Source organism: Saccostrea cucullata, unplaced genomic scaffold (genome assembly GCF_032062105.1).
Source record: "Saccostrea cucullata isolate Sc308-1 unplaced genomic scaffold, CSIRO_AGI_Scuc_v1 ctg1841, whole genome shotgun sequence".
NCBI lineage: Eukaryota > Metazoa > Mollusca > Bivalvia > Ostreida > Ostreidae > Saccostrea > Saccostrea cuccullata.
Genome location: NW_026923358.1, coordinates 42398 through 114486, shown reverse-complemented (window position 1 = coordinate 114486; position 72089 = coordinate 42398). Strand labels below are relative to the sequence as shown.

General features: G+C 31.8%; 3 pseudogenes; 2 read left to right on the top strand and 1 right to left on the bottom strand.

Annotated features, from left to right (window-relative positions):
- Positions 1-36896: 36896 nt before the first annotated feature.
- On the top strand, positions 36897-38562 carry LOC134263856 (uncharacterized; annotated as a pseudogene).
- An 89-nt stretch (positions 38563-38651) lies between these two features.
- On the top strand, positions 38652-40276 carry LOC134263855 (uncharacterized; annotated as a pseudogene).
- A 259-nt stretch (positions 40277-40535) lies between these two features.
- On the bottom strand, positions 40536-44634 carry LOC134263854 (uncharacterized; annotated as a pseudogene).
- Positions 44635-72089: the final 27455 nt, after the last annotated feature.

Genomic DNA, 72089 nt, shown 5'->3' with positions numbered 1-72089 from the left:
CGATAAAAATAGTTTCTTTTTTCTGTAATTCGCCTATTTGTTTTCTAATTTGCATTCATCCAGCACGAGTCTTGATTACAATTTATTGCATTTCACTTTACAAATATAAGATGCGCAGACGTCTCCTGCAATTATATATTATGTCTGTTTTTGTCACGTAAGGAACAAAGATGTACGATAAAATTTACACGGGACAATACATTGCAAAGTTAAATAAACACAAAAGATTATTCAATGTAATAATTATAATTGAACAAAACCGAAGGAAAGGTAATATACATAAATATGAATTTAAATAATAATAATCATTTTCTGCTCGCCACAGCGACCAGTTAAAAGCAAGCAAGTGAAACAAATATTACGGGTTTAAAAACTCCAGTGCTGATATTGGAGAAAGGAAATTAGAAAATCCTATTTACGAGCCGTCTTCAGCTTTAACGAAGAGTATATTAATTAGAAGGTAAATTTAATTTGTACACTCTTTAATGTAATGTTCAAATAGAAATACATGTACATGTATCTAATTTGCTGATTAAATGTGAATTTCAGCTGATAAATTACATATTTATCAGATACATTTATTTCAAATAATCGAAATAGATATTATTTCATTTATCATTATTCTAATATGGCTAAAATATAATAAAAAAATAGTTAAAAATATTCGCTATGCGGATTTAATATTGTACAAAAAATGGATGTAGTTGAGTGTACATTGAAAATATTCACCCCAAGAAAACCAGTGTCAAGCGGCGCAGCTGAGGTTGACAATGGTTTTCGAAGGGTGAAAATTCTCAATGTTACTCTCAACAACAAGCAATGATTATTATATTATACTGATGTTTTATACAAATACATATTACAATGAAGCGTACGAGCATAAATCCTGCGCAGTCGCTTTTTCTTGAAATATCACCCGTCGTCAAGCAATGTTAAGTTTTGCTACGCTGGAGGGTGTGTCTTCATTATTCGGCGTATAATAGTGTTTTTAAACAAACGTATCTCAACTAATCATATTCAACTTATTTCCATGAAAGTATAATATAATATATACACTGTATGTAGTTGCGTGTAATATTGAAAATTTTCACATTAAGAAAACAATTGTCAACCGAACAAAGCCGACTAGCCCTTAGAGTATTTTTTTTTTACCTGACTACCAAATTGATCATTGGATTGAATTAATAAATCAAAAAAATCCCTGTAAGTTCAATGATTTTTTTTTCAACAACATGAAGGTTAATAATATTGTGGTAAAAATAAATGAAAATAGAAATGCAGATCTAAAGTCAAAAGAAAGAATGGAGTCTTTTCTGAATTTAATGGCGGGAACCATGTCTCTTTTCTGCGAAATACCAAACATAAATGCCATATACTTACTATTAACATTGCCAAATGATGCATGTTTGGACCTCGACGGAATTTTGAAACCAATAATTTCATAAGACCTAAGCATGTTAAGATTTTATCTTTGACACTGACGACTTAAATTACCAAACCTTGTCATTTAATGATACTGGGGGCCTCGGGATATGCCATTCACAGTATACTTTAATGAGTGTAATAGATCTCTTTTTACTGTCTTTTGGATATGTGTTTTCAAAAGGCATTTTTCAAAAGATTTAAAATCTATTTCTAAATTGGTGAAATGGTCTAATGGACGAGAAAAGAAACAATTTTAAAATAGAGTTGATTTATCAGTTTTGATACGCAATGAAATATAAAATAAAGAAATTCGTCATACACGAAAGAATTTCTAAATTTTAAATTATCGGGTGTAAAACCTGGTAACTTACTCGATCTTTTCTCCCTTTTAAGATTTAAGAATTTAAACTTATAAGAAATAGTATAATTTAAAGAGGCTTTACATTACGTAATCATTAAAGGAGTAAAAAAGGTGTCAATGTATTTATCTTCTAAGTAGCTGTAAATCTTTGTGTGTAAGAGATATCTAAACATGTAAATACACATTAATTTTAGGTTTGAACCGTAGGTTTGTAAGGCTGATTGTATGCAACAAGAGTTAATAATTATATAATTGGTTGATTGGTCAATTAAAAACAAGTCAAAACAGATAGGCGTTACTCAATTATGTGAAAAGTAAATTAAATTTGTCGTTGTTAAAGGTACGTCAAAATTTTCTTTTGAATGTCTAACCTTTATACAATTTTTATGCAACCATTGCAAAACGTTCCACTCTCAATGACTGAAAAGAGAAACGGAGCAATCGTTTGCGCTACGCATGCTTGTTGCACCACATGTTATTTGAACGCATTTATGAAATGAAAACAAAAAAAAAATTATTAAATAATTATTAAAGCTGAAACTTCTTTAATTAAGGTTGTGAATGTAGTAGATTTTCTGTAAAATACGATCACACGGTCAGACTGTAGAATATATCATGACAATGTACATTTAGTATCTACATGAGTCAGTATTAATATATAACTGTCCAATTGATGCAAAATATATAACTCAAAAAAGTATTGGTACAAAGCTACCAAGCTACTAGTATACGATATCGTGCAACCGATAGGTAAGTTTTATTTTTAAATCTCAAACACATAAAGCTTAAAGTGCTAACTAATCAAATATATCTGAAAAGACGACATACATGTATTTACCTAGCAAGTAAGATATTAATACAGAAAAATTGTGTTATTTTTCTAAGGGTATCCGAGGTATGCTACGTCTTTGTAAGGCATTACGAGGTCATGAGATTATATTTCTTACATCAGGTGACAAATGAAAAAGTTTGGAACTAGCTATCGAGGTTTGTATAAGGTTAATTTGAATCAGGTAAAAGTCAAATAATAATATTTTTAAAAAAAAATCTAGCACTCTTACTGTACATCTTCTAGAACCAGTTTGAAGGATTTGTCAGAGTAAGTTTTGCTACTCTAGATTTTCAAAGCTTATAAAATACCAATATCTAACAGAGAATAAAATCAAGTACATGAAAAGATTATAACTATTTCAATTTTTTCTTCATTAAGTTTATCTGCAAAGTATAAATTTCGCTGTTAGTCAAGGAAACTTGATTGCATATTTGAACCTTAAAATCTACATGTATATGCAAAAGTTCTGAAAACGGGCTGTACATGTATATGATAATATCATCGTATCCAACATTAGGATTAAATAGTTGAAGTAAAATAAAATACTAGTTTATTTCTTAGATTTTGATGAAATAGAAAAAAATCATTATGCTGATAGTTTGTAAATTTGTTACGTCATGAACTTGATAAGAAAACATTTATCAAACCCTAGATACAATGTAATAATAAAGTTTAAATGAATCATACAGGTACTGTTACATGTATTAATTACGAGGAATTAAATATGAAATTTGATGGAGATAAGTATATATAAAAACCCTGGTGATTGTAGTAAATTAAGCCCAAAATATTGAAAGTATGAGTATACCTTCATTAAACGGCTGGTTTTGTTAAGTTAATTGATCAACAAACAAAGTTACAGATAAATTGAAGAGGTATGGTGATAAACATTTATGTGTTTGTTATTAATTTCTCATTTCACTCCTTAACCCCAAAGTAACCATATAGCAATTGCAAGAGGTAAGTAGTCTTTGAAAAGAAAAACAGAAAAAAAACCAAAATAAACAAAAGTTTGTATTATAAAATCTTATGATCTCTTAAACTCCTTAATGAGGATAAAAGTAAAAATATCCTATGACCAGTAAGTGATTTCAGATAGACCAAATGGAGACTGAATTGAAATCCTGGGAGTTCAGTGTCTGATTAAGATACCTATTTAGATATCTAATTAGGGAAAAAATCGAATGACATGCAAACTGTGTCGACCACTTGGAAGGTAAATTATTTTACGTGAATTGATCTTGTCTAATTATCGGCATGTTGATGTAAAATACACTTTTACATACACAAACAATCAATCAAAGGTGAACACGATACGATAAAAGTACCTTTTTCATCATCTTTCGCCAATTTTTTTCTTTCTAATTCGCATTTTCCCAGCAAAAGTAAAAAAAAATTGATTGAAATTTATTGTATTTTACTTTATATATACAAGGTATGCTGTCTTCTGCCCTATCATTGTGATATATCTAGGCGCAAATAAGTCCTACGAGGGTTGTCCCAAAAAGTCGTAGACAATGTTAATAACTTTTTAACACGCAACCAATACTAACCAAATTTTGCAAAGACATAATACATTCAATGTTCCTTAAAATTGTGAATTATTTAATATATATCTTTCATATTAATTATATTTTGACAATTATATGAAGGCCGAGATGGGATGTCGGTGCACGACAAAAATTCGGAATAATTAACGCATATAACTTTTACATCTGTTTTTATTTCTTTGGTACTATGTAAAAGACTGAACTAAGATTTAAATCACTGAAACCAGAATCAAAATCTAAATAATATGTCAAATTTTCATATAAATATAGCATTAGAAACAGACGACTGGTGGCATGATTTTTTAAGTGTTGTTCGAATTGAGATTGATGAAAATGACGTCGTCGAACGCGTACCCGGAGTACAGAAATGTAATACACTGTAAATTGTTTTTGGTATGTTTTACAGTGTATATTCATCAGAGACGGGGAAAAGAGTACCGAAAGGACATTACACACTATATTTTAATAGAAAAGTTTTTTTTATAGTATGGGATTCAATGATAGTTTTTCTTTTATATCTAAAGAAAAGGTTCTTGCATGTAAAGTAGAGTACTGATTATTAAATGCAGACATTTTGGAACGTTCTGGGTCATGAACGTCGTCAAACAAGGTGTATTCTCTGCTGCCTAAAATGTAAGGTGATATTTCAACTAATTTAATTTTGTCTTAAACTTGAATCTGCGTAAGAAAACGGACAGTAGTGAAATTAAAATATTCCCTTAGTCAAGAGTGGTTTTTTTGCTATAAAAAATATTCATGTGGATGTTAATAGTCTCATGTACAGTAGAAAAGGGACCATGGCGTTATGAGAGACGTAATTTACGCTTGCTTTCATGCGCCGATGTACACATAAATACTCTCTTTATTTTTTCATAGTTTTCTTATTTAATGTGGTATCGTCATGAAACTTGAAATACATAATCATAAAATGTTACTCTTTGCTATGACAAGAAAAGTAATTTGATTAAGCAAAGAGAAAATAAACTATGTTCCCTGTCTACGACGTTTTGGGACAACTCTCGTATGTCAGCTTCTGTCACATCAGGAACAAAATTATCAAAGATATACCTTACATGTGCAAGGGACGATGCTTTTCAACCTTAAACGATCATAAAATATATTTCAATGTTATATGATTTAAACAGAAAAGGAAACATAATATCTATATGTGTATACATTATAAACATTTTCTGCACGCCACAGCGACCAGGAAAAAGGAAGGAAGTGCATCAATTTTAAATGATATAAAAAAGGTCAAGTACTGCTATCAGAGAAAGGAGATTAGGAAATCCCATTTACGAGCCGAGATCAGATTTAATGAAGGGCTTTTTAAGTTGAGGTAAATTTGATTTGCAAACGCTTTAAAGTAATATGCATGTTGATCGAACATTTTAATATGCCTAAAAGAATTAAATTTAATTTGTTGATTAAAAGTTAATTTCAGTTGATAAATTACGCGGGTTTGTTAAGGCAGCACATGGATCAGAATTCGGCGAAATTACACCTTTTTATAATAATGTAACACTAATAAATCGGAAAAGTCAAGGATAAAACTTTTGCTATAATTATGCATTGTATAGACTTCAATGGGACTTATACCACAGGGAGCACTTCAACACGGCGTCATCACGTGACGTCTATAATTAGAAAATATGCCTTAATGAAAAAGTGAAAAGTTTAACACTACCTCGGGGATAATCAGTTTCAATTTGTAATAATAGTGATGTAAAAACATCTCTGTTTCATGAAAAGTGTTGCTAAAATCCTACTGTCCTATTATAAAAATAATTATTCAACAATTTCGGACGAAACCTTCCCAAAATTTTGACATTTTGTTAATAACATTGAAAAAAATGCATCAATTCCCGTACACCATACGATTCGAGCAGCACTTTCCAGAAACAAAAGAATAAAAACTTTAGATAGAAACAAAAATTAAGTTTCAAGGTATGCGGCGTAGTGTTGAACTTTTGCATCTTTTTTGTTACGAACGACAGAGGAAAGGCTGATCGGCAAGTAAACACCCTCCCTGCTTTAATTTTACGAAGAAATTGGAGAGTTCTATTACCATACCTTATTCATACGCATTATCCCCACAAGAATCACAAATGATATTCATTCTAAATGCTTTTAAACTCCATTTCTTTGTGTTTGTTTACATCAATTCTCGTTACGTTTCACTTTCACTCTGTTACTGCATGATCAACAGTTATCACGTCACGGGTTTGGTATGTAACCCCTGTGTTAACTACAGAGGCCCAGGTACGACAAAATTTCGTTTATATTATGCCTCTGCATATTTTGATTCATTTTTACGACCTCAAATCAATCTTAGATATCGATTTTAAGAAATTGTCATCTCTAAACCTCACATCATATTGCTTACTATGACGTCATATCATATAGGCAAGTAGCATATTTGGTTGTAACCTTAATTTACCTGCGTACCTTTATCAAATACATTTATTGGAAATATTCGAAATAGATAATTATTTAATTTATCATCATTTCAAAATAACTTTAATATTATATATAAAAGTTAAATTTATTCGCTGTGCAAATGATATATCATATAATATTATACTTTCATGTAAATAATATTTGTTAAAAAACACTATTACCCGTTGAATAATGAAGCCACGCCCTCCAATTAAGCAACAGTCAACATTGCTTGACGACGGGTGGTATTCCAAAAAATAGCGACTGCGCAGAATTTATGCGCGCATGGTTCATTGTTATATATATTTGTATAAAACATTCAGTATAATATAACAAATATTGCATGAAGTTGAGTGTAACATTGAAAATTTTCACCCCTCGAAAACCATTGTCAACCTCGGTTGCGCCTCGATTGACAACGGTTTTTTGGGGTGAAAATTTTCAATGTTACACTCAACTAAATGCAATATTAATATAATATACTGTATGTAGTTGAGAGTAACATTGACAATTTTCACCTCAAGAAAACAATTGTCTACCGAATAAATCTGAAAAGCCTTTGATGTACCTGGCTATGAAATTGATTATTGAATTGAATTAATAAATCGAATCCCTGCAAGTTCAATGAATTTTATCAACAACATGAAGGTTTATAAAATTGTGGGACAAAATCAAAGAAAATGCAGATCTAAAGTCAAAAGAAAAAATGAAGTCTATGCTGAATTTCATTGCGGGAATCCTGTCTCTTTTCTGCTACATTCTAGACATAAATGCCTACTATCAAAATTGCCAAATTATGCATTTTTGGACCTTGACAGAAATTTTGAAACTATTAAGCTTATACGACCTAAGCATTTTAAGATAATATCTTAGACACTTACGACCAAAATTACAAAACCTTGTTATTTAATGATACTGGGGGCTTCGGGATGTGTCATTCACAGTTAACTAAAAGAGTGTAATACATATTTCATTACTGTCGTTGGGTTATTTGTTTTCAAGTACCATTTCTCAAAATATTTAAAATCTATATCTAAAAATGGAGTTATAGTCTAATGGACGAGAAAAGAAACAATTTTTATGTAGAGTTGAGTTATCAGTTTTGACATATAAAATATAAAATTTAGAAATTCGTTACACACAAAATAATTTCTTATTTTCATATTATTGCGTGTAAAATCTCGTAACTCGACTCTATTTTTTCTCTATTTAAGATTTTAGAATTTATAATCATGTCAGACATAGCATAATATAACATGGCTTTACATTACATTTGCCGTGATAATTAAAAAGAGTACAAACGTTTCAATGTATTTCTCTTCGAAGCAGCTGTATTTCTTTGTGTGAAAGAGATATCTCAAAAGTATACTAACTTTGTATCCTGATAAATAACGGAATTGACATTGACACGATTAAAACATAAATTTTATCTTTGCAATATGATGCATTTATTACACACTTAGTTATTGAAACAGAGAGCTGTTTTTCTATATTTCTATTATAGCGAAAGTTATTGCCCTTATTATTATTAATTACTAATTATATACATCGAAAAATAAATACTTAATTAGTGTTGAATTTGGATTAAAGTGATCAACTATAATCTTTGTATGTTACCTTAGTTGGATTACTAAAGGTTTGTTAATTGGAAGCTTGATTAGTATTTTAATTGGTTTGTAAATACATAATCACTTAGTATTATATATGGTACTTAGGATATAAGGGTTTTTACTGGCGATGATTACGAGAGGTTCTAGAGGTCAAACTCGATAAACCGGTGATTAGTATATGTGAGTGTGCGGACTTCCCTGCTTATATTGTACTGTGATAAGTGATAAGTGTGAGGTCATCCCTGCTTATTGCTTGACAGAGTGTGTGGTCATCCCTGCTCTGTAATTGGCATCTCTTAGTAGCAAGTGTGCGGACATCCCTGCTTGTTGCTGCGCAAGATCAGGTGTGCAGACATCCCTGCCTGCATCTTGTGGTAGAGCATTGGTATGTGGACATACCTGCCAGTGTGTCTAGTCTAGAACCGTATTAGTGTCAAGTGTGTGGTCATCCCTGCTTTTCACTGCGCAAGGGCAAGTGTGCGGTCATCCCTGCTTGTCTCTTGTGGAAGTGCGCTGGTGTGTGGACTTCCCTGCCAGTGTCACTTGTTCGCCACCAGTAAAGACCTTATGTACGCAGTACCAAGTGATTAAGACTGCGCATTGTATATATTTGCAGCATCTCAAGGCTATCCGTTTTTATCACGGGTACGAGCCTGCGGGGGTTCACAGGCAGTGACCTCCCTTGCACGTTACATTATAAATACAGAATTTTTGCATATGCGATATGCCTGACGTCACTATAGCTGTATAAGCCCTGCAGAGCTGATATAAGCTCTAGTAAATTAGTACTTGTGATCATACACAATTTTTGGATGGATTCATAATCTCTTAATGTTAACTCTTTGAAAATAAGGATAATCTTATTTACAAATGTTAGGCTATTTATAAATTACGGATTGATTGCATCGAAACAGAAGTAGAAACAAACCCAAACCGTATAAGACAATAGACCATGTACATGTATGTAAGAAGTCCATGCATGATTATTTACTTTTTTTTCTAAACTTAATGTGTGCTGTATTTATTACTAAGTATGTAATAAACATATAAATGTATATCCTTTTCCACATCACATCCAGTATCAGTCCGAGACACCAACATGATTATTCTTTATGTATCATCAACGAAACTTTTTATATTGATTTTTTGCAGGTAAATACATCTTAATTTTAGGTTTGAACCGTAGGTTTGTAAGGCCGAATGTATGTACGAAGAATTAATAATTACATAATTGGTTTATTGATCAATTAAAAACAAATCAAGACAGATAGCCGTTACAAAATTATGTAACAACGTAAATTGAATTTGTCTTGGTTAAAGGCATGTTGAAAATTTCTGATGAATTGCTAACTTTTTTTTTATTTCTACTCAACCACAGTATGTCAACCATTGCACAAAATTCCACTCTCATTAACTAAAACCAGAAACTAAGCAATCTTTCACAGCGCCCAATGAACTAAAGAGCATCAGGCGAGCAATTTGCACCACATGCCTTTTAACTGTTTAAAAGGAATGAAAACAAAACAAAAAAATATTGAAATGAAACTAATTTAATAAGGGTTTCAAATGGAATAATTTTGTTTTTGTAACTTACAAATGAGGTTTAAACTTTCAGAAACCATCCAACAGAACCATAAAAATCATACCTGAAAATTATAATACTTTCCTTTACAATCTCACGAACCAATTATCTCTTTTTAGGGGGGGACATATACATAATTTCAGTTAAAATTTAGAGCTCCAAACCTTTGTTATGTAAACAAGGCTCGTGTCATGTTTTTGTTTACACAAATTAAATGCACTAGTAGATGTTCCTTGAAAGCAGATATTTCATTAGAAAAGTTCAATAAATTCTAAATAAAGGATCTTACATGATTTGTATTTGGATATGATTTTTATCCAACGAGTTGTGTTTTATATCCCCGAGCCTTTGCGAGGGGATAAAAACAAACAACGATTAGGAAAAAATGATATCAAACTACATATCATGGGAGATTCTTTTTACCCCATGCTTTACTTTTTGTTTTACACCACAGCCAATGTTTTACGCGGTTTTTATACAAGACTCCGTTTTTTTGTACTTCATTACGCCGATTGTAACGTCACATTTTGGGGATACGAAAACGATATCATATGAGTTATATCCACGGGATAAAGTGGGTTACAGTGAATAAATACCATTAGAGAGTTTCTTGTGATTAACTGAATCCTGTTTTCTTATAAATGTGATATTTTCTATATGTAAACAAAATTACCGAAGGAGCATTGTTTACATTATGAAGAATTCTAAGTTCTGCATCTTCTATGTAAATTAACAAATAGTGTATAATTTTTGCCGAAAATTTTAATTTCCGTAAGGTATCCGATCCATATTATTACATAATTTTCTAACCTTAAATATCAACCATGTACTAAATACTCTGAAATTAATTCAAAGCAATAAAGATTAGAAAGATTTACCAGGAGAACTTTTCCAAAAAAAAAAAAAAACACCTGATCAATAATTAATTACTTAAAAATGCATTGCGGTGTATGGGAACAAGGAAATGAAATACCTAAGACTATAAAAATTTGATATGGTTGAAAGTTGTATATAATTTAGTAAAGAAAAGCAATTAAGAACTTATTTTTCACCATATAGATTTTAAAAAAAAGAAGATTTTTATTGAATAAAAGCAAATGGGGACAGGTAAATATAAAAAATAATTAGTACACATTCCACTCTTACATATTGAGATTAAAACATGAAGATAATATTTGCATATACTGAGCATTCAGCTAATACTCATTTTTTGAGCTTTCAGGACTCATTGAATATTGAGGCTATTATGGATCGGATACTTTGATAAGGAATTATAATCATTAAAATTAGCTTTAAAAAATAGTTGAAACTGTGTCCACATCCCTTTAAGGTCCGAAGAACTTCGTGATATTGAGAGTCACCTTAAATTTATTTTTGATTATTACTTCAGTTGAAAATATATGACATTTCTTTTACTACATGTTAAAGGGACTCATTAACAATTCTTACAAACCATATTTCATCCGAGCAAAACTATTTACTGTAAAAGTTATTATGACAATGTTGAGTCTGTTAACTTAAGGTCAAGATCTAGTAAATGAAAGATGCCTAAAGATTTATCAAATTTGAGTAATAAATACCTTTAATGATGCTTTATAACTTTAGCTTGGCCAAATAAGGTGCTTTTGGTAACAATTTGAAGCTAAACAAGATGAAAAACCCCATTTAAAACAATTAATATCAATGAAAAGTAAGGAAAACCTATCATAAATATGGGAGTTTTTTTTTCATATTCGCATGTTCGACAAATTAAATTTATCCAGATTTCCTTCAGTCTCTCAGAGAAAATGTAAAATTAATAAATAGTCTTGCCGTGTATTAGGAACTTTGGGAGTACAGTTAATTCTCGATAAACCGCCACCTTTTATTTTAGAAATCATGGGGGTATATCGAATTTGGCGATGGATCGAATCCCATCTTTTAGAAAACAAGAAATAGAGTTACCGTTCTTAGAAATACCATTTAGCATTAACTTCCTATTCTTATTATTACATATACATGTATATAAAACAAATTTCTGATTAAAAATACTTCAAGTTTTTTTTTAATGTACAATTTCGCTAAAAAAATATGTGTATGCATGTAAATCTGCACGTCTGGTATTGAAAAAAGAAAACATGCTGGGTCGTCGTCGTGGTATATTGCCGATAGAACGTAAAATTAATTTTTGAATAAATTTATTGTTTATGGCATCATTGTTAATGAAATGTAACTATATTTTCAGCAAACTTTGCATTGTTTAAAACAGAGATCATCAAAATAATATCGTTATCGGCGTACTTTAACAACGACCGCTTTCATGGCAAAGCTGTGATTAAATGATATTTATTAAACAGAAAACAGAATTATAACAGTTCATGTTAAAATTATTGTCTATTTAATTCTTGTTTAATTACTTAATTGCATGTACCTTTTCTGCCTTTGCATGCTTTACAACAGGGATAGCCGTCAACCAATTAGCCGCGCTTCACTGACCATATGCACCTGTGGCGGTAAATAGAGATAATTGACACTTAAAAACGTTTGTTCTGAAAACAGGGTGGCGGATGGCGGTATGCGAATTTGGCGTTATAAAGAGAATTTTATATAGCAGGAAAAACGTTTTTGGGAAATAATGGCGGTATTGCGAAAATGGCGATGAATCGAATGGCGATAATTCGAGAATTGACTGTATCTAAAAAAAAAAAATAATACCCAGGGCTTGTGAATGTAATGGCCTTGACTTAATGTCACTTTTTTCTGTCTTCATCTCCAAATAGATAACTATCAGTTGCTCCAGCAAAGTTCTTAGTTCATCTTGTTGTGCACATTTTTTTTAAAATTATTAATACTTTAAAAACATTTTTGTAGGAGGAATGGCATCAAAGAGTAGCTCGTCGAGAAAGGGTAAGATATATTATTGTTCAATGATCATTTACTAACACATTCATTTAATGGCGTTAATTATAATTTTCCTTAAAACAATCTATTTTCAGATTTAAAAAAATCGATATAGACCCATTTCAGTCGTCATCTATCAGAAGAATTTATGTGTCTCTTGACATATCAGTATGGTTTGGAAATTTTTATGACATACGAAAGTGAAGATACTGTATCAAAATTCAAATAACTTAAAACGTATCATGATATTATGTTTGTGCAAGTGAATAATGTAAATGGCTCCCAATTCATAACAGCTATTTTCAGTGCGAAAGATAGCTAAAGTGACCCTTCACCTTACAATTTAACTGTGCATAATTTTTTTCATAATTATCTCGAGCCGCTTTTAAAAAAGTTAATATACATTTGTACATTCCGGATTATTGAGTAACAAATGTCTGCTTATACTTTACATATAATTTACGTATCTAATGCTATTTTATTTAAAGCTAACAAGAACAGATCAAAAGAAAATCCAAACCCAGAATATGGTAAGATCATTTTTTTGGTAATTGTTTGTAATACAGAAATTCCTAAATGTAAGAAAAATTTAAATTATAAAAGTATTTTAATTATTTTGCACACTTCAGCATGTATCAATCCAGAATCCTTTAAAAAATTGAAAACGTTTAAAAAAAGTTTCATCCAAGGCATTTTTCTTTATTACATAACATTGATTATTTTTTTTCTTTGATTTTTATTGAAGCGGAACATAAAATAAATGTTATGCAATACTCAGGTAGAAGCATTTTAACAGCATCCTTCACTTTTCTTTCTCTATTTTTATGTACACACAGTATGTTTCGATTCATAAAATGCTTTTATCAGTTCAGTTTCTGTTTTTGATTTCACTTCTTTCAATACAATATGACTCAAATTTCCTTTAAAGATAGATATCAGGCTATAATTAGAGATAAAACAAAATATTATACTTACGAGTAAAGCTGAGATTTATGGACCAAATCTCAGCTTTACTCGTTTCTACAATATTTAATTTCCAAATAAAAATGTTTCTAATTTTTTTTCATAATGAATTCACATAATTTCCATATTTAACAAATGCTCTTGATTTAAAGTGAAAACTGAGTAAAAGGAACTTTTATGAAAACTTCAAAGTAGTTTTGATAACCTAAACTAATAATAATAAAAAAACAATAACCAGATAGCATAACAATTAGCGGATAAAAGTATTTTAAAAATTCTAAATTCATCGCAGTAGTGTTGAGGCTGACTATGGAAATCAACGGCATATAGACGTGCAAAATACGGGACCTTTGTAAAGTAAAATTTATTTGATACAGCTTTTTTATTATCACATAAATTAAAAACTTATTGAAATAACACATAGTACAACTGAATTTGTGCTGAATTAAGTTTGGTCCCATTGATGGACAATCACGTGATGAATGTTTAGTATGTGTAATGGAAGGGGGTCATGAACAAATTTCAATATCCCAAGGGCATACCTTAGTTAAAATTAAAAATGTAAGCTATTGAACGTTTCTGCATTCTTTGTACTTTTTGGAAAGTGCTGCTGCTTTAAATAGAATTCGAATTTAAATAGTAAACGTTTCATGTAATTGGTCTTATGTCGAAATATGCTTGACCTTACCAAGTATTTTGTGTCCTCATTAAGTAACCCTTTGGATTTTAAGAAAGCAGGAGCACTTTTCAAGTTAAGAAAAAATGTCCTTTATTTACATTAAAAAATGGTTAAGATATATTAAGTGTATGCTCTTGCGAAAAGAAACTTAATTAGACACCTAGGTGTTAAACCTGTAAAAACCTGTATGCAAATACATGGTAAAATTAATTAAATACATTCCTTCGATAATTAATGAGTAATCGCATTGAACAAAGGTTCCATATTAGTTAATAATCCATCTAAAATCTGTAACAAATATTCGGTTTAATATTGAAATGCATTTTCTGCCTTTCACGCACATGAAAAACGTCATTTCGACAAGTTCCTTACGATCAATGATTTTTTATAACCTGCTATGTGGGATATAACGAGCATATTTTTGTAATGCATTGATAAGTTTTAATGTTTTTTATGCTAATATAGGTTTAAGCTGCATTTTTTTTCATTTTATAGTATTATGACTAATATTCTTTTTGTTTAAAATCCCATAAAATATTTACCGTATAAATTAGACCCCACCCTATTTTTACAGCCTTTACAATGCTGAGATTGATACATTCCATACAAATATAGCTGGATATACCTTACTACATTGGACAACACAATATTTGCTATACACGACTGCATTTAGGAAATATAATTTCTGAACAATGTGTCATCTATTTATCCCTCAATGTAACATTTTACAATATTTATAACATAAAATCATTACAAATTATCTTAACATACAAATGTATGTTCCTCAATCTACTTTAACAAGTTTCAAAGAAAATGTAAATTCAAAACAAACAGGATTAAGTGACTAATAGTTTTTATTTGAAAAAGTATGGCTGCACGAGTTTTTACATTACAATTTAAAAAGCAAGCGATAATCATTTAAAATTCACATTCTTTAATTATGGAAAACACATCTACGTTAGAGATACAAATGTAGCAAAATTGCATTTTTACATATAATTGTGCTCATGTCTACTTATTTCATATCAATTGTGTACGGCTTTTGTTTACTTTGTGTGACATTTAAGAAAGGAGGATGTACTCATAAATTTGTTATTATTTGATACTAAATGATTTATTTTATTTATGTAATTTGTGTTTATTGAAACAGTAAAATGTTTTCCTTCGTTGTTATTACCTGAATTAATGTCGCAGCTATTACAGAAATTTATTTAACCCGCTTATGTGAGTAAAATATATTACTCCCTCTGATTACAAACAAAGACGTTTAATTGTTTTTATTTACTTGACAAAAACGTTAAATGTTTAATTAAAAATGTTAAATAGTGTAATATAGAAGTGCATGTATATGTATCTCTATACATACATGTACCTAATGGAACAACTTTTGTTTTGGAAATCTCTGCAAGTGTCTTGCTTACCCACTGTTCACACATAGACGTCGCTTCTACTACGATCAATGCGTGGCTGAAAACGTGATCGATCGTGACAAATCGCAGAAGAAACGTAATGGAGTCTTCAAAAGCGCAGTATGTTCGTCGAAAAAAGAGGTAGTAGAAGCGCCGTAATCGTACAAGTAGGGCGAAAGCATCGTGAAGAGATCTTCATGATCGTAATAAAAGCGCATTGAAGGCGTAAGAACTTCTCAAATACCTCCAACCACGATCCCACCACGTTCTTACTATTTGACCAGTCATCATCTGTCGACTAGATGTACATGTAAAGGGTGGCACTTTACCTGATTATCATTTGCAGACTACATGCAGAAGGTGACACTATACATGACGATGAATAACAGCTGAAACCCCGAATTTTTCGAATCTTGGTACAGTTTCAATTGTAAATGCCTCATAAACCACGTGATCAAGGCCGTAAGAAATCTGCAGTTGCAAGATATTCATGCATCATTGCCAAAACTGTACCAAAAGCCTAATACAATCATAATATGATCGGCATTACCGTAGCAACATCGTCGTACAGTCATCCAGGTCTGGATAGCGTCGCAGTATGATCTCGAATGTCTTAGCGGCAGCGTAGCGTAAATGCAGCAAAGGTGGAAGCTGGGTGGCAAAAGCCTGCGCGATGCTATGTTCCCACTTTCACGATTGGCGCCATGATTAAAATCGGGGACTAGAACGAGGACAAATCGTTGCAATCGTATCAAACCAAAAGAAATCTTGTAACTAACCTCAGCTGCATCGCAATTAAACGAATCTAATCTGGCTTTTATATTGTAATATCGAGATGTGTCTCGGACAGGACAAACATCCCGCTGAGTTGCGATTTGTTGCGATATCTCACGCTTTGTCACTAGTACTACTGCTTCCGTGCTGATTTGGCAAGAAAAACAGTAGCAAAAAATGCGGGAGATCCTACCTCCTTCTGAACCTACTCGATCAGGGGTTACATCGGAGAAAAAAAAAATAAAAACATAAACAAAAAATCAATAAGAATGGCAGAAGCTGAGGTTGATGACAAAATATTGAACATGGTGTTACATGTACCGTTGTCATATGTCATTGCTGTCAAAAGAAGAGGAAAAGGAACCGTAACTGATTTGTTATCTTTTTATATACACATGTAACTCAGTATACCAACATTATTATACATCTATCGGGTTACAATGGTGGCTCAAGGCGTGTTTCATCTTGATGCTTATCAAACGTGTATCGAAGGTTAATGAACGTGTTGTTCTATCGCACATTAGCGCAAGAGTTAAGGTCACAAAAAGAGGGCGGAACCTTATTTGTACTGGAAATCATAACTATAATTTCATACAAATATACGTCATACAACAATTATTTAAAATACCACAAAATGAGGTGATTTGCTTATTTAACCTATAAGAAATCAACATCAGAACTTACAAAAAAAAGTTGTTTTTTTGGTTAGTTTCAAAAATCCCACATAACAAATTGTAAACAAGTCACTGATCGCAATCCACCTGTCAATGTGACGTCATTTCGTAAAACGCGTCGTAGTTTGTATGGAGTGAGAGGCAGATCAAGTAATATTTTTTCAATGAAAAATGTATTCTGTAATTAAATAAAACATTTTCTATAGATACTCTGCGGGCATGAACTTTGATTCAGTGTCTTCTTCACGATTTAAGTAATATATTTCTGTATATTACGTATCAAACAAAATTAATAAAGAGGGTGTTGCAGTTCTTTTGTTATTTTCCCTAAATGTGTAGCAGATTAAAAGGAGAATTTTCATGTTGCAGAAACTCATATTAATTTTTTTCAAATGCAACAATGTATAAAGCACAACGAGAAACAATATTTGGAAGGTGTGTATTGACTTCCAATTTTCCATTAAATGATGTGATTATTGGTCTTACGGCAAAATATAGCAGAATTTCTGTTTTTTAAATAGGGAATCCCCATTGTTCTGAAAAAGTGCCTCCTTGAAACAAAATAATTTTGATATATACACAAAGAGGCAGGAATTTTCTTCAAAACTGCCATTTCCGATTTTTGTTTCAAAGAGGCACATTTTTGAAAAACGCAAAAATTGAATAAAAATTATTCTCCAAACGAAATGCAAAATGTGTACTTTAAATAACACTGTAAAACTATCGTGTCCAAAATGGTCTAGTGGATATGCTGGTGGGCTTCCATTTAGTACTTTTACCAGAGAATGGGTTCGAATCCTGGTATGGATCATTTTTGCATATTTTGTTTCCATATGTAATGGTAGAACAATGATTTATTTTTTGAAAGAGAGGAGGGTTAGGAATTAAGAAGTTAATTGAGTAATAACTAATCTATATATCAAAAAGGCAGGATTAAAGTGTTTTCCTTGATATGCTATGACTTAAATCTAATGCTTTATTTAGTTTTGTCTTGGAAAATAAAGTTAATGAATTGTTTAAATAATATATTTTTTTAAAATACTGTAGTTATGGCAATTTTGGTCTCTTAGTTAGTAGACAAGATTTGATTCGAAACAAATAAAATGTCTCGGATGTAGCACCAACAGTGTGATTATGGGACGCAGTTTTTTTCATGAAAAATATTTTCGCACGATGTCTTTAGTATATCTTTCAAAATGCTGCTTTAGCTATTGTGCTTTTTGTTGTTTTTCTTGCAAAATGACGAAAGTGTTTTGCTGTATCAAGCAGGAAACACTCGCCGTAAACAAAGTCCTCTACGTAGCTGTATCTATATTTAGACATAACGAGGGTATTTAAATGTCCTTCTCGATATATAGGGAATAATCGCGAGTTTCTGCAACACCCTCTTTAAATTGACACTGACGTATATTTTCATGCAAGCACATCGGAAGGAAACGTCGGGGTCTAAATAAATCAATCTTGGGCATACACTCAATGGATCATAGTTAGCTTTTACAATTCAACTCTATAAGTATTAAGGTATCTGTAAAGTGCTGCGATCCTGATGAAATCTTAAAAATAATTTAATCATATCCATACACCCTGTACTAGCTGAAATCACGTGCACGCGCGGGGAAACTTTTTTTCTGCTAAGAGAACTATTCCAAAAAGTATCTTTCAAATTCTATTGGCAGTTTGTTTATTACACAGGAATATATAGCATGACGGAACACTTCAAAGTCTCACAATTAATTTAAGAACAGAAATAGATGATTATAAGAAATACATTTCCTAATATTTTTGGATTTTTTTTTTTACTTCTACATATATCAATTTCATTAAAGGCCTCTTCTTCTTATATGTTGTAAAGCAATTTTATACTTTTGTACCGTGTTAGACATCATGCACTACATATATACGAGTATTATTGACAAAAGCTTAGTTTTCATCCCAAATGTAAGGCCTAAGAGGTATAAATAATTTTTAAAAATAAAAGACTGTATGTAGAAGATCAAGATATATTCATTATCGAACACATTTTTAAAGTAAAAAAACAAATACAAAAAAAATTAATTAAAAATCAAATTGTACCATTTTACATGTCTAAAAATATAACAATCGACCTTTATTTATAAAACATTAGCACTATTACTAGTACTTAGAATACATTCACAAACTAATTGCGTGTCAATTTCTTTACATTATTTTCTATGTCAATTCATAATAATCGCCTCGATCATTTTTCGACATCGGTTTCGATGTCACCTGACTTTCTAGAACTTTAAACAAATAGCGAGATGGGACAAACGGAAAGGATGCGCATATTTTGTTTTTTTTAATCAATGACAAAGCTTTTCTTTTATAACACTTTAATCAAGTTTTGATTGAAAAATTCATAAATGACGTTTTAAGAAATAAATAAGAGCTTGCTTGTCATAATTTAAAATGCCAGTTTCTTAGATCTGACACCACTTTTCTCTCTTCAGCGCTATTTCGAGGCTGTTATTCGAAAATGAAAGTAGACTTTTGATTAAATTTTCGGTAGTCACTATGCAAGTGACATCTGAATAAATCTTTTTCAGGAATAATTTATAAATTTGAACATAATGTAATCTGAGGGTTCCAATCTGGTCATTTTTTTTACAGATGACATTGAACACTTGAAAATTTACAAATGAAAATAAAATAATTAAAACTGGGTATTCTAGGGCTAGAGAAACAAACGATAATGAAAATAATCATGATGGAAAAATTAACAACTCTTTGGCAAAATTAACAAAGAAATTTTCATATACTTAAAAATGCCTTTTCATGCATGTAGAATATCCTGAGAGAATGAAAATTGACCATGCTCTATAATGATAAGATCTATTGAAAACTAATTCTGGTTGGCAAAAATCAATTAAAGTTTAATTTTCTGTATAAAAAATAAATATGGGAACCAGTATCATAGCAAAAAATAAAGAAATTGAATTATTAATATAACAGATAATTTTGATTATATATTCATGTTCAGTGTAATTCATACATGTAGGTGTGAAAGCCTTCTTCATTCAATAAATATTATTTCGAATTGTTTCTATGCGCCCACTGTTTATAAATAACTTTAGCTAACATGTAAGGATTCCTGGCATAGTATTCAGAATCAATTTCAGAATTATAGGTCTATTGTTTATTGGAAATCTCATTTCTGAGTTTACTCTGCCCATCAGATTAATATACCACGCCTACTGCTGGGATTGTTTTCTGAGACTGCTCTCTGGGACTACTGGGACTACCCAGACTGCTTTGGGACTGCTTGAGGGCTTCTTTGTGTCAGGTTTGGTCTGGTCGGTAAAAATCAAGAAGAGCCTCGTGCATTGATTTTTTTTTCAAATTTCGTTGGAATTTGGCATGTTCCTGTAGTATGTTAAGATGCACAAAAATAGTTTAAATAATTTCAATTCCTAATTTTTAAGACTACGCTCTATATATATACTCGTAATATGGGCCATTTCTCTTTTAATGTAGTAGTTAAGAGGTATGCAATAAATGTTTAAATGAACAAATTAATAAATAAAATCCTGTAAAAAATGTAAAAATCAGCCTAAAAATGTCTGCAAATATTACTGGCTAAACAATGAACATAAATCTAATTAGGAATTCGATCATCCTAACAAGAAACCTTTTTTTTCGATTTGTCAAACCTCTGATTGTTAGACAGTTATGGATACATACCTCAAACACATTTTCGTATCTTTCGCATAAAAGGGTTACACTACATTTTTCTTCAGAATTTGCAGTGTTTGATTCTTTTTTTTTTTTAAATTCGGAAATTGTAGTTGTTGTAAACATGTAGCATGTGCACAGAACGAAGTCCGGGAAATTTACTAGCAAGTCCAAATATTAGCGTTTAAGAAAGGTAAAAAAGGAAGCAGCAAGGTATCAATATTATCAAAGTTGACGAAAATGATAATATTTGTTCGGACAGTGTTCATGCAGACATTGGAGGAGACAACTCTTTCCTGACCTGGTTCTATGAATGTAATTTTTTCTTTGTATATGTTGTTGTTTTTTGTTTTTGTTTTAAAAGTGTCGATAGGGTACTCAATTCCAAATGATGGTTTTTCTTAAGTAATACCACTGTAAAGACTATATCAATAAATGAATATATTAACATAATTTAGGATTGTTTGTAAACTTTTTACAAATTTTTTAAATTATATTTTAGGATACTGATTACATTTGAAGACAAGAAGAAAAAAAATGTTGGTCTTCCATAAAATATTTGACCCAGGATAATGATTTACATACATTTATAAATAGAAATTGTTCATAAAGATGGCAGAAAATAAATTAGAATATTTTTAAGAAAATATTGAACAATAAACATAGATTTTCTAATCCCCCCCCCCCCCATTTTGGTGAAATGTTCAATCATAAAATTATTAGATGGTCGAATATTTCTTCTTTAGTGAGAAAGGCTTCAGAATACATAAGATAATGCAATATTTGGGGACAGAGTTTGTTTGTATCATTTATTCTTAAATTCGCTAATCTCTTTAATCTTTATAGAATTATCAATTCAATTATATTAACATACATATTAACATACATGTATATCTTCCTTTAATATTGATGAAATTTGAAGCACAATTGCATTTAAGACAGATTATTTTATTAACATAATAAATAATCTCATTTAATTGGAGCCCAGTTTGTACGGGAAAACTTGACTATGACATCATACACAATATACTTCATTCAATATTTCTTTAAAATACCACAAAATGAGTTTATCTGCTAATTTAACAAGTAAGAAATCATCAAACTACATAAAAACTTACTACAGCGTGTTGTTTTGTCGTTAATTAAATCCCACATAACAAGTTATGAACAAGTTACTGATCGCAATACATTTGTCAATATGACGTCATTTCTTACAACGTGACGTAGTTTGTATGCAGTGAGAGACAGATCAAGTAATATTTTCTCAACAAAATATGTATTCTCTAATAAAATAAAATATCATTTACAGATATTCTATGGACCAATAACTTGAATTTAATGTTTTCTTCACTATTTTATTAATATATTTTCTGTACATTACGTATTTAATTGACACTGCCGTATATTTGTATGCAAGTACATCGGAGGGTAATGTGTGGGGTCTTAATAAATCGATCTAGTGCAAGGGCTTACACTCTTTGGATCAAAGTAAGCTTTTACATTTCAACTAAAGAACTGTTAAGGTATCTGAAAAGTGCTGTGATCCTGATGAAATCTTAAAAACAATTTAATTATATCAATATTTCATGCAGCTGACCAGCAAAAAAATAGCATTCGGTCATACATGTATAATTTAAACAATTAATACCCATTCTCTGTAACCACTTAAACTTTTGTGGCACGCATAATCACAGATTTTTTTCAAATTTGGCTGGAAAGTACCACCTCATAAACTGCTTCAAAAAATATAGTTAGATCATATGAATGTTGACTAGTTACCAGGGAAACGGTGTCTAAAGTTGATTTTTTGTGAAAAAATGCAATATTTGGGAAAGTTTTTTAAAGAAATGCGGCTACTTCAATTCATGTTACTCACAGAAATAAGAAATATAACATCTAACTTTAAAAGGCATGTTAAAACCTTGTTGGTATTCTCTCTATGAATATGAGAATTCTTTGATTAAAATAGCAGACAATAACTTTGAAATTGAATTATCTCCCTTTGATAATTGTGAGCTCTTCAGTGAGAAAGTTAAAAAAATCATTATACAAAAATGACTGGAAGTTGTTTACATATTGTCAGCGTACAGCTCTGTATATCCAGGAATTCAAGTAAAATCAACTGTTTTTCCTGTTTATTTAATTTGCATACAAATTTAACCTCTGTTTATATCCTACATTCAAAAGAATAATTTTGATATGTGAAAAATGGTGAAATGTACAAGCTAGACTACATATTTCAGGAAATCAGCTCTGTACATAAGCATTTGTCTCAAGGTCTAAGGAGTTTCAAAACTGGATTCAAGATAAACTTGAAATATCAGAATTACTTGTATTATGAATTTGTTTTTTTTTTTAAGAATTACTGTATCTTACGATCAGTCAGAGTGATATACTGGAGGACTGCAATGAATACGGCGTTAGAAAGCAAATGAATTTTTAAACTGAATGTTATTATAGAGACTAATAATTTTAAAAAAACTGAATATGTCCTTGGCTGAAAGGAAAAAAAAATATACTAAATAACAGCTACAATTCCCATCCACAGGTCGTTATTTCAAATTCAGCAATATTTTTTTAAACCCATGGTATAATACATATTATATATGGGTTAGAAAATTGTTACCTATACACGCCCCCCCCCCCCCCCCCCCCCCAATCTAAATGAAAACGAGTTTGGGCATTTTATATATTGTTACTGTTTTTTTTTATTTGCTCTTAAGACTTTTTTCTGTGAAGAAGAAAATTAATAATTTTCCCTAAAAACATCTTGGAAATAAATGATATGTCCTGCCACGAAAATAAACCCAACTTAACCCCCCCCCCCTTCTAGATCAAAGGTCGTCCCCTAACCCGGATTTTATGGTTTAAAAAATGTACATTTAGGAGCAAGGGATTAGTTTACTAAAACAGCAGAAGAGTGTCTTTACATGCTTGTAGCGCAATTCTCTACATACAAGAAGTCTTGCACTCAATATGGAAAGTGTATAGTCGTCCAATATTCTTAAATGCCTACCTTTATATCAATAAAACCTGAAAACTGTATTTATATAAGCATTTTCACATTATGCATCAAGCTAAAGGGAGAATGTAAGACCAGTTTTCAATAAAATACATTCAATATACGGGATCGAGGTCAGGATACAACATTTACAATACCAGTATTCCGAATAACCAAGTATAAATGCATTATTAACAAGCTAATTCAAAGAATGTGTGTCCCTGCGTAAGGAGATAAGAATTTCTGTAGATTAAGAGGGGGGGGGGGGGTGTCGGAGGGTGGTTGGGTAGGGGGTGGGACACATAAAGTGGGGCGGGCGGGACCATAGAGCGTTATGAACAAAAAATAAGCTAACCTAAACGCTTTTTGAGATATCACTCGGAAATGAGAGGTTTACATACAAACAATGTCTTTTTCTACCTTTACCTTTTGACCTAGAAATAAATTTTAAGCCAAAGCAAGTTGTGGTATAAACTCAAATTGAAAAAGATCATAGGCTTCTTAAGATATCCCATGATAATAAAATGTTAAAACAGACAGAAGGGGGGGGGGTATTTTTATAGACAAAAAAAAAAAACGAAAATAAATGCCTATTTTCTCCCAATTTCAAAGTGATTAACAGCTAAAACTGTGTATTTTATTAATATATATACTAGTATGTTTTACTTATTTTTGTAAAACATGAGAAAAAAATATTTTCAAAATATGGTGATGCTTGAAAGTCCGATTTCAATGGAAAATATCATCGCCCCACCCCCTCCCTTATTTCAAGAGTTGGAATAAGGGATAATGTACTATTTAGCACTGGTATTAAAATAATGAATCAAATACCATTTAACTGTTTCTTTATATTTCATAAAGATTTTATGGCTAAATTGCCATTAATATTGAATAAAATGGTAGCAAAATGTAGGCGGGAATTGAGAGTTAGCGTGCATAGTTCTTTATATACCACTGTGACCTTGAACTCTGACCTTCTGTCCATATGGGCACACATTCATAAGATGCTAGTTATTGTTGACCAGAATTGTAACTTTGTTTCTTCATTTGTTGTTTAAATCACAAATATTAGTTATGACACAGAAAAAATGTTGTTTAGTTTTCTTGAATATCTATCAAAATCGGCCATTTTGACCTTGACCTTTGATCCTTAGTCATGAAAATTGATTTTTTCGCTTTGTTTTTGCTATTGTTTACCATATATCTAAATTTGATTTAATCCATTTTAAAATACTCAGGCAATTACATGGATCCTGATTGTATCTACGTATTGTACTTTTCTAGGATTTTACAAAAAAGCATAAGTTTGTAACCATGGTAACAAGAAAACTAAATATGAATACCAAGGAGTTCTTTGTAGTGTATATTAGAACTATATGTAGACTTTCAAACCAATGTATTAATTTTTTCCAAACTATCCGCAAAAATTTATACCAGGCTTTTCAAAAGAGCCTAAAATCTACAATTTTCCACAAGAAAAATCCTACCTATAAATGAGGGATATTTTTTCTATGAGGAAAAAGTTACTGAAAAACTAAAAATTTTCTAAAGCACTGTAAAATGGTGTATTTTGGCAAAAAGGTAAAGTCATGTTGATAGCTTGTTCCATTAAAGACTTTTAATAAGTCAAAAAGGGTCATTTTTCATCAAAATTTAGCGATTTTTAGGCCATGAAAAATTTATGTTGGTTGCCATGGTAACCATGGACCATAGCAACCATTTTATTATGAATTTTAGGTACATACATCAATATAGGAATGTATACCAAGTTTCATAAAAATCCAAGACCATGCGTGCCACACTCCCTATATAAGAGTTTAAATGCTTACAGAGAATGGCTATTAATTTGTAGAATGTAGACAGGATCGCAGCACTTTTTAGAAACAACAATGCATTGTTGCAACCACTATTGAAATAACGACCACTATTGAAATAATTATATCAATAGTGGTTGAGAGTGCATTTCAATAGCAAACATAGTTAGTAACCACTATTGAAATACGTCCACTATTGAAATAATTATATCAATAGTGGTTGAGAGTGCATTTCAATAGCAAACGTAGTTTGTAACCACTATTGAAATATAACCACTATTGAAATAATTATTTCAATAGTGGTTGAGAGTGTATTTCAATAACAAACATAGGTAATAACCACTATTGAAACACGACTACTATTAAAATAATTATTTAAACAGTGGGTGAGATTCATTTCAAAACAAACATAGGTTGCGATCACTATTGAAATAATGTTCACTTTTGAAATAAAGATTTCAATATGGAATAAATTATGGTTTTAGTTTTGAAGTATATTCAGCAACTATCAAAATAATTATTTAAATCACTTTTGAAATTATTATTTCAATAACTATCGAAATCTTCGTTTAAGGACAGATGATACAAACAAAATATGCCTGGATTGGTATGTATATTTTTTGGTCTGATTTCATTGAAAATGATGCAAATTATAAATTTATAAAATATAAAGAAATTTTGCCGCACTAAAACCATCCTTATTAATTTATGCACTTCAATTATTAATCTATATATTTTTCATCCCAAATCCAATTTTTGTGAAATTTTGAATAAAAAATTAAAAATTACGCGGGGAAACGTTTCTTTCTATTCTGGTTGTATTTCAATAGTGGTTGAAACCTATGGTTATCATATTGAAATGCCCACTATTAAATAATTATTTCAATTGTCCTCGAATTTCAATAGTGGTTTAAACCTATGGTCATCATATTGAAATGCAGTCTCACCCACCATTGAAGTAATTATTTCATTAGTGATCGTATTTCAATAGTGGTTAATATCTATGTTTGTTATTGAAATGCATTCTCAACCACTATTGATATAATTATTTCAATAGTGGTCGTATTTCAATAGTGGTTATTACCTATGTTTGTTCTTGGAATGCTCTCTCACCCACTATTGAAATAATTATTTCAATAGTAGTTGTATTTCAATAGTGGTTACTAACCATGTTTGCTATTGAAATGCACTCTCAACCACTATTGATATAATTATTTCAATAGTGGTCGTTATTTCAATAATGGTTGCAACAATGCATGTTGAAAATATTTATACGCTAAACTTGGAAATTTTACTTGGTTATGCCCTTGCACTAGTGATATTTATATGTAACACCAATACTTCAAGTCAATGTGCTTAAATCGCGTGACTGCCACATCACGTGACTAGTCTAAATATAAAATATAATCGTCGTCGATATGTAGTTATTAATCATAATTACAATTATTCGATATAAATAATGTACTAAAAATAATCGCCATCCCGATTACGAATACATTTTCAAATACAAAATTTAATCGATATTTCCATTGCGCACCTTAACTGTACTGCGTTGCAACATTCCTTGGTACGACCTATCTAATATAACACAACTTCCGTTTCCGTTGTTTGGAAAATCACAGTAACCTGCTAAACAAAATTTTCGAAAATTTGAGAAGTATCGGCTGCCATCCGGGGTACAACGGAAAATATGCAACCTGTGCGAACTCGCACGGCTACGAGGGGGAGAAAAGAGTATACACGAAGCTTCATAACGCCTTCCAGGGGCAGGGGAAGGAAACAATGGAGGGAGGGCGAAAGAACAGGACCACATGGTGATGACACGCAACATGCGTCGACCAAATTCCCACACCAGCGGGGGCCATCGTCAATGTGGCCAGTCAAAGCCAGCCTCAGAGAGACGAATTGGTCGGGCTACCTACAAATCAGGAAATCGGTGAGTCTGATATTCTAATGCCACCCACTGAAAATTTTGTTGGATCGAATTTTAGTATCTAAGAATATCAACCAATTTTGAACACTTGCGCCTTTGACTCGATCAATGCACATGTCTCTCTAAAGCTCAAAACAAAAGTTTGGGAGGGACAATTCATAGATTTGTCCCTGCTCTTGAAATCCGCTAGGGAACTGGTCGACCACGAACATACACAAGGTCATATTCAAATATGCAACGGCACTATGTGCCTTGTCAAGCAAAAATCAAACACATTCCTATCTATTGAAAAATGGACATCTGCATTCATTATATTTACAAGTATTATGCTTGAAAAGTATAGAACAAGGTCCCAGGAACTATTAAAATACATGCGGGATGTACGAATTGCAGCATCCCGATCTACAGGCTGGTTCAAATATGATGAACAGTTTCGCCTACTCAAAGTGTCTAACCCCCAGTCTTCCTGGGGGCAAACGAACAGCGAATTGTGGCTATTGTATATCACAAACAACAGTCTAACTCAGGCTCAAGATAGGGTTAACCCTCAAGTCAAAGTTAATCAAACAAATAACCTAATCTCATCCCAACAAAACCGTTTATCATCTAGTGCTAATGCTACTCAATATTGTCATTATTATAATGCTGGCAAATCATGCAGGTTTTACCCAAATTGTAGGTTCAACCATGCATGCAACTTGTGTGATGGAAGACATGCAGCATCCAGTAGCAAGAGCACTAAACAATTTTAGTCTTGTATCATCAACTTGTACACTGGGGAAAACTCCTATTAATGTTAAAATATGGTATGACTACCTACATAATTATAAAGAAAAAACAGTTATTTTCAATGGTTTCAAATGGGGTTTCAAATTGCCGTACCAGGGCCCCAGAGAATATAGGGAGGCAAACAATCTAAAAAGTATTTACCAACATATAAATATTGCACAAGAAAGATAAACAAAGAAGTCTCCTTACAACGGGTGGGAGGTCCCTTTGATCATCCACCATTCTCCTTACAGATTTCACCTTTGGGTCTTGTCCCTAAAAACGATGGAGATTTTCGTCTCATCCATCATTTTTCATACCCAGAATTTAACTCAATAAATCACTTTATCGATCCCACAGCTTGTTCAGTACATTATTCTTCAGTTGACGAAGCAGCAGCTATAGTGGCCACATTGGGACCTGGAACATTGCTAGCCAAATCTGATGTTAAATCTGCCTACCGCCTTCTCCCAGTGGCATGCTCAGACTTCGAATTACTGGGTTTTAAATTTAATGACAAATATTATTTTGACAAAATGATGCCATTCGGCGCATCAATAAGTTGTGCAACATGGGAAAAGTTTGCAACAGCCCTGCATTGGATTATTCAAAATAAGTCTCGTAACCCCTATATTCTACATTACCTTGATGATTTTCTTTTTGCTGGTAAGAACAACTCGGATCAATGCAAATCTACACTAGCTCAGTTTAAGCAAATTTGTCAAGATATTGGGGTACCCCTAGCTCTAGAAAAAAACCACTGAACCCAACACAATCATAACATTTTTGGGCATTGAATTTGATACAATTAAGATGGTCATGCGTCTTCCCCAAGACAAACTTGACAGTCTCAAACAAACTATTGATTTGTTTCTCCAGAAGAAAAAAGTCCCCCTAAAATCGGTGCAGTCTCTTATAGGCTTGCTTAACTTTGCATGCAAAACAGTTGCTCCAGGCCGAGCCTTTTGTAGATGACTGACTGATGCCACAGTGGGCATTAAAAAACAGCATCATAAGGTCAGAGTAACTAAAGACATAAAATCTGATCTCAGTGAGTATGGCAACAGTTCTTAAAAAAATTTAATGGGATTACCCTCATAACGTCTGGCATTTGGACATCAGACACTTCTCTACAATTTTTTACTGACAGTGCGGGGGGACCAAATTGGGAATTTGGGATATATTTTGCAGGTAGATGGGCACATTCAAAATGGCCAGGGGACTCGGCTGAATCTGGGATAGTAAGGGACATGACCTTCCTAGAACTTTTCCCAGTATACGTTTCACTTTTATTATGGCGCGATAGACTCTCTAACAAAAGGATTCTCTTTCATATTGATAAAATGGCAGTGGTACAAATACTCAACACATCAACATCAAAATCACCGAGAGTCATGAATATTGTTAGAAAGCTAGTGCTTGTCACCCTACAGTATAACATCACACTTAAAGCTCAACACATACCCTCAAAACAAAATTCATTTGCTGATAGTATTTCTCGTTCGCAGTGGGGAAGATTCAGGGTTCTGGTGCCGGACGCAGACGCTTGGCCAACTCCAATTCCCAACCAGATTTGGCGGAGCTAATGACAGAATCCAGAAAGTTAATTCACAATGCCCTAGCTCCTAGCACACACAAGACTTACCAAACTGCCCTTGAGAAATTCCAAAATTTTGTCAAAATTCATTATAATCACTTAGTTGTAACTTGGCCCATAACAACACCTGTTTTCCTAAATTTTATAGCTTATTTGTCAATTCATGATCATGCTGCTAGCACTGTGCAATCGTACGTAAGTGCAGTTGCCTTTTTTCACAAACTTCAAGGGCTCCAGGACCCATCAAACAATTTTTTGTCAGGAAAGCATTACAAGGGCTAAAGCGCACTAGGGGTACAATGCAGGACTTGCGTTGTCCTATTACTTTTTTCGATCTTGCTCAAAATCGTATCTTCACTACCAACAATTTGTCCATCATATTAAGTTAAACTGTTAACATGTGCCTATAGTTTGGCATATACTGCATTACTCAGAGTAGGGGAATGCACAGCCACAGGTTACAACACTAACTCGCATTTTATTCAGTTTCAAGGAATCGAAGTTAGGCCTCACACCAATGAAATTCGAATAACAATCCCACACTCAAAATCTCAACAAACAGTTGGACAATCTCTCATTATTCAGGGTCAACAAAATTCTCCGCTATGTCCTGTTAGATGCATAAGGGAATTTTTAAAAGTCAGACCAACCACAACTGCATCTCATATTTTCTTAGTTCATAGTGACACGGCACCTCTCACTTGGTTTCAGTTCAATGCAGTATTACAAAAAGCTCTCAAAATTTCGGGAACACAAGGATACTTTGGCACACACAGTTTCATGATTGGGCGGGCTACCGATATGGCACTACAGGGGGTTTCTTACGATGCCATTCAGAAAGCAGGCAGGTGGAGATCACCTGTTTTTCTAAAGTATATTAGGATTCAAAATCAGTAGATCCATAAATTCATTTTTCAAGAAATATTACATTCAAAATTTCTTTATTACACTAACCCAACCCAAGAATTGTAGGTTCCCCAACACAGATATGGATACTTGGATCCTCGATACCTTATTGGGCTGGACAGTTTGCCAGATCGTCTCACCTTGGAAAAGATCTTAATTTACCGGTCGACATCCTCTGGCGTGCAAAAAGAGGGGTGCAGTGGCACCAATTGGCTCCAGAGATCATGAGACTCCTTAAACATCATGCACCGCCAAATGTCCTGATTATCCATTTAGGGTCAAATGGCCTTGTTACAGAAGGTTTAACCAGTAAAAAATTTATGGAAGAAATAACATGTACCTTGCTTCGATATAATGCACTTTTACCAAAAACAACGTTAGTATGGTCTTCAATACTCCCTCGCTTATATTGGCATGGTGCACCATTAAAAAGTGGCCATAAGATTGATAAAAAAAACGAAGGAAAATAAACAAGCAGGTCAACAAGTTCATTACTGAAATGGAGTTTTATCTTGCATGATAACATATCAGTCAACAACATAGGTCTATTTCGTTATGACGGGACACACCTCGCTGATGAGGGTAATCAGGTGATGTTAAATAACCTTAGGTCGGGTGTGCTTAAAATAATTAATAAATAAAATATGGGCGGTTTTGGTTGCATGGGGTATGGAGGAACATCATATCGATGTCTGTGGCGGGTCTGGGGGGATATAAGTGGGACGTTTTCAAATTATCTGGCCTTAGAGTTTCCCCCATCTGTCATCTAAGACAGAGGGCCGTTTGTAAAAAGCAATTTTTTACATATGTACGTATGTGTTTTGGAAAAGTGTGTCAAAGATTGGGGTCACTCAAGTTAGACAGTCTTGGTGCCCACTCCACCTCTTCACACAGGAGGGGAGGCTTAGTCCTTGAGTACATGGTAAAGTACTAACAACCAGGTGCAATCACTGGGAAACAGGGTAAACGGATATTTTGAAAACTCTTCCAATCCCAAATGGGTTGTATTTTCATAGTTTGGGATTTTTGGTACTGGCGCTCAACGCCAGGCCACCAGTTTGCCCGTTATACTTACTAGTTTGGCATACTGGATATCCCCTCGGACCCTGGGTTAACACGATGTGGCCATTTACTTCCATTGTCCCCTGTTTTCTTGTCAAATTGTAAATTGATGTATTATGATGTTTTGTCTAATTGATTCAATAAATTTGGAAAAAAATCATGTGTTTGTGACTGTGTCATGAAAACAGTTAAGAGAGTAGAGGAAGTGCAAACTTGTATGAAATACAAGATTCTGTGGTGTCAAATGCGTTTATTTTGAATGTTCAATTAAAGGTAAAAGAGAGAATTAACAGTTATGTTATACAAAAAATTAATATTATACAGTTATTAACTGAGTATGAGGGCAACATATTATTTGTTGGACCTGAAGGTGAAAATGTTGCCCGAGGCCGCAGGCCAAGGTCAACAATTTCCAACTTCAGGTCCAACAAATCATATGTTGCCCGAATCCCAGTCTATAACTGTTTTGTTATACCCTTCAGTGCTCACTTAAGATTGATAAATTTAATCAACACACGCCATATTATAAAATTATTTTATATGGAAAATTATGGCTTCAGATTTCTTAATATTTAACATCAAGCTGAGAAAGAACATAATCTATTATATATCTATTGTATCACAAAGATTATTTATCACAAAAAAATACTCTTCCCTTCTTCCTTATCTTGCTGTTAGCAACAACTCTTGTAGCTCTTAACTTCGGCTATTTTCGCGTCGCCGATATTGAACGATGATTTATTACTTGTGACGTAACAGACGAATGACGTTGCGGTCTAACAATTCTTATGTAAGACCGGTCAATAGTGAAATTGTTAGACCGATGTAATAAACAGTTCTTTTGTTGGACTTTTTATAAGTAATAAATGTATAGAATGATATTTATAAGGGTATAACAATATATACTATTGTACCAAGAAAATGGATAGTAATGTTTTAAACTGAAGAAAGTACAATAAAAACAACATCGAGATCGACGACTGCATTCAAAAATGTTGCATATGATTAGATGGAATTTTTTTAGAAAGTTCAAATATAGTCCAATATCATAAATGACTTGTCAACACGAAGCTATCATAATGATTCTTATATTATTTTAGTAACGTCTAATCAATGCGTTAGCAATAAAAGAGATTCACTTATAGCCTTTAAATGAATGATGATACATCCGATCATTGTTAATCTGCATAAAAACAAAACAGATACATATAATTAAGAATTGATGTCTCCTTTCCGGTTTAAAGGTACATGGACACAGTTTCAACTGGACTTTTTTAACCAATTTAAGGACCCTCTCTACATAAGTGCAAAATGTTTTTAGACATTGTGAAATAAATATATTGTATAAAAGAGTTAATATTGAGCTTATTTATTTAATTTTCACTGTATGGTGCGTGGCATTTACACCCGGAAAAAATGTTTAAAGAGAACACAGTATCAAAGAATAGAAATCACTGTTAATTACTTTAATAGAGAAAATACATGTAAATAACACGTTCAGTTAATTTATCTTGGCGTTTTAAAATGTTAAGAATGCTTAAATTTATTACAAAATGAGAATCATATTGTAAGTTTATATTTTTTAGAATTTATATCTAAGGGCAGATCACTCTAACTGCAGTAAAATACCCTAGAATCAGAACTCTTTCGTGTGCAATGTAGAAAGGGTTCTTAAAGGTTTTCATCATCTAATGATCAGCCAAAAATTGAATATCATTTGTTGATTAAAGGTACTTGGACACAGATTTGAAGTTAATTTTTTCTCTATAATATTACGACTTATATATTTTAATAGCAAATAACACAAAAAATTAAATAAAAATTTTATTTCATTTCTAAGTTATTAAAATTTTTATTTTTTGGCGGGTTTGATTGACACGTCCTTGCACTTTCACAAATTTTTACTTTTTTCTTAATCCTTTGGAAAAATGGCAATCTTTTTGTGTATTAATGAAAAATATTAATACTATAATCCAGAAAATTCAGAGTAGACATGTTTGAGAGCAAAACAAACACACGATAAATTGTCAGTCCGTGCTGTTGTGGTGAGCACACTTTGGCGTTTAAACGCACCCGGTGAATTTTAAACATAAACAATAACAGAACTCGTGCCATGTTTACAAAAACTGTGTACATAACACGAGTGTGCTCGATTTGCTAAACTCTGTACACAACGGAATGACAATAATTGTGAAAGAGTTTTTCTTTCTAACATTTCTACTTTGAATAAAATTATTTTTCTGGATTTAATTTTTAATATTTCTCAGTAATAAGATTGCCACTTTTCCTAAAGATTAAGAATTAAGTTAAAATTTGTGAAAGTGCAAGGATGTGTCAATCAAACCCGCCAAAATATTAGAAGTTTAAATATTTTTTTAATGAATTAAGATTTTTAATAACTTTTGTGTGAAATGCTATTAAAATATATCATTCGTGATATTATACAGAAAAAAAAATAACTTCAAATCTGTGTTCAAGTACCTTTAACAAGCGAGATACAAAAGTTTAATCTCTTCATAATGTAAACAAGGATCGTGCTTTGTTTTTGTTTACATATAGAAAATATAAAATTCATAACAAAATGAAATCTAGCAAATCGTTAGAAAATTCGTATTTAGAATAAACTTCTTTATTGAAATCATCTACTTTGAACAGTATAAGTACTGTTATAAAAACCTATGTGAAAACAACACGGACTTTGTTTACATAACAAAGGTTTGTAGCTCTAAATCTCTCCTGTATCTCGACAACTGATGTTCAAAATTATGATGATCTTTTGAAAGACCTGTAATTGATTGAAATTAATTGTAAAATGGAAAAATAAATTTGAATTTTTTTAGCTGAAACTGTGTCCATGTCCATTAAAAAAAATATCTTTAATTCCATTACACATCAAGAAGATTAAGATATAGCATGGATGTGATATATTAAGTTCTTTAAAGAAACTTTTTAGGTTTTTAAACATTAAATTATTGATTTAAACATCCTATTCGAGAAATCTTTACGAAACAAAGACAACGATATCAAAATAATCTGTATCAATATTATTCTTATATAGTTCCACTTAATGTTATTCTTATGTTCTTCAGAGGTGGCCAGTGATGACGACGATGATAAACCAAGGACGTCAGATTCAGAAGGTAGAACGTAATTTACTGCATTATTTTTTTATAGTATGCAGATGTGAAGAAAAATCATAAAATGGAAATAGAAATTGCCCCAATAAAACATAAAAAAAAAATAATTATTCAAATACACAACGGCACTATGTGCCTTGTCAAGCAAAAATCAAACACTTTCCTATATATTGAAAAATGGACATCTGCATTCATTATATACTGAGCAAAATAAGTTTAGCAATTAAAGATATTTACTATATCAAGTAGAAAAAAGTAGACCAATAATTTATAATGCATTTGAAATATTAAATTTTCTTCGTATAACAAAGAAAAGGCAATATTTTTGTTGAATCCAAGACGATTTATGTTTGCCCCTGCGATGCGTGATAGTTGATGACGTTGAGTAAGTGATATTGCTTTGAGAGGTCTTGGAGCTCGAAAAATGGCTGAACGTAGCCTTTTTCCTACAAATTGACCGCATAACCTCACTCCAGTAAAACGATATAACTCTTCTGCAATTAAAGGAGCAGCATAAAACTGTAACGTCTCGACGTTGTAACAGTAAACGATCATTGCTAACCGTCGTTTTTCGTGATCGTTCTAAGCGCAATTGATTACGTGTTCAGTCGTTCGGAATCGGTTCGGAAGTCGACATTTGGTGGACTGATGCAAGCAAAAGTGTTCAGCGACGTCTTTTTGTGAGCAACAAATTGTTAGAATCCCTATAGTCCTTTAACGTTATTTTTTGAAAGTCCTGGTGTTTTTGCCATTAGACGTTTTTGCAGTTTTTCACCGGTTTTCTTTTACAAGCATGTTCAGAATGTTTTTCTAGTAAAAAATTGTTTCCTAACCATGTGCGTTCGAGCGTAACCTTTTGTTTTATTGAATTGTCACAACGTTGGATGAAGCGGTTTCTGTGTGTCAAATTCAAAAAAGAACTCTGTCGTTTGTTTTCTTTATCTCTATTGTTTTTAAGAAGAAGCATAGTAAAAGAATTAAGAAAAATATTTTTAAATCATACATACGGAAAAGCAATTGCTAAACTTATTTTGCTCAGTATATTTACAAGTGTTTTGCTTGAAAAGTATAGAACAAGGCCCCAGGAACTATCAAAATACATGCGGGATGTAAGAATTGCAGCATCCCGATCTACAGGCTGGTTCAAATATGATGAACAGTTTCGCCTACTCAAAGTGTCTAACCCCCAGTCTTCCTGGGGGCAAATAAACAGCAAATTGTGGCTATTGTATATCACAAACAACAATCTAACTCAGGCTCAAGATAGGGTTAACCCTCAAGGCAAAGTCAATCACACAAATAGCATAATTTCAGCCCAACAAAACCGTTTATCATCTAGTGCTAATGCTACTCAATATTGTCATTATTATAATGCTGGCAAATCATGCAGGTTTTACCCAAATTGTAGGTTCAACCATGCATGCAACTTGTGTGATGGAAGACTAAAGAGCACTAAACAATTCTAGCCTTGTATCATCAACTTGTACACTGGGGAAAATTCCTATTAATGTTAAAATATTGTCTGAGTACCTACATAATTATAAAGAAAAAACAGTTATTTGAAATGGTTTCAATTGGGGTTTCGAATTGCAGTACCAGGGCCCCAGAGAATATATATTGTAAATTTCTATTTTTTTTTTAGAATTTATATCTAAGGGCAGATCACTCTAACTGCAGTAAAATACCTTAGAATCAGAACTCTTTCGTGTGCAATGTAGAAAGGGTTCTTAAAGGTCAACTGAAAAGATCCTTCACTTTCAATTGATTTACCCCTTATTATCTTCAAATAAATTATAGAATTCAGACTACTTTACTTATTTGGTTATATCTGAATGTATTTCCGAAATATCTACGGTAAAAGTTGTCACACCTGAAATCTGACCTAAAATTGCATGCGAGTTATGCCCCTTGACACGAACCCGCCATATTGAAACTATCGACGCTGAAACGTCACGATACAGACGATGGGAGATTGAAACATAAAATATGGTGTTGTGTGCTGCGCCAAACTGTGATATCCGATATGGACAGGGTGTATTTATGTTTTCTTTCCCCGATGATCCCAAATTATGCCATATTTGGGTAAGAAAGCTGAAAACTGTTAATTACTGGCCATCCAAACACTCAAAGCTTTGCGAGCGACATTTTGCATGTTTTGCCCCCAACTGTTTTGCTATTGAGCCTTCAAAAGCGTGGGGTACAGTCGACCGCAGTTAAAAAACGATGCCATACCTAGCATCTTCGACTACAGAGCATTAAATTCTAAAGGCCGTAAAAGGAAAACAGCAGACGTAAATGTTTCATATGTACCAAAACAAGGTCGGAAATCGAATGCTCTGGAGAAAAGGCGTGCAATTGCAGTAAGTTTTTTAAAGTTAAAAAATGGATTTACAAACATTTTAATGCGTCCATAATTGTTTACATTAGTTTTAATATAGATTAGGTTTGTCCATCATACATATTGTACTTTAAATTACGAGGTTATCTTATACACAACTCCAGTATGAATTAGGCCTAGCCTATATATATGGGTTATAGTTACATGTACTGAAAAATTAATCACTATGGTAAACTTTTATTATATTTTTAATCTTATACAGACTCAGAACCTTAACGAAGATGCAGAGATTATTCATCCTCCTCCTAGCCAGTTTCAGGACAGTCCAGAAACTCTAAACACAGAAACCAGCTGTCAAAGCGACACAATGACTTTTGAAATGTCTTCACAAACTACTTATGGGTTGGTGGTAAGTTCTGTTACATTTGTATTGATTTGCCACTTGATTGACATAGAACGTTTTGAATTTATCAACTTATTACAATTTTTTTAATTAAATAATTTTTTTTTCACTTGTAAGTGTCTTATTTTTACTTTACTTCATGAATTTTAGAAACGCAGGCATGTCTCTATACAGACAGAGATTCAACCCAGTACAAAATCCTGTGGTACCCAAACTGAAACACTGCTTACATTAGATGCACCTGAGGACCTTGATGAGAGCATTGAGTCACTGGTCAGCACAGATACTGAAGCTTCAGAATGGATTCCACCTGATACTGATGAAAAAAATAACACAGATCATCATGATGTTCCTCCAAGTCACTGTAGCAGAAAATTTATTGTGTTTGAAGAATGTTTAGACCAGCTTCTCCAGATTTGTACGATGTGCAGACAGAAGTGTGACATAAGGAAAACCATAGTTGGAACTCTGTTGTTTGTGTCTAGGGTATGTGCCTGTGGGAAGTCTTTCACATGGGGATCCCAACCCTTGAATGGATCCATTCCTACTGGAAACTTGATTTTGGCAGCAGCAATTTTGATTAGTGGCAGCAGCATAAATCAAAGTTTGACCATGTTTCAACATGCCAATATATCGTGTTTCTCAGAAAGAACCTATCACAACATCCAACAGCATTATCTTGTACCAGCTGTTGAAAGGGTTTGGAGAGCACATCAAAATGCAATATTTGTATAATAAGACAACAGAACGTAGCCGTAGTTGTCGTCGGAGATTCTAGATACTGTTCACCAGGACACACGGCTAAATATGGATGATATAGTTTGATGGACCTGGAGCTGAGGCAGATACTTGATGTTCAACTAGTTCAGGTAAAAAGAATGCAGAACCTCTGTTTGCTATATTTTACTTTACTGCACTTGCATGCATATATTACTTCAACATTCAGCACTGAATATGTTATGTTTAAAATGTGTTAATATGGTTCAAGTTCTCAAAACAATATATGCTTAACTTTTATAGAGCAATGAAGTCAAAAGCTCCTATTGGATGGAAATGGAGGGTTTGACAAGGTGCCTTAAGAGAGTGGAAGAGGAGGGTGTAGTTATTAGTGACCTTGTTACTGACAGACATCCCCAGATTAAAGCTTACATGAAAAAAGAAAGAAGTGATATCAACAATTGGTTTGATGTGTGGCATATGGCCGAAGGTAAACTCAGTTTACATGATACACTTTTGTTTTATACAATCTAAAATGCATTGGGCATTCCTCATTGAAGTTATTAAACTGAAGAACTATATTTAATTATCATTTAATAATTGATTTGTGTTTTTTAGTGGTGTTTAAAAAGTTGGAGGCTATTGGGAAGAAAAAAAAGTACAAGCAAGTGGGTGATTGGTCACGGTCAGTTTCAAACCACCTATACTGCTGTGCGGCATCTAGCGAAGGAGATGGTGACTTGGTTTCTGAGAAATGGCTGTCTATCCTCAACCATATCACTAATGTTCATGAGGGTCATGGAAATCGATTCCCCAAGTGCTTACATGGTGACTTGGAGGACAGAGATTGGATTAAGAAAGGTAACTTTGTAAGCATGGGTTTGAAAAATAACAAAAACATTTCTGAAGCCATAGTTTGCAGATATACATTATAAGTTAGTACATTAGTATGAAGCACTATTGATCTAAACTACTAAAATTGTATCCTTATTTCAGGTAGTCTAGCTTTCCAGGAGATGGAAAAGGTTGTTAATGGCAGACTTTTGGTACAAGACATCAAGAAACTCTACCCTGCAGAGCAAACTTCAGCCCTGGAAGCATACCACAATGTTGTGTGTCACTTTGCACCTAAACTCTGCATTTCTTTTATGGTGCAATGAGGGCCAGGTAAGTATTTTCTCCTTTTATTCAAAACTCAAATGCTAAAAATGTTTTTAAAGATTTTAATCATAAATCATGAATGACACCGTTCTTCTCTTTTTCAGAATATACATTGCAGCCCTTCACTTTAACGAGAACTCCAGCCGGGATCAAGCTGTGAACAAAAATGTACAACTGATTTATTCTGTGTCATATCCTAAAGGCAGAAATGGAGCTGGCCTCCCAAAGGAAGTCAAAGTTAAACATACATACAGTAAGTAAAATTTATAAAAACTGTCATATAACTTAATACATTTAGTATATATTAGTTTGTCTTTTAAGTTAACTTTATTCCTTTTATATCTCTTATAATTTATTTCTCCCTTTTTTTTTTCTTTTTACAGATTATGCAATGGTTTTAATGCAAGAAGTGATCAAAGTGAGGCTAGAATTTGGTTTGTACAGTGAGTCCAGAAAGAGTCGTGAGGCTGCCATGGTGAACTGTCCTGCCCCAATTGCATCCTCGTACCAACATGTCCCAAAGTCAGAACTTGTGGAGCGACATATCCGTCGATTTAATAAAAAATGTTAGTTTACTTACAATGAACTAGTAATCATGAACATACAAACAAATTGAATTGTGCTCCAATGTAAATAATTTTTCAGCTTGTAAACATCATTAATTTCCTAAGCTGTTGAAAATAAAATTGTCTTTGAGTCATTTAAACAGGGATAATGCTTTTGCTTGTTTATACATGTATTACAATCCTTAAAAGATTCCATTGATGCGTACCTAGGAATTTCCAGTTGGATACTTAAATCCACAGTATTGCTGAGATGGGAAAGCAGTTCTAATTTTTGTTACTACTCATGATGGCAATATCTTCCTGTTGTTTTTCCCCAAACGTTGCCATATCCACCTCACAAATCGATATGCAAGATGCCTGTAAACACTAGGAAAAGAAAAACTAATCAGAACTTATGACACATGCACAGTTAAATTCAGCAATTTTTTTTGTGTGGTTCTTGTTTTTTGTTTTATTTGAAAGGTATGCCTTAAGCCCTTTACAATTACAGTACACTCCCTACTCACACAAACATTCAAGGAAAACCAGCTCAATTTTTTTTTTCAAAATTCTTTGACATAAGATTATGATTATTAAGAAACTGGCAATTCAAATAATTTTTAGAATTATAAAGTATACACCTTTTTTAGTGCTGACTATTAGTTTAGACAGTATTTAAATTCTGAATGTTACACGCTTTTTGATTGGCTAGAAAATTACATTGTAGTTCAAACTGTATACCCTGGGTTGCATACGTCACAATGACTTTCATCAAAAACATATCAATTCCCTTGAATTTACACTTAAATTTTGTACAATTTAATGTCATATTTGAGGTGAAATTGTCTATTTTCCTAGTAATTAATTAATTATAAGGAATGAGCTTATAAGCTACTCAAGTTATACTGAATAACCATGGTTGGAACGCTAAACATTTTTACACAAAAATATAGCGTAAACTGTCTCAATCCAGATTATACTGTATAACTTGGGTAAATATTAAACTTGTTACTTAAATTTATACCAGGTATTTCTTTCAATCAGAATCATCTGTATGGATAAATAAAATACTACTTCTTTATTTGTATTGCCAGGATTACCTTAAAATTTTACAAAAAAAAGACCTACTTGTGTACTAATTCATTTTCTTCCAGTTGTCCATTTTCTTCTAGATATTCATAGAAGGATGTCTCTAAAACCCATCTGTTGAGACAATTTGCAGCAATTTGCAGCAAAACCCTCATGTTCGGTGATGCAGGTTCCTCCTCCCTCTTCAATCCTTGACTCAATGTCAGCATAAAAGTGGCAACATTTGCATTCTCTTGCAGTTGGCAAAGAAATGCAGTTTTTACAGGAACACCTGCACCCAAAAATTTAAAATTGATTCCCTCACTACAAGTGTGTAAATTAAGATTACCTTTCATAATGTTTAAATAAATTTTGTAAAATTTCTAATATAGTTCGTCGGATTCGCCGCTTCTATTGTTTACAAATGCAAATTATAATATTAAAAAAAAATGTCCGCGCGCGCTTCCAAAAAAATCCGACTACATTTTTTTTTCTTGACTTTTTGCACCAAACACACAAGAACTTTGAAACTTGTATGTATGACAGATGCGCGGGATTTATAGTGAGATTGAAGCAGTTTGTGAAGTTTTGCACCATGTCTGTTTAACTGTTCATATGTACCAGGGGTGTGCAATTAGCATACCCTGACGCCCGGGACTAACATTTTTGGGGGTCGGGATAGTGGTTTTCTACAAGGAGGTAGCCCGTCGGGCTAGTAAAAAATATAACTACACACGCAATACATGAAAAGCACAACCGGTATTTTCACTCGTTTTTGGCTATAAAATTCCCGACAAGTTTATATTTTCCAGACAACATACTCCTAGTGTCAATAAATCTCCATAATCTTATCCGTTTTGCTGAACTACCTGACTTATTTTCTTCCATAAACGATCGTTTTTTCCTAATCCGAATTTCCTCTATTCCTCCGTTTATGGTAAATACATGCAGCTATATCTTTAAATTATTTACGATCACTCAATCAACTGAAAGATAAGTGTTTTGTGACTCACATAAAATATATATCTCTTTTGTTCTTTTGTTTTGAATGATTTAAGATGAAAACAAAATGAATTTAATTTCATTGTAAATGAGCTAGTGCAATGATCAGAGAAAGGGAAGATAATTTATTGAAGTTCATTTTAATTTTATTTCATAATAATTTAAACATGACTGAATTTGATATTGAGAATTTAAGCTTTGACTTTAAAAAGAATGACCTCAGTACCCTGACTTTTATCAGCAATTAATTTTTTTTTCAACATTATTTAGTTTTATTTAAATTTTTGACTCTGTATTTGGGCTAGTAACTTTGCAGCTGCCATTAGCCTGTTTTTTTATTTAATCAATATTTTATTATGTTAGATTACATAATTGAATTGGACATCAGGCATGGCCTATATAAGTCCTCTTCTGGGCTAGTACTTATTATTATTTTCATTGCACAACGCTGTGTACTATAGTTAAAAACAATGGGTACAAAGTTGTTTCATACACAACAATGGGAATGGAAGCAGAGGAGATGTTTGAAAACAATTACATTTATGAAAGTAAAGTCTTTGAAATTTGACACATTGTTACTTATTAAAAACAATCCCGAAAAAGTTAACATGGTTAAGAATGATAAGTTCATGTGGTATGCGAATGATATATATCTTTATCTTTTAGGTTCACGCTCTTTGAAATCATACTTTATTAAAAAATAGATATATATATTAATTATATTCGCTCGCCTGATAATTTTGAAACCCAAAATAAAAAATAATATTTTAGAAAAAATTTCGCTCGCTTGCCTCACTTTTTATTTTTGAAAATCCGAAGAACTATTTTACAAATTGGTATGGCCTCACTTTGTTTATACTTACATTTTGTTCAATCTAAATTGTTTATACAAGAATTAAATCATCACATATATCTTAAATGGCTTTTTCAACTCTTAAGTATTTTTTTTATTCTTTTCCTTCGTCGCTGTTCAGCAGCTTTCCTTTTGCTTCCTTTTCATTGTATACATGTGTATACCAATACAGGGCAATATGCTGATATGTACATGTACGTTACATGATGAACTTTTAATCCTAGAGTCAACATACTTAAATCTATTACTAAATACAATATTCATAGACTTTTTCTGTAAATAATTTCATAAACTTTTAGTTAATACTACGATAAGATACATGTATGACTTTGTACCAGTGCATGTCTGAAGGTAGGTGTTCAACGTCGCTATGGACGCTGCCTTGTGCCGACTGCCCCGAGTCACTTTTACATCCAGTGGCTGTCTTGCTGTCTCTTGTCTATTAACTGGCTCGTATTGATACGGATGCACAGTCATATTAATAGTTAAGTCGATTTCTGGTATGCTTTCGCAGTTATGATAAGGCTGTCCGAAGATTTAAAATGTCTTAAAATTATACATTTTATTTTGAGCTAGATTTTAATTTCAATATGTGATCCTTGTTTGAAATTGCAGTCAACTTGAGATAACAGTTTAATAAGGTATTATATTACCGCATTTCTGTGATTACAGATGACTTTGTTGATCACGTGACGGACATTTTTGATATTCTTAAATGTTGCACAAAAATCGCTTCGGCACAAGTGCAAAACAATATTATTGTGCAAAGTTTGTTACATAGATCAATTCATCGTGATCCCTGGTACATAAAAAGTGCTGGGGGCAAGTTTAATTTTTACATCTTAAGAAAATATTTTACGATGAATGAAATTTACCAACGTAAGAAGGGGTATTTTCCACTCTTTATCGCGATTTATACAAAAACGGATAAACTACACACGATCCCCCAGCAAAATTCAGTTAGAAGACATACTTCCCATTAAGATTCAAGCAGAATATCTTCAATTTATTCTTGTCTTTCACTTGTGCCAGTTCAATATAAACACGATTAATAAATTCTAACTCTGTCTACGGTAGTGTAAGGGGAGTGTTTCAAACATAATTTTAATTGCTATTGCTTGAATTTGTTTATATCGGACAAGCAAAAGGAATAGAGATATTTAAATATCAATTGTTGAACATTATAACAGCACACACGAGCTTAAAAAACAACCCGTACTCTTGAATTATACACAAGTCCCCATAATAAATCTACATACCGTGTAATAATTATGACACTTTCCCCGTCATGTCAGCTCAAGTATGCAGTGACTTGACGTCATATTCTATTATGACGTCATATCTAGGTAGTTCAGAGAAGTAACCACAGTTTGAACTGTTTGATATTTTACGGGCAGCCTTATCCTAGCTGCGTTCGTCCGTGTCACTTTCGGTAGATTCGTACAGCATGGGCGACGCCATGTTCCACTAAAGGGCAGATAACTCATATCGGACCGTTCTACCTGAGTTTCGTATTTGAGAAATTTTACCTGTGTATCACCGGGTTAAAAAAAAAATAATCATGGTACAATTTTTGTTTAGGTATCAACTCCCCAAATAATAAGTTAAAACAGGCTTTAAGAACCTTTTCAGTTGACCTTTAAAGGTTTTCATCATCTAATGATCAGCAAAAAATTGAATATCATTTGTTGATTAACAAACGAGATACAAAATTTTAATCTCTTCATAATGTAAACAAGGATCATGCTTTGTTTTTGTTTACATATAGAAAATATAAAATTCATAACAAAATGAAATCTAGCAAATCGTTTGAAAATTCGTATTTAGAATTAACTTCTTTATTGAAATCATCTACTTTGAACAGTATAAGTACTGTTATAAAAACCTATGTGAAAACTACACGGACTTTGTTTACATAACAAAGGTTTGTAGCTCTAAATCTCTCCTGTATCTCGACAACTGACGTTCAAAATTATGATGATCTTTTGAAAGACCTGTAATTGATTTAAATTAATTGTAAAATAGAAAAATAAATTTGAAATTTTTTAGCTGAAACTGTGTCCATTTCCATTTAAAAAAAAAAATATCTTTATTTTCATTACACATCAAGAAAATTAAGATATAGCATGGATGTGATAGTTTAAGTTCTTTTAAGAAACTTTTTAGGTTTTTAAACATTAAATTATTTATTTAAACATCCTATTCGAGAAATCTTTACGAAACAAGGACAACGATATCAAAATAATCTGTATCAATATTATTCTTATATATTTCCATTTCTAAATTTTTTCTCTATAATAACCCTTTGAAAGTAAGCGGAGTTGTTTTCCTGATAATTCTGCCGGAATGTAAATTAGGCAGGTCGATAGGTCAGCAGCTAAGGAGGCCTAATACGCATGCAAATCTCGTGCGCATCTGTCTCTGTGTCTGACGCTAAGGAAGCCAAATATGCATGTAAATCTCGTGCGGCTGCCTTTGTGTTTTACGTCAGTGTGCGAGGACTATTAAAAATGGCATAGAAGTCCTCGTGTAATTTAAATCGATTAGTCTACATTCTTAATGTCTAAGTCTACAATTTTATTTCACAATGAAATGGAAATATAAGGAATCACTGTCTAGTTTTGAGAGTATGCCAGGGACATCAACAATAGTGGGAAACATGGGATAATTTTAGCATAACGGGCTTCGCCCGTTATGCAAATTATCCCATGTTTCCCACTATTGTTGGTGCCCTGGCATACTCTCAAAACTAGACGGTGATTCCTTAAATAGTTCCACTTAATGTTATTCTTATGTTCTTCAGAGGTGGCCAGTGATGACGACGATGATAAACCAAGGACGTCAGATTCAGAAGGTAGAACGTAATTTACTGCATTATTTTTTTATAGTATGCAGATGTGAAGAAAAATCATAAAATGGAAATAGAAATTGCCCCAATAAAACATAAAAAAAGGTTATTAAAACAAAATATTAAAAGAAAAACCAAAAGCTAGATCTATTGAGATAAACTATATTGTAATGGTTTGTGAAAACGAAATTCCTAAATGTACGGAAAATTTAAATATAAGAAGTATTTTAAGGATATTTCATGCTTCGGCAAGTATGCATACAAAATGCTACAAAACTTATAAAACGTTTAAAATCTTTGTATTACAATACACTCTTCTCTGTTTATATTTATTTATTTTTTTGGTTTTAGATTGAAATGATCTAAAACATGACATTTATTGTTACATACTAAGAAGGCTAATGCCGGTACATAGAAAATATAACTTTTGTCTATTTTCATGTATACATGTATCCACAAAGTAAGTTTAAATGCATAATTAATTAATTCAGTTTCCGTTATGAGGACACTCTTTTCAATACAATATGAACAACTTCCCTACAAACAAACATGCTAGAATTAGAGATAAAATGAAAGGTAAAATGATCGGACTTGAAAATTACGTTTGTTTTCCAATCGATCCCTGAAACTATGTATATGCATCTTTTTTGAAGGACCATTGTAATTCGAAGCTAAAGCAACCTTAGATTCATTTTTAAAAATGAAACTTTAATGGACATTTTGTGATGTCATAAACGTTGATATGGAGAAAATTACGTCATGTTAAAAAGATGCACATTTACAAAGAATCCCAAGTAATAAATACTGCATCTTAAGTTCAAACTGATCAGTTTCGATTTTTCAGAAACTGAGTCCATGTTCCTTTAAAATAATATAGATATTCTTTTTTTCATTACACGTCCCAAAAAATGAGCCAAAGTGTTGCATATAGGTAATAAATATTAAAAGCTCCTTTTAGAAACTTTTTAGATTTTTTAAATATTGAATTATAAATTAAACATCTCTTTTCGAGAAATCTTTATGAAACGTGGACAATGATATAAAAAAAATCTGTATCAATTATCCTTATATATTTCACCTAATGTTTTTCTCATTTTATTCAGAGGTGACCAGTGCTGACGCCGATGATAAACAAAAGACGTCAGATTCAACAGGTAATATATAATTTACTGCATTTTTTATATTATGCAAGTGTGAACTAATGGCATAAAATGGAAATAAAAATTCCCCCAATAACACACCCAAATAAGTGAAAATAAATTTTAAAAGATTAAATGCTCTTTTTAGTAAAAAAATATGTAAAATTCTATAATTGATCTAATAGACCTAAATTGTATGGAATGCATTTTTCTTAAGAAGACGGATATGGAGATAACGAGCAGTATTCAATCTCAAAGTCCATTAAACAATATACAAAATAAGAGCAGAGCAAACACAGACCTCCAAAACATCAGAGTTGGGATCAGGTGCCATGGAGGAGTGAGCATCCCCTGCCGACCGGTCACACCCGCCGTGTGCTTGTTGTCATGATTAGGAAATAACGGAAAAAATCCGCCGTCAATTCAGTGTATAAATAATGGACTAACAATTAGAATGAAAAACCTCAGTCAGCAACTGACTTAATGATAAATTGTATTAGCTAACAAGGTCATTGTATCGACCATAGAACCTACGAAATGATGACTCTAAAAGTTCAAACTTTTCTTGGAAATTTTAAGTATTCACGCATAATTTACACCACTTCCTGAATATATAGATATTCTCATAACTTGTTTATTCAGCAACAATCCCTGTCCTATCTGTTACAAAGGTATATTTAAAAATACTTTCATATGAAAAGTCCTCTTTATAAAAAGAAAAAAGAACAAAATATAGTATGAACATACAGGATATGAACATTAAAAACAAAATTAATCTGACAAATTAGGTAGGTTGGTTTTTCAATGAAGAATTGGTGCTTAACAGAGACAACAAATCAATTTACAATTGTCGTAACTCAAAAAGTGACTATTGTTTTGATAAAACGATGATAAATATTTCCCACCTTTCACAGTTCAATTTATTTACTGGATTTTTTGGATGCTAACTCTTTGTTCTCATTATCATTTACAATGACAATGTTAATTAGCTATAATATATTTTTAAATGAGAGAATTTTGGCCTAGCACTGTTGATTGTAGAAAATCTGATGGTGTTCAAGCACATATTTGGAACAGAACTAAAACACGAACCTTTTGGAGAAAATGCTGGTAGAACGTCTGTTGTCTACACTATTGAAAAAGACACTAAAATAGAAAGCAACAAGAATGGGATCCACGCAGAGAAAAGAATGATTGACCAACTGAAAGAGAGCTATGTAAAAACCATTGGAAAACAAATGTCTGTGGACGTCTACATTAACAATAGTCCGTGTGAAAGTTGTGCGTGTGCTTTAATTAGTTTTCTTCAAACCTGTCGGAAAGCAAATATAAACATTTATTTCGCAAGCCTTTACAATATCAAGCGGAAATCCTGCATCAAAAATAAAGAAAGTCATGTTAGTAGGGTAACAAAGACTACAAGTGATGCAAATTTGAAGGGTTTAAGGTTGCTCATGGATCATAAGCGCTGCGAACTACATGCTTTCGACAAACTGTCATGGAAAAAATTGCTTGGGGTCTTAAAGATTAAATCTGCAGAATTTGATCTAAGTCGAGAGTACGAGGACAAGCTAGATGACGCCTACAGAACTCGGAAAATGGAGGACAACTTTCTTAGCAGAGATCTGGAATACATTCATTCTCAAGAAATATGTATGTATATTTATATTTAAATATATCTATAAATTAATTATTGCTTGGCTGAACTAATTTTCCAATGAAGATAAAATTTCTTTCTTTTTGTTTTAAAAGAAAGCCGCGAATTTTTTAATGCATGATATAACGTTTTTAATATATATATTTTTAAAAAAGAAACTTATCATATGATACAGCCCCTGAAACGTTCTACTTTCCCACCTGAAAGGTGAACAAACGCTGAACTAACCGTGAACGAACGCAAAGCGAACGGTGACTGAACGATGTGTGAACGCTGAACGCAACTTGGTGAACAATGTGTAAACGGTAAACGGTGAGTGAATGCAGAACGCCAACAGAACGCGAACGCGAGCGCAAATTGAACGGTGAACGAACGACGAACGCTAGATGAACAATTAATTCGGAATGCCTGCGATCTTTTCTTGCTTTGAAATTATTCTAATATTCTATAATTCTAATTTCAGGTACTTTAATATAAATAAACAATAGGTAAATAAATAAATAAATAAATAAATAAATAAATAAATAAATAAATAAATAAATAAACAATGAAAACATCTATGTATCTACGTTTTAAATCGATATTTTCATAACACATTTTTAATTGCCGTAAAACATGTGTATTTGTCACCGACGAAGTGTAGTTTAAATATAAATTTAATCTATTTATATAATAAATATGCTTACTCTTTTGACTAATAAAATAATATGGACTTTAGAAGAAAAGACAACAACAAATAGAATGAATTATTTACATTGTATCCGATGGAAACAACTATACATGTATTTCCATGCCAAGGCGATTCTGAATGAAATAAAGGATTATTTTTGGAATTCACAATTGTCTGGTGACGTATTGCATAAAAAACTCGTATTTTAAAATTACTACTAAGATAAAGAGTATAATACGTGCTAAAACAAATCTTAAGTGATTTTTGGACAGATAATTAAAAGATTTGATCTCAAATATGCGATAGTGTTAGAGATATAATTAATTAAAGTTGACTTACGAAATCCCATGACTTACGAGATATCGGAAGATCAAAATTCTAATGCAAAATATTTTACATTTCTGTGTCTATTGTATTCTTTTATGTATTCTTTTATGATGATTATTCTAACTAACTTCTACGTTTGTAATAGAATAAATTTTTAAAGCTAAATAAGTAATGTTCCGTCATAGTATTTATTGAACAGAGAAATGTACGAGAGAGAGAGAGAGAGAGAGAGAGAGAGAGAGAGAGAGAGAGAGAGAGACCCCCTCAATTCTCAGATATCTGTTATATCAAATAAAAATTCTAATTATTTTTCCTTAATATTCCTAGCAGTAAAGGTAACCATTTTTCAGATTAACAAATCCATTTGATGGTAATCATCGGCTTTTATTTTCCTTCATCAAGTTCAGATGGTTCACAGGAAGTCCACGTGCTTGTCCTTGCTTGTCCTGTCAATCAAAATCATTCGACACAGTGGAGGTGTTGAAATCGCGTTTCACAGTATTTCAAAGAAGTTTTAATATTCTGTCCTATCAGTTCTAGATCTGATTTTTGCATTTCTGCATCAAAAAGTAAATAAATAATGGGAATATATACTTGGAAGGATTATTATAAGTTTTCAATTGAATTTGAAACATATTCACGGCTCAGGTATATTTTGAAATACTATTGTTTAATGACTGTTTGATGTTGGTTTTAAGACTGATTTTCTTGTGTTACAATACACATTAAATATTAATGAAAATGTACTGAAAATACTAACTAATAATTTGATTTCGGGAGAAACGGCACCCGGGGAGGGGGGGGGGTCTTAATTATACCGAATGGCAAACATATATTTAGGTAGGGTGAAGGAAGGAATTTCCCTTCTCTAATAATAGTCTATTTCAAATAGTTGGTCTTTTCTATAATTTAAAATCACACTATCAATTTTATTAGCTCTAAAGACATTTAATTAACTAAATATTGTAGCACTGTTCATAATTCTCAGGCCTACGTGTAGTTTAATACGTGTTACTGTAGCTAGAAATAATTTTTTGTGTATTCTTGTAAAAGACTTGGATTAAATATTATCTATCCATTAATGATTTGCCGTCTTTAACATTACAACAAATTGTTGCATTTATATATTGCCTCTTTTTAAAATTTAATACATTGGCATCGTACTACATACATATAGGTACTTAATATAGTATTTTCCATGGAAATTTTATGAATAAAGTAACAGCTGAGTTATTGTAACAGAAATATAAATATCATAGATAATTTTTGCAATGAAATAATTATTCTCCAAACACGATATATAAGTTATTTCATTAAAAAACGTGTGAATCCTTACCATTAAAAGATAAGTCCTTTCACTTCGGAGTTCCGAATGACACTGAAGACTGAACGATAAGTGAACGGTAAACGCAAGGTGAACACAAAGTTAACAGAACGAGGAGCGAACGGTGAACGTTTTGTTAACGGTGATTGCGAGCGCAATACTGTGAACGGAGAGCAAACGGTGAACGCACGCTGAACGAACGGTGAACGAACGCTGAACGAACGGTGAGCGAACGGAAAAATGGGAAAGTAGAACGTTTCAGGGACAGTAAGAATTGATGATATATGTATATTGCAAAAATGTCTCTAAATATTGACAAATGTAGGTGCATAAAAGGTCCTGACATTTAACAGTTTGAACAAACTAATAATTTTAGAATTGTGTTTTAATTAAGGTAGGCCCGTACCTTCAAAAATTTCTGTCAAACTAATTTTTTTTTAATTTGAATACCATGAATATATCATAAACTAACTAAAACATCCATAAAAGACATATTTTTGCAGATTAATTTTCATACAGCATGTCTCAGAGTATATACCTCTAAAATTCAACAGCCAAAATTAAACATAAAGAAATGGGATATCATGTTTTATTTAACTATGCACCAATTTACATCAAATTTATGTTAAAACTTATGAAAATCAAAAATATTCATTTTCCAAGAGAATATTTAATTTCTTTTATTGGAAAACATTAACAAATTGATGTTGAATTGTTCACGTTGTTCACAAAAAAATCTCAAAATTTCTTACTTTTAATAATTCTCAAAATCTAAACTGTTAAATTCCATTTTCTCTTTAAATGTATTAAGAATAATGTTTAAGGTTAACAAAAACACATACTTTATTATGGTTGACCAGAGATACTGAACAAAACAGCCTTTTGAACACGTATACCCCCATATTCAAAATATCATTTTTATCAATCATTCTTTGCAAAAAAAGTTAATAAAAGAAAGATGATTGGGTCTTAAAATCGATAAAAATACATTTCAAGTTATTATGGTTCATAATGCCCACTAAGAACTTTGTGTCTGTGTATGTACTAAATGACATATAGGTGCTATGAACAAAATGCAAAGGGTTTAATTCCACAAATAATGTATATCAAATGCTTTGTATCCACAATGACACTATAATAAACAAATATATACTTACTAAATTATTTTCAATAATCCATTTTTTTTTCTGTAGACAAGTGATGATCACAATTTTATATAGGTGTGTAAAATAAAAATCGGATCTGTAAAAGTATGGGCCTTCCTTAAGTATATTAAATAATTGAAATGCGGGAATAGTTTTTTTCTCCTCACAATATTGTACATAAGAGAAGAAGAAGGAGCCTGTTCAAGTACGCCCAATTATTATTTCACTTATCCTCGTCCTTCATTTCTACTCCTTCACAATATTTTCCGGGTATCTTAATATATGACATTAAAACGTTATGCATTCTCCTTTGAGCTACTTTGAATACTGTCCCAGATATCATGAATTAAGAAAATCATATCAACTGGCCTTATAATAAGGCCACTCTTCTTATTTCATAAAAATAAAAAGACAAATAATTTTTGTTCGCTTTTCATAGTCAGGTTACACCCATTCACTGACACTCGTGCAGATGTACCGGGATGACTCATTCTAGCTCTTCATCTTTATTATATAATTCCTTCTGAACTCGCTTGGCCTGTGGAGGTACCGGGATGAGTCAATTGCGCTATCTCTTTTATTAAAAAATTCCTTGACATTTTTTCTAACGGAACTTTCCGGACCTGGGCGGCCGACATGGTTGGGGAGTGGAAATGTTACCAAACCATGAATGAAATGCAACCAAGACAGTCAAGATTCAGCTTTCCATTTTCTTTTAAATTAAACAATCTATTTGTAATTTTTATGATTACAATAAATAATTTCTTACAATATACTAAATATTACAATAGACACTATTAGTTCTAATATAAAAAAAAATGTAACCTGTAAATAAATTAAGCCATGTGAAAATTTTAATAATTTGACAAAAACCGCGCAAGGCTAGAAGATTATCTCACTTGTATTAAATGCAACAAATACATTAAAGATTCAGCTTTCCACTGAAATCCTGTCTATCCCGGCCGTTCATTTCATACTAGGTTTACGTTTGTAGATTTACATGTACATCTCCATATTTGTAACTCCTTCGAAATTTGCAATAGTTACTTTAAATTTTGATAAGACTTTTACTTCCTATTATTCTGATTTTGAGTACGTTTTAAACGTCTAATGCACTTTTAAAATAATTTCCAATCTTTTGCATAATCTTTGAATATTGTTTTCCGTTGTTAATTTATCCAAACACCTGAACTCTGGTCACTTTAATCTCACTGGTTGCTTCCTCCTTCTAACCAAATACCTCTTCCGATAAACAAGTAAAGAATCGCATTGTAATGAATCGTATATTCTGGGAATCGCTCAGGTTAAAAGGTCACCCTATTGTGGCCAGAATCTTTTCTCGCGTTATCTCTCTCCGTCGAAGAGTGCAAATACACAAAAACGTGTTACAATCTTATTTTAGTGTACATAATTTGTGTTATGATACTTGTATGAAGTATTGTCTACCACACTATGTAAATAAAAATATATTCACAATTATTATAGAAATTAATTTTCAGTGGTAATATTTAATTTTCGAACAAAATATTGCGTAAATCTATTCTGGAATATGTTCTACCAATAATCATACATTTCTGCAGCCTAACTTTTCTAAAACCTTAGTATTTTTTGTCGCATTCTTATAGTTTCTAATGTCTAAGCATCAGTGGGGAGTTTGAGAAAAGAGACTGTCTTGCATTCTCCTTAAAAACAAAAAAAAAAAGTTTTAGACTGAAAGTCAGAATTGTATTCTCTATGTGATATTTCAAGGGGAAATTAACTTCTGAAAGGCCTTATTAGAGCCACTGAACCTAACATATTCCCGTTCCGACTGCTACGATCTTATCAGGCTCTACGCTAATGGTATTGCAAGGTAGTGCATAAATTTATAGAGGCTGTTCTTTTTTAGATTTACAAATGAATCATGGTTGGAAATTTCTACAAATGTTAAAAGTCTTCAGCAGTTGTCTATTTTACATTTCAATTTTTAAAAAAAATTATTTGTCGTGCTACACATTTCATGTCAATTAATCGATTACAAACTGATTTCCCAATGTTGATGCTTTGTTCTGCAGGTTACATCATAGATGCGTCGCAGAATTGCGAAAGATTATATCGTTTTGTGCGCTCTCGAATTCAACGAAAACTGTTTAACCAATGCTACGAGGCATACATGTAGATCTATGATGTAGATAACTTGTTGCATGTCTGATGACGTTACTTTCATTGAAAATGTCAAAATTCAATAAAATAATGTTCACTGAACGTGTCAAGAACTGAAGATTCCATTAATTATTCATTTCAAATAAGGTCTCCAACATGTCGTTGATAGTTTCACTTTGACTTTTTAACTAAGTTTGAAGATTTAGACGAATTATATTTGAGCCAGATTCTCTACAATGTGATATCACAGAAACAAATATAGAAGGGTTTAACTATATAAAGTTTGAAGATTTTGACATAATTCTTAATATGAAAATTCCTTATTGAAAACGTTTTGTGATATCATTTTGTGAAAAAAAAAATCCAAAAACGATGATTTTAAACAACTAATTGCAAATCAAGAAAGAAAACACTCGTTGAGGTACAAATTGGGCTAAAAAGACATGGGATGAATGGGCAGAACGTTGAGGAGATATTCCAGTTTTGAAAGAATTGGGTGTTGATAATTTGAATCATATTACGGTGTGCTTTGTTTTTTGCAAGCAGACGAAAGGACAGTTCTTGGCACCAGGTGTAACGAAGTAGTGACCCCCGTTGAATATTGACCAGGGGGCCTTTTTGCGTAGAATAAGGACCAAGGTTCAATATTCTACGACAAATACGTTTTTTGCGATCCTAGAAAACAATTTCAGACCAGTAATTCTACGACTCCGCACACGTTGAAAAATGACCCTCATATTTTTTTTAATACAATAAAGGTCTGAGCGCTGAGTAAAGGTCTTTATTTTTTGATAATTTGATGCTTTATTTCAATTATTACTCTCCATGTATATCTGTATTTCTTATTCTGGAATTTTTCTTTTCAATTACACTGAACAAAATTGAACAAAAGAGTATTTAGGATATTAAAACAAATATTTTTTGAACAGCTTATATTAATTGCTAGCATTAAAAATTTGTTATAATGTTATTTTGCAGTGATGGAGGATGTGTTTGAGGAAATGTTCAGTCAAAATGGAGGTACAATGAGGATTGTATATTCTGTTGAGTGCCAAACATCTTCATTTAAAGGAATATTGAAAGATGATGTTAACAAACTCATTGAAGATCTAAAAAAAATGCAAATACTGGAGGGTGAGTCCAAAAAAATGAATGTGAATATATACATAGACTTAGACGAAAAAGTTTGTTCGATATTTTCCAAGGACCTGCGGAAATTTTTGAAGGAACATAGGGGAGTAAACGTTAAGATTTATGTTGTCATGTTCGAAGCTTTGGAATTTACTGGAGATTCCTTAAAACAGCTAATAAAGGAGAAATGTAGCGTACAAGCTTGCGAATTGTCATCTTGGGAATCTCTGCTTTGTGTACTTGATATACAAAGACCGGGTCTTGAAGAAGAATACTTGGAGGGAAAAGACAATTTGAGATATGTTAAGGATAACGAAATTCGGAAACTGTTAAGGAAAATTGAGAAGAGTGAAACGAAAGCGAAATAGAATTCTTGAAAAAACACTTTAATTTGGTTAAATTCTTTTTCCTTGTTTTTGTTTTTGTTTGTTTGTTTGTTTTTTTTTTTTGGGGGGGGGGGGTATTAATTTTTTGTTTAAAAAGGGTTTGTGTAGTTTATTTTCGAAATTTTATAGATATCATGCTGGAGATCAATCAATAAGTTTCTTCATATCTTGAAAACAACAAATATTAGACGTAACGAAAATTATTGTATCATAAGTATTCGTTACATTTGTGTGAGACATACATGTACATGCAGTGCGGAGTGTAGTAAGATTTGTTAATATTATTTGTCAATTATTATAAAAAATATATTTATTTGAATGAATTTGTTATAAATTTCCAGTTAGAATTCCCTATAAATCATCAATTTTGGACGCTTCACAGTCCGGGTAATTTTTGGCAGCAATTTAATGTTACAGATTTATATATCGAAAAGCAAAAGAATCGTAACAAGTAGTAATCTACTGATATTTCAATTTTTTATCTGATGATTTTCAAAAATGAATACAGTAAGGCCAATCTTTCTTTCCAAAACTTATGTTTGAAATCTTGTGATGCATATTTTATAATTTTGTGATGCATATGTGATGAAGTTGTGATGTATGTTTAATATCAATTCTCTATAAAAATCAAAATGGACATGACACGTCTCCGATTTAGCTTAATTTCACGCCTTTTACTACAATTGGCATATCGTTCATAAATATTATGTCAAAGTCTAATTTTTCAATTTGGTTGCCAAGGTAACAAGGATGTTATATTAAAAACCCTCCAATTAAGCACATTTTGCTCTGTTTTAAACTAAATTAACGCACATTCAATAAATTAGTGTATATGCATATGAAAATTATATTCTCTGAGCTCAAAGTACTTAAATCTGAGAAATACATTTTATTTAAGATATTTGAACGGAGGTTAGGCGAATTTTTATCGAAGCATTAAGACTGTTTGCAAATTGGCATTTTAGTAATATTCAATAAAATTGTTCAACACTTGGACAGCTGATACATTTGTAACCATGAATTAGATAAACTATATATTCTAAGTTTTTTTGAAAATAATAAAAAAAAAAATAATGGGTAAATCTAAAACTTTCTAAAGCTTATTGCATGACAAACATTAATCACAAATAATAGAGAATATCATCTAAAAACACATTTAACCAAATTGAATAAATGTTAAGTAGTATGAATAAGTTTTTAAATTTCTTTTTAAATAGATAGATTTTTTTAAATAAATAGAAATACTGCATGAAACTCAATGACAGGTAAATAAGAATGTAGCCATGGAAACAAATCAGGCTTCTAGGTATTTGATTCTAAATATGAAATAAAACAAGTAAGTTTCAAACAATTGTTACAAACTATTTAATAGCCTGTTATTGTTTCCAATCCTTTTGATTTATTCACTAAAATATGTTCAAATACAAAACAATTGTGTTCTGGTATGTATGGTATGAAAGTATCTTAATGACAGTAAGTCAGACAATATAGTTTCAAAACAAGTTGGCAAGACCATCTTGATTATAATGTTTGTTTGCCCTCTCCCATCTCAGGGTAAAATTACTAAGTCGGTAGGTAGGTTAGAAAACCATTTCCCCCCCCCCCAAAAAAAATCATAATAATTGCTGACGAGGTATATTTGAAGAATTATAAAGAAAAAAAAAACATCCTGTCTTGCATGTAAAATAAAAGTTTTGAATTATAGTTATATTGTTGGGAAAAGGCAACAATGTTTTTTTTTTTTAAAAATGTCCTTATATGCTAAATATTGTGCAATTAATTCTTTTTATAACAATGCTTATCAGAATATTTAGGTGATCAGTTATACTATCATGTTCTTTTAATGGCTATAAATATCTTTAATTATTTGACCTAGACCTTAGGTATTGACCCACTTAAAAAAAAACATCAACCTTGACTACTACGTTTGAAGTTGGGCTAGATTTTCATCATTAACAGGTGTTTTTCTTATGACAAGACCTTTCTTTTGATACCTCGTAGGAGTTGTGGCATAAGCTGCCATATATGTAAAAAGCTGTGTTTCACAATCAATCCTATTCTCAGTTTTGTTAAAATGTATCCGTAACCATACACGACATAATTTGTGAAGCCTGCCTGTATAAAACTATGAATTTGTGAGCCCATGTGGGGGTACAGTATATAATAAATCAGTGTACAACCTCACCTGCAAAGTGGGGATATGAAAAGGAAAGAAACAGCCTGTTTTCATAATACTGCTTTTATAGAAAAGAAATAAACATGGCTCTGTAAACTAAGATGACACGTCATAACTGCCTTGTAATGTAAGGGACCCGTTGTAGAAAACTTCAATCCTATCAGTCAAACTGAGCTTTTCTGAGATCATGTAAATTCGTCTGGAGGGGAAAGATTTTCTCTTCATAGTCTAAGGCCCCTAAATATCCTCTTGTCATTTCTATCTGTTCACATGAAATAAAAAAAAATACACTCGAAAAACAAAAAAATGTCAGTTTGGATAAAAATACATTAAAATAAATTTAAAAAACTTAAAACAGGAATTTTAAAATTTGGCTATATATATTAATAAATACATTTTCTACCTCTAAACATTATTATTTCCCTTTATGTATTGTCATAAAAATCATGTCTTAAGTCACAATGTATCCATGTAACTTAATGCACAATGCATGTACGTACCTGTCTGGTCTCTTTGCTTGTGGATCTTTAATCCTGAGAATCTGCGTAAAGAAAATCTTGCAAGGTCCGCAATGATCAAATAATTTTTTTAATTTGAAAGTTTGGATTAAAATCCTAAACATAATATATATATATATATTACATGTACATGATATTTAAATGTTATTCTGAACATTTTCTGAATCATGAGGAATTACTGATAAAGTAGGGGGTTCAATGTTGTCATTAAGCATTTTTTTTTAAATTTACACATAGTTATTAAAGTTTTTCTGCAGTTATGACAAAGTGCTGCAGAGTATACGTAGAAATGGATTTTACAACAATTAATTTTTAAAGTGGTAAATGAAATGTTATTATATCATGAATTAATTGTAATACGAGAAGCATTTCAAAAGTCCTGAGAACTGTTTAATAAAAAATTAACCGTTTTACGGAAATTATTGAGTTTGGTATCATTGGAAAAAGCAGAAAAATGCACACATATTGTGACGTCACTTTATAATTTTTATGCCGTAATAACTCCGATAATGACGTCAAACTTCCGCATACTTAAAATACTGACCATAAAAATGACGTAACAAACGACACAATTTCATCAATGTAAAATTTTAAAAACAACTTTTGCTCATTACTCGGGTGCAAGCTATCGGACGTAAATGACAGTTGGTAGAATCTTTACATAGACTACAATCTATCATATGGTGGTCTATTATAGAGATCTTCTTGTTCTGAAATGGTTTAAGCGATTGTCAAACATTACAAGTTTTTATCGAATCATGTTCAAAATATTGCGTAAAACAGACCCAACTGTGAGAATAATGCAAAGTTGACAATCAAAAAAAAAAAATGACGATCGTGTTACTTAATTTCATGGCATCAATTCGTCAGGTGTTTTAATTATATTTGTGGGATCGATGAAGGCTTAAGAGAAGTTAAGTTTAGTGTGCCACATATTTTCTCGTAAAATCCAAAATGGCGCGGGTGCAGTTGTAACCCCACCGTACCTCCACATATTTGCAAAAATTAATTCATGGAAATTAAATAAGATTCGACATGTCTGTGTAACTTATAAACCTTTTTTGGAGTCAAAAGTCAAAAGCAGTACTGAGTTTTGGGGGCGCCGAAGTTGAATTAATGAGAAAAAATACGTACAGAAACAAGTCAGGGGCAAGACTTTTGTACATTTTATTTGTAAACGGTAAGAGAACTGTTACTCAAAATATATTTGTTGAAAATTGCATTAATATACTTTAGTTTTATACAAAAAATGTTTTATTTCATACAATGGAGAAATATACAAAAGACCGAAAATCCAGTCGTATCATGTAACATGTATCTTGGATGAATGTCGATGATAGCATAACCGGACATAAACTGCGCTAGTAAACGAACAAAACGATGAAATATAGTATTGTTGATAAACAGTACCATAGTCCTACTCAATTTCTTTGCAAATGAAAATTTTCTTTCAAATATATTTTCAAATAAGCCTTTGGCAGCACTTTTAAAACTGTGCCATGTGGATAAAAACGCGAGTTTTCAGTATGCTAAACATTCTATATTCTGACGTAATTTTCGGAGATATTACGTCATTAAAATTATAAAGTGAGGTAATAATATTTGTATATTTTTCTTATCTTTCCAATGATACCAAACTCAATAATTTCCGAGAAACGGTTATTTTTTTATTAAACAGTTCTCAGGACTTTTGAAATGCCCCTCGTAAAAACATGCATGTTAAATGGATACTGCATGCAATGTGGTATAATTTATTTTCTTTTTGAACTATTATTTGTGACTATTTTTAATTTGTACAATGTCCTTGGCTTTAAAGTATACAGCATCAGAATGATCCTTAACTGTAAAACTAAATCTATTCATAAAGGTGTGCAAAATTGATATGCCTGCAATATTCGATTGCATAGCTGAAAAAACAGTGATCAGTTAAGTAAAATTATGAGATAGAGAGCTGCATCTTAGAAAAGTCAATAAAGAGTGCTTAACACTTTTCCTTCACTTTATTAACAGTTGTTAATCTGTGTGTCTGCACATACTAAGTTAATTTTCATAATTTTACACTTACATGTACACATTTGTAATCAATTCTCTAAAATATTCTACGGTCCTGATATTGCTTAAAATTTCAACAAATTTAATCGACTATTCAGTTATCAGTGTCAAAAGTCAAAGGTTTGATATTTCCGTGGTATGATTTCTACAAATACTGTTTGTTAAAATAGAATGGACACAAGCATATTATTACTTGGAAAAATAAATTTATACGAACAATTTGCTTCAAATGTACTGAATCTTAAAGAAAATAAAATACCAGTACCCAAAACGGACACGGTTATCTCACAGTAGTGCATTCGAGTTTTCATGGTTTTTTTTTTTTTGGTCTTAAATTTTTACAAAAAATCAGTTACCCTGTACATGTGGCACCTGAATAGAATAAAAATACTTCCACACTAAAACGAACAGTTAAAATCCTTTTGGCCTTCGCCCCATACCACCCTCATTTCTTCATATTTTCCTTTCTACGAGTAGTTACGTGTAAACTCATTATGTCCAGATCCACCCTTTGACTTTTCTTGAAGATTTTTTTCTGATGATATTTACAGATAATAAACTTTCTGGTGTTAGATGCTGGCAAAACCCTACTTTGTTAACTGTTTATCATCAAATTTTGAGTCTCTTAATGTAGAATTTTCCTTAACAAAACATATGAAAACAAGAAGAAAAAATACAGATTATATTGTCAGACATCTTATTTTACATATTTTGTATTCTTCAATGCCGAAGAGCTCCAACAAGGGAAATAACTCGGATAGAGAAAAAACACATTTAGACCAACTTTATAGTGTAAAAAAATGTTTATATTTCATTTACCCATAAACGTATTATATGATATTTGCAAAATAACATTTGTTGAATCTAAATCTCCCCACTAGGATTTTCACATCACTTGTCAAAGTCTTTTAATACTAAGTCTGACAAGGGAGGTAACGAGGACTAATTATTCTTTTTTTGGCATCGGAAAGTTTGAAAAAGTAAAATAAATATGTGACATATACTTTTGTTTACATAGTTTTGATTGTCATGAAGCATTTAATAATATGCACAAAAACAGCTTGGCCTGATAATTTTTTTTTATATTATTGATAAATAGTACTACATATGTATCCACTATATTTTACACCTTCTAGCCCCGTTTCCATGGCAACCAGGGTAACTACCCTGCTTTCTTTCATATAGCAAATCTTTTCATTCATTGAAGTTTCAGTGAGATAAAAAAAAGCTAAATCCAAGACATCGCGTGGCCACGTCATTTTGATATTTAGGTAAAATTGTTAACTTTCCTTTGACACATATTTTTTAAATCTTGTGATGTAAATTCGAAATCTTGTACAGTGTATGTTCAAAACTTGAGATATATATTCAAAATCTTGTGATTTATATTCTATAATCTTGTTTGTTCAAAAGCGTGTTCCTTATATTCCATAATCGTCTGATGTATGTTCAATATCATGTGATATATAATCTAAATATTTTTATGTATATTCTTTAATCCTGTGATGTACTGTGGAATTATGAATGCTCGTGGGGAACCGATGTTCGTGGATTTCGTGGGTCATCATTATTTACGAATTTACGTACCCATGGAGAATTATTTTGTTAACATATTATTTATTGAATCTTCTGTATAAATTAGTTACCAACGAAATTTTGTCCCCATGAACCAACAAAATTTTGCCGTCCCACGAACATTGACCCCAACAAATTAAAATGATTACACAATAAATTGTGCGATAATTGCACTGTGGGTAATACTGGACTCATTTCGATATGCTTTTAAGAGTTTTTTTCCCCATTGTTCTCCGAAATGAAAATAGATACCTTTCGTCAACAACTTGCAGCAACATCTGTGAAGATTATAAAAAGGAGAGACAGGGGACTGTACGTTTATTATACAGCCGATAACCCAGACTTTTTCGCAGATCTTAGAATCCTGTTACCAGTGAACATGTCTTGGAGTTATTGTACTTCAATAAAAATCTCTGCATAGTTCCAGGCGTCGATGATAGGTAAGTTAGCAAAGTCTATTAGGTAGATACCCCGGTAGGTGTGATACGTGCACTTTTTATTAAAAATGAAATCATCATGTTCATAAGCATATTTTACAAGAAATTTTGTATCAAAGTATGTATATAGAGATATAAGCATGAAGTAAGAAAGAACAAATTAATTAAGTAAAGAAATCAATGATTTATGTATAAAAAAGAGATAAGTATCATTTTGTTTAATGGGTCTTATCGTCTATACATATTTATAAATTATTGATCGCATTTATCTTGCATTTATCTTTATTGCTCGAGTTTAACATTTATTTAAAGTGATTTGTAAAATTTCTCTTTCAGTATTTAAACAATACTCTTTAAAGACAGATCGGAGTCCCTCTGTTGACTGAAATAACCTTAAACTTTACTCTTCCACAACTGCACAAGAGAACTGAAAATAACGTAAATGTAAAATTCAATGAAAAATATATTTAATGTACCCGAGGTTTACCTTTTATAAAATGTTTGTTACATGTAAAGCTGGAAGAGAATTTTATTGAAAAAGTTAAAGGCAAAAATATTTTAAGTGTCATAATAAATATTAACACAAGTCAACAGAAATAATTTTCAACATTTGAGTTACTTTTTTATAAAATGTCCAATTCAAAACCGCTGTATGACTTATAAACTAGCAAAGAAATGTTTTTTTACTAAAAAAAAAAGATATTTGGAAATAATTTTGCATTACTTTTTCACAATTAAAAGTTGTTTTAAGAGACATCCAATTCAGATAGAAATAGAGCGAAAATGACGATTTAGAAGTAGAATTAAAGTTCAAATCCAGAGAATGAGCTCCAGTCTCTATGGGCAAAGCTTGCTTGTTGATGTGTTATTATCCACGCTTGATCGTGTGCCTTCATCCCTATAATACTCGTTGCCGATCCTGTTTCGTAGTTGTTTTGGTTTACACCATTGACGTTGTATTGCCGTTCAGGACAAGGTTTGTTTGGAACATACTTCCTGGTCTAGTTAGAATGGTCCAGGTGAAGGAGTAAATTCCGTCAGTGGGTGCTGTGAATTTTCCCGTATCTGGGTCATGGGCATTCCCTTCGTTAAGTGTTACTCTTCTAAAGGGTACGACGGCATGTCCATGCTGATTTTGCAGATCGCTGGCAAGTCGAGCGTTAAAAGCCACGATAGCTGAAAAGTAGGCGTTCTTTAAATAACTTAATTTGTTTTTATGCTTGATATAGAGCTTGATATAGAGTCTAATATACTAAACACCGCCAGTTGCAGATAGAATCGTGCTTTTCTTAAAAAAAAAATAGCTTAACAATTTCCCTTTCTTCATGCCTTTCAATGTTGGTTAACAATGTTTCTTCCCCTGTTTCATATGATAGAATTTGGCCTTGTTTCTATTCAGTAACTTTATTTTCTGTAATCTCAGTGGATTTCTTTATATCAATTACACCACTGTTGTTCGACACTGTCTCTGTGAGGTTAGAATTCCAGATTATTTGGCATTTATTTTAATCATTACTTTAGTTGAATCATTCAGAAATTACCTTATCTTTGATTGGAGAAGGAACTTTGATTAATAAGATTTAATAAAAATAAGGGAATCACTAAATAATTGTAGATTAATTATTAAACGTCATATTATTACTAAATTTGATGGAAGTATTTCAAAAATAAATCCACTTAATTTGAAGTTGAAAAAAAAAATAATCATGACGATTTCATGTTTATTTGAGATATAAAACTGCAATTATGGGTCCATAGACCAAGAAAATATTAATGAAATATGCCATACATGCACATGTATATAATTATACCGAAAAATGTCTTTAGTCTCTTTTTAACGGCATAAAAAATATATATTCACATTGAATATATGAATATATGTAAGTAAAAGAAAAACAACAAAACTAAATGATGAAGCTTATTGGTTTTAATTCTGCACAGCTCAAATAAAAGTATACAATACTCAGTAGTCATGCAAGGTCATACGCAACGTAGTTTGAACTTTAAATTGTCTTTTTCCCTGGAACTGAAGAGTTCCACTAAACAATACAAAAGTACTGCATCTATATATATGCTGTTGTACATTTCTTCTAAAGTACTTTTGGGGTATACAAAACATCTAGACTTTATATTTAGTATTTTTCTATATTTTTCTGAAAATTATACAAGAAATTTTCATCAATTGATATCTTTTCAAAACCTCAAGTAATGCATGCTGTTTTTTTTGTCTACCAAAATCTGATGGCACTATCTTCAAAAGTTATCATTGAGTAATTGTGTATGTCATTTACTATAAGTTTATCCTTATTGTATCCATTTTTTAATTATAGTTGTTATAAAAATATTGCATTTAGTTGAGTGTAACATTAAAAGATGTTCACCCCAAGAAAACTATTGTCAACCGAGGCCCAGCCGAAGTTGACAATGGTTCTCGAGGGGTGAACATTTTTATTTTACACTCCACTACATGGAATATTCATTATAGCATAGTGAATTTTTAGACAAATACATACAACAATGAACCTTACGCGCAGAAATTCTGCGAAGTCGCTATTTTTTTGGGAATATCACACGTCGTCAAGCACTGTTGACTATTGCCATGCTGGAAGGCGTGGCTTCATTATACAGCGGGTAATAGTGGTTTTTAACAAATGTTTCTCAACCAATGAAATTAAACGTTATTCTTTATTGAATCAAAGTACATTTACAATGACATTCAGATTATTATATTTATATTCTGCAATTCATACATCCTTATTTTTTAAATCAAATGGAAATATTTTTCACATACTTTTTTTCCAAATTGTACATCATGCAATGGCATAGAATGAAAGAGATATTGAGCTTGGAAATCTCCAAAAAAGTAAAGTTTCATCGTAAACCAACGAATCAATGCATATACTATAATTAACTATGGTAAATATTTGTTAGAAAGGCCATGCTTTTATACGGCATCTTAGAAATTCTTTTCTGCAATTTTTTTTTTTTCATCCAATATCACTATTAATGATGTGATACAACAGATAAGCTAAAGAAGGATAAAATGCAAATTAGAAATACATGTAAGTAAATAATTGCAATAGTATTAGAATTTCCCTTTTCGAGTGGAAGTTTCTTACTGTTTTTATGATATCCCAACCTTTTGCATATTCTGCCATATTTGCTGAGTAAATAGCCATGATAGGCTTTAACCCTGGTCGTTTCCATGACAACCGCAACATAAACAATAAAAACCAAGAGCTTCCAAGACCTGTAGTTAAAAAGAAAATTTGAACTCAATTGTAAAAAAAAATATAACGTCATATTGTAATGAAAACAAAATCACCTCAATTCTAATGAAAATAGCACGTTAAATTGTAATAAACAAAAATATAACCTCAAATTTAATTAAATAAATAACACATCAAATTAAACATGTTACATTTTAAATAAAAAAAAAAATTAAATTGTAGAAAAATATTTCGCCAAACTGTAATGCAATGAAATTTTTAAGTCAATTATGACTTCAAGTTGTAATGTAAAAATATCATGTTAAATTGTGATAAAAAAATCACGTCAAATTGTAAAGAAAAAAATTAAAAATAAATATCACGTCAAATTATAAACACGTCAAAATTGTTATCGAAAAGGTCACATCAAATTTATGGAAAAAAATCATTTAAAATTGTAATGAAAAAATATCACGTCATATTGTAATGAAAAAATACAAAATTGTAAGGAGAAAGTCTCATCTCAAATTGTAATGAAAAAAGTAAGACTTTAGTGTAATTCCACGAATAGGTATGAAAAAATATCTCATCAAATTGTAAAAAATATATCAAATTATAATTCAATTAAAAAAACAAGTCAAGTTTTAACAAAATATCATCTCAAAATGTAATGAAAAAAGCCCGCCAAATCACTGTTTAACCAGATATGAATATTCTAAAAAAAAGTGTCATTTGTTTTTCATATGTTAGCTGTTAGCTGATATGCACAAAAAGTATCTTTCAGTTTTTTTTCTGATATTAAAAAGTGTAAACTAGATAAAGTTCACGAAAGATAAAAGAAGAATTTCTCTTAATGAAGATTTCAGTACTTTGTTGACAATTACTTACATTTTTGTTCAGTAACACAGGCCTAAGGTTGCGTCAGCAATCTTCTCTGTTACCAGTACAGGTATATGGCCCATCACTGAGGTGCAAACACATATATACAAAGTTTGACATCATCAGAACAATACATGTATATTGATCTTCATTGACCAAAATGTGAACATTTGTGTCTTTGTCATTAAAATTAGGGTTTTAGTTGACAATTTTCGTATTACAAAAATAAAAAAAATATTAAAACAAAATATCAATTTACGAGGGTTGTCCGGTAAAATCGTGGACAAAGCATTTTTCTCGAAGAGAAATGGGCGCACTACGCTGAAATTTTCAGTTAATGTTTATTCATCATATTTAAGTGCTTCACAATTTTTTAAAATATTTTTACAAAAATAAAGATTTTATAATGCTTGAATGTACGACGGCGTATTAGTGCCATTTTAACAATGTAGAATTTTTTTTAAATCGTTTGTACGATTTAATAAATCGTTTGTACAATTTATTAAATCGTTTGTACGATTTAATAAATCGTTTGTACAATTTAGTAAATCGTTTGTACGATTTAATAAATCGTTTGTACAATTTAGTAAATCGTTTGTACAATTTGATAAATCGTTTGTACAATTTCTTTGTTAAATCGTTTGTACAATTTAGTAAATCGTTTGTACAATTTAGTAAATCGTTTGTACGATTTAATAAATCGTTTGTACAATTTAGTAAATCGTTTGAACAATTTAATAAATCCTTTGTTCAATTTGTTTGTTAAATCGTTTGTACAATTTATTAAATCGTTTGTACAATTTATTAAATCGTTTGTACGATTTACTAAATCGTTTGTACGATTTACTAAATCGTTTGTACGATTTACTAAATCGTTTGTACGATTAAGTAAATCGTTTGTACGATTTAATAAATCGTTTGTACAATTTAGTAAATCGTTTGTACAATTTAATAAAGCGTTTGTACAATTTGTTTGTTAAATCGTTTGTACAATTTATTAAATCGTTTGTACAATTTATTAAATCGTTTGTACGATTTAATAAATCGTTTGTACAATTTAGTAAATCGTTTGTACAATTTACTAAATCGTACAAACGATTTATTAAATCGTACAAACGATTTATTAAATTGTACAAACGATTTAGTAAATCGTACAAACGATTTAAAAAAAAAATTTCTACATTGTTAAAATGGCACTAATACGCCGTCGTATGAATGTGCACAGGGTACGGACCTTCGGCGCACGGCCAAAAAACAATAATTATATTAGAGAATACACAAATGTTAATTCATGATAAAAGTTTTTTTAAACATAAGATTGAGAAGAAAAATTTCCTAATTCGATTCCTTAATCAATTTTGTCTTTTTTAAAAAAAAAAATTCAAGGCATTTGGCTCATTTTTGGCAGTTTCCCGAGCATTCGAAATGGGAAAGAGGTAAACACAATACACAAAAATTGGCGACGTTTAATGACATTACGGCGCACCTGAGAGCAGTTCATGTCATATTTAATTACTCCTTAAGAGACTACAAGTAACAGCTTTTTAAAAAGCTTGCCTGACTTAATCTATCTATATATGCCCGAGGAGTGATACATTTTTTGAGCAATACTTTTTGTGTTTTAAAATATGTCCTTACTTTATATTTTGAAAACCTTGTGTAAATGAAATCCTAGATTTTTTTTAACTTCCAGAGGTATCATCTCTACACTGCATACTAAAGAGTTGTTATTCTGTTGGGGGGGGGGGGGGTCTGCAGTTGGAGAGATCTGCCCTTGGATCAAAATTGAAATTTACACTGCACCTAGCTATTATTATATAATATCAATATTTATCTGTACATATGTAATCATGCATTGTAAACATTTTAAAAGATGGATATAATTTGAAATACACATTTTGTCGGAGTGTTTATTCCACTGAAGTGAAAAGTAGTAAAGTGTGTTTATTATTTTTTTTAAAAAGGATGGGGGGGGGGGACTGTGCCACTATCATTTATTGAGAATAAAATAAGAAAATTCAATAGTTAGACCTCTGTGCAGAAAAATCTTACAAAAGATTTTGTACTGGTTTCTTATCAATTGTGTGCATCTGAAACAGGGATACAAATATTCATGCATCTGGAGACCATGACTTGATGAACTGCATTGTTGCCCCCCGCTTTCGCGAAAGCGAGGGGACATTAAATCTCATTCGTCTGTCCGTCCGTCCGTCTGTCAGTCTGTCCGTCACAAAAACTTTAACCTTGCCCATAACTTTTGATTTAGTAGAGGTATGACTTTCATATTTCACATGTGTATTCCTTGTGACAACACCTTTCTTTGGGTACCACCAAATTTGACCTTTTGACCTTGACCTTGGAGTTTGACCTACTTTTACACAGAAATTTCAAACTTTTACTTTGACCATAACTTTTGAATGGAAGGTACTAGGACTTGACAACCTTGACCTTTTGACCTTGACCTTGGAGATTTACGTTGTTATGAAAAAACGTTACATTTAACCTTGACCATAAGTTTTGAACGATGAGGGCTAAGGCTTTCGTACTTTACATATGTTATCCTTGTGAGAAGAACTTTTATTGGATACCAAGAACTTTTACCCTTTGACCTTGGAGTTTTAACTACTTTTTAAAAACTTTAACCTTGGTTTAAACTTTTAAACAGTAGATACTATATTTCACATATGTATTCCTTTTTGCAAGACGTTTCATTGGATACCAACAATCTTGACCTTTTGACCTTGACCTTGGAGATTTACAAACTTATGAAAAATCTTTAACCTTGACAATAACTTTTGAATGATGAGGGATAGGGCTTTCGTACTTCACATATGTAATCTTTTTGAGAAGACCTTTCATTGGATACCAACAACTTTTACCCTTTTATCTTGACATTGGAGTTTTAATTACTTTTAAAAAAAACTTTAACTTTGGTCACAAGTTTTGAACGGTAGATACTAGGACTTTTATATTTCACATATGTATTCTTTGTGGCAAGTCCTTTCATTGGATATCAACAACTTTGACCTTTTGACCTTAAAGATTTACGTACTTATGTAAAAACTTTAACCTTGACACAACTTTTGAACGGTAAGGGCTAGGGCTTTCATACTTCACATATGTAATCCTTGTGAGAAAACCTTTCATCAACAACTTTGACTCTTTTATCTTGACCTTGGAGTTGACCTACTTCTAAAAAACGTTAATTTTGGCCATAACTTTTTAACGGTCAGGATAACGGTTTTCATCCTTCAAAACAATCAACTTCAATGATAAATTCTATGAAATGACATATGATAGGATGTTCATATTAGACACAATATGTCATAGAAAATAACATCTCACCAACAAAGACACCGAAAGCGGAGGACCACAGTTCTTTGAATTTGCTTGTTTATTATTGGACTAGTCCATTTATGTAGTAAACAACCGCGGGATCGGGAAACAAATGAGAAAAAAAATAATTTTTTTAAGTCATGCTTGTCCACATACTGATATAATTATACGATATGTTACTTAAACAATTAAAAGAATGAGATAAAATTTGTAGATAGAATTTCTGAAGTATTAGAAGGAGGTTAAAAGGACAAACTTTATTTAATTCCATAGAAGTTAGCACACCCATTCACACAATAGAACAATCCAAGGAAAATGCAAGAGCTTACTAAGTGACATTTGGCGCAAAAAGTACGATTCGGTCCTTTTTCAGAAATAAATGGACTGATCCAGTAGTATAGAAATGCAGAAAAAAAGGATATACGGACGTGTTGAAACGGTGCATCACATGAAATAATTGTTCCATGCAAAAAGATTAAATGAAGTCAACACTTTAGTATTTTGCATCAATAATATCATTCTTTTTTTTCCTGAAAACTATTTCTTTTAAAATGCAGGTAAAGAATTCCAAGGTAAATCAGCTTGCACACAATCAAGCTTTCTTGGTATGATCTTGCAAATATCAATCCTTATACATCCTGACACCGTGACGTCAGGCAATAAATGAATACAGAAGAAAAAATATGTAAAATATCACCAGATCTTTAGTATACAAATGTAATGGAAGTTTTTTTTATCGAAGTCTTTTTGATAGAGTCCCCAGGGAGTACAAAACATGCGGACGAACTGCTGTTGTAACAGCAAATCACAATGTCACAGTCGACCGTTGAAATAAGATTCTCTATAAGTTGAATGATGACGATAATACTGTCCGTAACTTGCTAATAAGTCTTCAGAAAATCGCATGTGTTTGTCAGATTGGTTCCTCAGATGTTTATGGAGACTCAGGTATGTAAATCAATGGAATTTCTAAATTGAACTGCGACTTATCCAACTTTTGTTTTAGGAAAAATGATGCGTGACGCTGTTTTAGTCACTTTGACGTTATCATCCGTGCGCCGTACGGCGATACAATACATAACATATCTATTTGAAATTTACACTGTATATTCATAGTATATGTACTAAGGAGTAGCGAAAATTTCAGAACGCGATGAAGATTATTTTTAATAGCAATAGACCCTAATGGACAATTAATTGCACAACCCAAACAAATATATAAAATTCAAACAATTGATCGCTGGACAGATGCCTTTATTATTTATATGAGAATTTATACAGCTCACCCCGAGAAAGTTCATCAATTTCTTAAATACATGCAAGACATTAGGCTAGGTGCACAAAGATCACAGGGCTGGCTCACTTACATTTACATTTCCAATAAATGGCAAGTCATCTGAAAAATAATGTAAATATAAGAAATCGATTTAATTTTTGAAGAGTCATGAGGTATATGAACTACGACACTTTACGCCGACATATTTACTGTATACAGGGTTATTTTCGCCCCGTTTTATTTTCGCCCTTTCACACTTGGAAACAATTTTGCCCTGTGTTAAATTCGCCCAGTTACAATACTGTTTAAGAAATCATGCTTTGTATTTTTAATTCGCCCCGTTTTAAATTCGCCCACCTGTGGGTAGGGCGAAAGGGGCGAAAATAAAACGGGGGCGAAAATTTCCCTGTATACAGTATCATGAATCGCTAACGCGCTTCATGAAATATGCCGGCGTGAAGCGTCGTAGTTCATAACCTCATGAATCTTCAAAAATTGAATTCATTTCTTAAATGACTAGCAATACCGTTTTAGGGCATCGATAAATACGACTCAAGATTGGAGTGTGGTTGACGCTGAGCTCTGGATGCTTTACATGACACCCACTACATCCCAGATTCAGAACTTAAGAGGGGGTCAGCCTTAAAAAAAATGTTTTGACTAGAACTACAAAGGCTCATGTCATAGGC